Consider the following 72,089-nt stretch of genomic DNA (forward strand, 5'->3'; position numbering starts at 1 on the left):
TTACATCAGACAGCGCACACAGTCGTATAGGATACACACACTTAAACCAAGCGTACTCATATTAGTAAATATGCACACACATAGTCAGACTCAGGGAGCATCTCACCACACATTTTTTCTCTCTCCCCCTCTTTTTATTTACGAACAAGTGATGTATTCTCTCCACCTGTCTAAGCGACACACACAGCGCACACCCCTAGTTATACACAGACATCTATGGGTGCACTAAGATTCGTTACATGGAATGTAAATGGAGCTGGCTCCAGAGAAAAGAGGTTAAAAATATTTAACCAACTCAAAAAACTACAGGCAGATGTTGTCCTTTTACAAGAGACCCACAGACCTCTTAGAGGTTCGAATGAACTTAAAACACCTGAGTTTCCTAATGTGTTCTCAGCTTGTTATAATTCTAGACAAAGGGGAGTAGCAATTTTAATCCATAAAAAAATTAATTTCACAGTACTCGATACAATTATAGATCCAGAGGGCAGATTCTTAATCATTAAACTATCTATACTTGATAAAAAGCTATGTATTGTAAGTGTATATGGTCCAAATGTTGATGATCCCTCATTCTTTCACGGTTTTTTCAGTGCACTCTCTGAACACTTAGATGGCACACTTGTTCTTGGAGGCGACCTCAACCTTGGACTAAATGAAGGAATGGATAGGCTCAATACAGCAGGAACTCAGCGTAATTGGCAGTCCATAAATATAATCAAACAGTATATGAGCGACTTTGGTCTTTGCGATGCATGGCGCTCCCTTCACCCCACCAGTAAGGAATATACTTTTTTCTCACATGTTCATCACTCCTACTCTCGTCTGGATTATTTTTTGGTCAGCAGCTCACTGCTGAGGGACATTTCAGACACTGAGATTCACCCTATAGCTGTCAGCGATCATGCTCCTGTATCTTTAACACTAATGCACAAGAATAATACTACGCCTAGTAAAAACTGGAGATTTAATACATCACTGCTTAAAGATGAAGACTTTATTAAATATTTTAAAAAAGAGTGGACTTCATATTTAGACTTTAATGACACTCCCGGAACATCAGCTTCTGTTCTATGGGAAGCAGGGAAAGCTGTGATGAGAGGTAAAATAATTTCTTTCTCATCACATAAAAAGAAAAAAGAAAACAAAAATATCCAGGAATTAGAAAAAACCATCAAATCACTAGAAGAAGCCTATGCGTCCGACCAAGATCAGGAAACATTGAACAAAATACGCAAAACAAAACTAGAATTAAATGAGATAATTGATAAAAAACAAAATTCTTAGTACAAAGACTACGCTTACAAAATTATGAACATGGTAATAAATCCGGTCAATTTCTAGCAAACCAGCTAAAAATAAATAAAGAAAAAACAACTCTATGTGCTGTTCAAGACTCATCTGGGAATACAGTATATGACCCGAAACAAATAAACAACATCTTCTATAAAACGTTGTATTCACCACAAATAAACCCATCTAAAAAGGAAATTGATCAGTTTTTAGACAACATAACTCTCCCAAAATTATTAGACTCTCAAGCAATGGCATTGGATTCGCCACTGACACCAGGTGAACTCCAGGAAGCCCTGATAAGTATGCCCAATAATAAGGCTCCAGGTCCAGACGGCTTTCCTGCAGAATTCTACAAAGAATTCTGGACGATTTTAGCCCCAATTTTTTACAGAACGTTGTTGGAAATCAAAGAAAATGGCAGACTCCCATCAAATATGAATTCTGCAAACATTAATCTCCTGCTAAAACCAGGCAAAGATCCTGTATATCCCTCAAGCTATCGTCCAATATCCCTTATAAATGTAGACCTTAAAATAATCTGCAAAGCTCTCTCGAAGAGACTAGAGAAAATAACCCCCCTCTTAATTCATCCTGACCAAACTGGTTTCATAAAAGGTAGGCACTCATCAACAAATACACGTAGATTACTTAATTTGATAGACTACTCATACAGTAAAAACCTTGAAACTACAATATTTTCTTTAGATGCAGAAAAAGCGTTTGACAGAGTTAACTGGAAATTTCTATTTGCAACTTTACACAAATTTGGTTTTGGATCTTCTTTCATCAGCTGGTTAAAAATATTATATAATTCCCCAACAGCTTGTGTCAGAACAAATGACCAGACATCCTCCAGCTTCTGTCTCCTGAGGGGCACCAGGCAGGGATGCCCACTCTCCCCTTCACTGTTTGCAATTTTTATTGAACCACTAGCAGCAGCAATTAGACAGAATTCAGTAATTAAGGGCATAAAATGCAAGAACGTGGAACATAAAATCAGCCTTTATGCGGATGATGTGCTACTCTTTCTCCAAAATTCACAAACCAATATCTCTGGGGTGATTGAATTGATAAACTCTTTTGCAAGAATATCAGATTACTCAATTAACTGGTCAAAATCTAGAGTCCTTCCGATTAATTGCTCCTTCCATAATTCCTCTTCTACTCCACTGCAATCGGGAAATATAAAATATTTAGGTATTAATGTTTCTCCCAAGCTTGCAGATCTAACTAAATTAAACTATATCCCACTTTTAAAGAAAGTAGAAGGCGATCTGGCTAGGTGGAAATGTCTACCCATATCACTCATGGGAAGGGTTGCCGCTATAAAAATGATGGTCTTACCAAAAATAAATTATTTATTCTCAATGATCCCAACTAAACCGCCACAAGATTGGTTCAGATCTCTAGATTCATATATGTCCAAATTCCTTTGGAAAAATAAGCCCCCACGTATAAGCTTAAAAACACTACAAAAGACCAAGGATAACGGAGGATTAGATCTACCTAACTTTCAGCACTACTTCTTAGCCAACAGGCTCCAATTTATCTCAGGATGGCTAAAACATACCCTCTTAGATGAACCTTGGCTAGATGTAGAACAAGCACTTTGCAATAATCTAGAGATTTCAGATCTACCATTTATCAGCTCAAACATTCAACGACATGAATGCTTCAAAAGCGTCAACATTAGCTTCTCTCTGACAGCATGGTGGGAGTTTCTGAAGTTGACAGAGTCTTCATTAATCCCATGCAAACGTACACCTATCTGGAACAACCCTGACATATTACAAAACAATAATATGATAAACTTTTCAGATTGGAGTGGTAAAGGAATCAAATATTTAGAACATATACTAGAAGGAACAGAATTTATTTCATTTGACAGACTAGTTACACAATATGGGATCAACAAGAAAAGATTTTTAGAATATCAACAAATTAAATCCATAGTAAAAAAGAAATTTAAACCGGGTCAAGTTGAACTACAAACACCACCAAGTGTGGTTCAATTTCTTACTCTTAAAACCCCCAAATTACTATCCAAAATATACAGAATGCTTTCTAAAATAGATGAATCAATATCACTTCCTATTGCAAAATGGGAAGCGGATTTATCAGTTAACTTAGACCAAAACTTTTGGTCTCAGATTTGCTTAAAAACCTTTCATCTAATTAGAAATCCCAGTCTTCAATTAATTCAATACAAAATACTACATAGAGTGCACTATACAGGTCATCGGATGTTCAAGATGGGCTTTACGTCTACCAACAACTGCTCACACTGCCAAACCAATTCACCGGACAATTATATCCACGCTCTTTGGTTCTGTCCACCAGTTCAGAAGTTTTGGCGTGAGATATGTGAAGACTTATCGAAGTGTCTGAAATGTAACATTCCAACTTCCCCTTTAGTGTGTTTGTTGGGCAGCTTAGATAATGTCACTTCAGAAAAGAATATAGCCCACATGGTTTTCACTGCCCTATGCATAGCCAAGAAAACAGTCCTCATGAACTGGAAAAATAAAAATAATCTTAATTCTAACCAGTATAGAAATTATCTATTAGATTACATTAGTCTTGATACAGCCTCTGCCACCACATCAGATCAATTGCTCTGGGCTCCTTTGATCAGCTCCATCACCTAGTGGGGGTGGGGGGTCATAGTTTGGTCCCACCTTCACTGTTGTGATTGGTGTGGGGGTAGGGACAGGCTTAGGGCGTCGGGGGGTTCCCCAGGAGCATCTTCCTTGGGGGGCTCAACCCGGGGTAGCGGTCATGGCCAATTAAGGGCTCTGTTGGCTCTTAGGTGACGGTTTCCTCGTGGCTGCGTGCAGCGGGGCTAGGGGAGGGTCTGTGCTGACGGACGTGGGTTACTGACCTGGTAGCCTGGCTGCCCCAGGGTGGGTCCGGGACAGGCGTGAGGTTCTGGGGGCGCTCCGTCTCTGGGCTGGGGCCCTGGCCGGGCCTCGGGGGCTCGGGTCCTGGTTGGTGTGTTGCTGTGGTTGTGGGCGGGTGGGTATATGGGGGCCCAGTCCTGGCGCAGGGCGCCGCCGGTGCATCGAGCCACCTGGGGGACTCTTCAACTGGTGGGGGAGGTTGTCACATCTTGCAGGAGCTTTCCTCTCCTCAGGAATTCTCTCTGCAGGAGGGGGAGATATAGGAGAGGTGGAGGAAGATCTCAGCCTGTGCGTCTATTGTCTTGTGTAGTCTGGAAGATGAGTGGATGATGGGGTGGGTGCAGTTTTCTCTGTAGTGGGGTCGGGTGGGCTGTCCCGGGCTCTGTGGGGCCGGGCGGCGCTGCTGCACTGGGCCCTGGTCCGGATGGGCCTCTCAATTTTAAATACACGTAGACATTGAGGGCTATCAGGAGGGGCTATGCGCTTACCTGCTGCTCTCTGGCAGGTAGCTCCATGCCCTCCTGGGTTTTAATTGCACCTTAGAACACATATACATCAACACTACATATGAGCGGGTAGAGGGAGGTTTGGAGTCTTCTCACACCCCCGGTCTCTGCGGCCTGCTGGAGCGGGGGGGCTAGGAGGAGGAGTTGGCTGTCCGACTGGGGTCTGGTGTGTGGGGCCTCCCTGCTGCTGCGGAGTCAGGGCAGTCTGCTTCTCCCCACTGCAGGGAAAAGGGTAACACCACCTGGGTCTGGGTGCAGTTTCCCCCTCCAGGGGCAAGGGTACCTAGACCCGGTTCTTAGAGTACGCTTGGGGAGTGTGATTGTGTGTACAGCGTCTCTTTATGTCTGTCTCCACGTTGGTTGAGTGTGGAGTAATTGCCTATGAGAGCATGAGGGTGGGAATGGATGTTTGTATTTGAGTGTGCCTGTATGTCTGTGTCTATATGTCAGGTTGGGTATCAGACGCCACCTCTCTGGGGACATCTCAGGCCCTCCAAGGTTTGGAGGCCTATCTCCCCCCACCACTTCCCCTGCCGGTGGCAGACGCCCTCAGACATCGATGCGTTGGTGGTTCTTTGTGTCCAGGGGTGGGCGTCCGGGTACACACCGGCTCACTCCTTGGTGGCTGCTTATCCGGGCCTGGAACCTGGGGCTCGCTCGGGCCACTTCGGGGGTGGGGTGCCCTCGGCCTCTCGGCCTGGGGCTCGGTCACTCAGGCACAGCTGGCTGCCGGCGGAGCTCACGGGCACGTCACTGCAACCCCCCCTGGCTTCTGCTCCACGGCTGCTGAGTGATCCCTCATCTGGGACTCTCCTCAGCTCTTTCTGGGACAGTGGCGCGGCTGCCCCTCTGTTGGTCTTCCTTGGTCTCTTGTGTTCTGGGGGCCTCTGGATGTCTGGAGTTTTGATCTCCATACCTGCTTCATGCCCTGGAGGATGGGACTGTGGCCCCCCACACCCTCTAGCAGATCATTACATTAAGGAACCTTTTAAATACAAGCGCGCTCATGCTCACAGGTGTACACACAGGTGATCACACACACAAACTACACCCTTTTTGGCTCCTACCTCAAAGCACACTGTGCGCTGTCGATCTTACGTGCTGCACAATAATGTTTAATATTAAGTATTTAGTGTTATATTCCCATATATCATTGTGATGTTGTTTATTCTATTACTCTCGTTTTCTTCTGCTTGTTTTCTTTTTTCTTTCTCAACAGGTGATCCAGGTGATCGATATATGTATTTTTTGTCTGCTTATTTTGTTGGTTTTTGTTTTTTGCCCTTTATCCCCGTCCCTCTTCTCCGCTGTTTTTTTTTGTTTTGTTTTGTTTTGTTTTGTTTTTTCCCCCCTCTTTCTTTCTCCCTTTTCTTTTCCCCTGTCCCGTATCTAGCAAGTAAAAAAAATAAAATAAAATAAAATAATAAAATAAACAATAAAAGGTAAATCAAATGGACCATTACGGCAAGGCTGGGATGGTCCATTTGGTAAAGTAAATCCGTTGGGCATCTTTCTTCGCCTTTAGACAACAATTCTGATGGCAAAAGAACCAAACGGGACAGGTTTAAAAAAAAAAAAAAAAATGCCAGAAGGTGCAAACAGCAAAAACACAGTGGAAAATCTTCACTCTGTAGAATTGTTATGAAGGTAGAAATCAGCTCTACAAAACAAAACCATTTTATTTTGCAGCAGGCTATAAACATGCTACTTGCTGAATATATGGGAGTCTAAGGGAGATGTCTTACGTTTTTACTAGTCTTTAGTTGCCATTAGAGGAAGTGCAGTTTTTGGCACTTCCTTATTGGCTTCATTTCTGACTGTTGGAGGTTGCCACTTGAGACTTCTGGCCTCTTTGGTTTTTGTCTGTCTGCAGCATGCGTGCGATCCAAAGCAACACTGTTGTTCCCAGTAATTAATATTTACAGGGCACATATACAGAAGCTCACATCAAGCAATAAAACTGTGACCGTTTCTAAGAATGGCCTCATTTTGCTCCTGCTCACCAGACACACACATGCATTCGCAGGCGTTAACAGCTCCGATGTTGAGCAAACTGGAGGCCGACAGGCGTGTGAGTGATGGTCCTCAGCTGCCCTGGCAGTTCCAGGGATGGAGCCTAGCCTTCACTAAAAATATGGCCTGTAATTTAACCAAACCCTCCCAGGGAGTCCGAGCGGGCTACGCGCGCTAAATTAGGAGCTCATCTGAGCACTCTGTGATTGCACAGCACCACTCTCTCCTGTCTGCTGCCTCGCCTGCGCTTTACACGTCTCCACTGTGACTGATGTTGGTCAGTCACAGAGAGGGAGCATGTGCTCTTGTGAGTGTTTGTCTGCATGTGCACTATACCTTCTGAAAGATAGTATCAGGAAACTGGATAGGAGACGTGAGAGTGAAGAGTTCTAACATTTATTTGGCTTTATTAAAATAGAACAACAAACCACTGGCCAGCCAGTGGTTTGTTACAGACCGATGTAACACGACACAGCTGACTATGTACATTAAATGCATGTAATCATAATGTAATTTTGTCTGTTGGGAACACGGAGATTTACAGGCTTTATACTGACATGCAGAATTTAACAGTGGAGCATATTTTATTGCAGCCTGCACCTCTAAACTTGGCTCCTTACAGAAATAGAGAGTTGATATTAAATGTCATCCACACAGAAAATAAGGTCAGCAGCTCACTGATGAACTCCCCGGCAGCAAAGTCTTCAGGTACCTGCCAGCACTGACTTACTCTATGGCTACCTGATCCACTGCATTAACACAATATGTGTCCTTCATGAAACGTCCTTAAAACATAATGGAAGGTTCACATGACCCCCCCTCCCCCCGGCAGGAATATAAAAGCACAGGAGAGGAAAAACATTATAAGCTCATTACAGACCGCAGGCAAAATGAACGATAACACATGGAGCTATTTCATTATTTATCATTTAAATAACTAGTTAACACTTTTATTTGCACTTTTTTCTTTATTGGATAATCTTCATATTCACATTCAAGTCTGAAGATTATGTTCAAATCTGTCTCCCGTGTTTTTTCAAGGTAACCTGGTTCTCTTTCTGTTGTCTTGTATCGTGATTCCTGGCCTCTACAGGCCAACCTTTAAGAGATTTTTAGGGCTCCACTCACACGCCGCTCCACTTCATCCTCTTCTACGCCATCTTCACCTTACAGCAGCAGCAATGTTTGACACCACCGCTTATGGTACATTCATGCTGCAAGCAAAAGTACCCAAAATCTTATTCCTGTTTTGTTTTTTTCTAATCTAAACAGCGCAAATCCTCTCTCTGAACTTCTGATCTTCTTTGATTCTCTTTTGGCCCACATCCACATGTGTCTTAAGTCAAATACAGACCTCATTCTGAACAATCAGTTTATGCAGTTTCTACATCCTTTGCCTTGTCATGAGAAATAAAGGCAGACAAACTATGAAGGCTACAGTTTTTGAATTAGGAATGTGAAGAACAAATCTGTTTTTTTCTCCAAAGACACACAGTTAGCAGAGTTAGGTTAACTGGTGATTCTAAATTGCCCATAGGTGTGAATGAGAGTGTGAACAGTGGTCTCCCTGCGTTAGCCCTGCGACAGACTGGCAAAGTGTCCATGGTGTACCCACCTCCTCTTGCCTGGCTGGGATAGGTCAGAGTTGAAGGTCAGAGGACAGCTTTTCTGGGAATCACCTAGGATTTTTAAATTCATTCTACAGTTGCATGTTCTAGGAGGCAAACTGTAAATTCGAAATTTTCATTCAAATCTTCTCACCTGCTCAGAAGCATGATTGAAAGCGAAAGTTTGTTTTCATGGTGTCCTGTATCCCCCGTTGCAGTAACTGTTTAAACTGTTTCAGCTGCTGCCCTGACCAGTGTTGAGTAAGTTACTTTAAATTAGTAACTTAGTTACATTACTAGTTACTTCTCTAAAAAAGTAACTCAGTTACTTCAAGTTACTCGTTACTTTCAGAGTAACTAGTTACTAGGGAAAGTAACTTTGGTTTTACTCAGAATTCTCTTGTTCACTTTGTACTTCCGGCGCCCCCCGTGTGCGGCAGCCTGTTACAGCAGCTCTGCTCATTCTGAGTTTGTTTCTTTCTTATCTTTTCTCTCGTAATTTTTTATAACTAACGTATTAGTAATTAGACTCTGCAACCATGTTCTACCGTTTTGTGCTAGTTCTGGTCGTTTTTCTTAGTTTTTTTCTACTTTTTTCACCCGTGTCTGGGGACCCAGAGCAGGGATCCTTTGTTTACAGTAAGGATCAGCTGTTAGCACTGCGTCCCACAGCAGTACTGCCGGTGGACAGACCTGACATTCCCAGCGAGCTGAGGAGGAAAAGACGGGGGTGTCATGCTGGGAAGGAGCGCCGTCGCCCGAGAAGGAGACGTTATCGACCATCTCTTCCTTCTGTAATTATTGGAAATGTACGTTCTTTGCACAATAAATTGGATGAGCTCACGTCGCTAACCTGGTCACAGAGGGAGTACCGGCAATGTAGCATCATGATGCTAACGGAGTCGTGGCTAACACCGCTAACTCCGGACACGAGCGTGACACTACCGGGATTCCAGATGCTGCGAGCGGACAGGACGAGAGAGAGGGGTAAGAGGAAAGGAGGGGGACTGGCAGTGTTTGTGAATGACAGATGGTGTAACCCTGGGCACATCACTGTGAAAGAACAACTCTGCAGCAGAGACATTGAGCTGTTAGCCGTTAGCATGCGTCCGTACTACCTGCCCCGGGAATTCTCGCATGTTATCGCGATAACAGCGTATGTCCCCCCCTCGGCCAACGCGGATGCAGCCTGTGACACTCTCCACTCAGTGGTCAGCAGACTGCAAACACAATCTCCGAGAGCCCTCCTCATAATATCAGGGGACTTCAATCATGCCTCACTGGACTCCACACTGCCCACCTTCACCCAGTATGTGACCTGCCCAACCAGAGACAATAAAACACTGGACTTACTGTATGCCAATGCTGAAGAGGCATACAGTTCATCACCTCTCCCTCCCCTGGGCAGATCTGATCACAACCTGGTGCGCCTTGTCCCTGTGTATGAGCCCTTAGTGCGCAGGGAGCCACCAGCCACCCGCACAGTGCAGAGATGGTCGGAGGAGAGCGAGGAGGCTCTTAAGGACTGTTTTGAGTCGACTGTGTGGGAGGTGATCTGTGACGACCACGGAGAGGACATCGACAGCCTTACTACATGTATTACTGACTATATTAATTTCTGTGTGGATAACACCGTACCTACCAGGACTGTACGGTGTTTCTCCAACAACAAACCTTGGATTACCCCAGAAATTAAAGCCGTCCTCAAGCAGAAGAGGAGGGCCTTCAAATCCAAAGACAAAGAGGAGTTGAAAAGGGTGCAGAGAGAGCTGAGGGGACTGATAAGGAATGGGAAGGACAGCTACAGGCAGAAGATGGAGAACCAGCTTCAGCAAAATAACGTTGGTGAAGTCTGGAGAGGCCTCAGAACCATCTCGGGCCACAAACATCAGAACTCTCTGCCTGGGAGGGATGTGAGGTGGGCAAATGAACTGAATCATTTCTTCAACAGATTTGATTCAGCCATGAGGCAGTCTCCAACATCGGCTGCAGACTCACCCACCCCCACTGCTGCTGTTCCACCTCTGACACCTCAGACACTTCACACCTCCTCTATTCACCCTGCTCACTCCTCCCCACCCCCAACAACAGCATCCAATACACAATCAACACAAGGCTCCAGACTGTCTCTCTCAACCACCCAGGTTAGGAGGGAACTGAGGAGGATTAATGGCAAGAAGGCAGCGGGTCCAGATGGCATCAGCTCGAGGGTCGTCAGGTCCTGCGCGGACCAACTGTGTGGTGTGATGGAGCACCTCTTCAACCTGAGCCTGAGGCTGGGAAGAGTCCCACAGCTCTGGAAAACCTCCTGTGTTGTACCAGTGCCAAAGACTTCACGCCCCAAGGACCTCAACAGCTACAGGCCGGTGGCTCTGACATCCCACCTGATGAAGACCCTGGAGCGGCTGGTCCTGGCTCAGCTTCGGCGCCTTGTGAGCTCATCACTGGATCCACTTCAGTTTGCCTACCAGCCTGGCAAACGGAGCCAGCCTACCGGTTCTGGCTCCGTTCCTCTTCACCATCTACACTGCAGACTTCTCCCACAACTCCACCCAGTGCTTCCTGCAGAAGTTCTCTGATGACTCTGCTATAGTCGGCCTCATCACTGATGGGGACGACAAGGAGTACAGAGGACTGACTCAGGACTTTGTGGACTGGTGCCAGCTGAACTACCTCCAGATCAATGCCAGTAAAACAAAGGAGCTGGTGGTAGACTTCCGCAGGCACAAACATCCTCCACTGCAACCACTGAACATCCAAGGTATGGACATTGAGGCTGTGGACAGCTACAGGTACCTTGGTGTTCATCTGAACAGCAAACTGGACTGGACTCATAACTCAGACGCCCTCTACAGGAAAGGGCAGAGCAGGCTGTACCTGCTGCGGAGACTCAGGTCGTTTGGAGTGGAGGGCCCACTCCTGAAGACCTTCTATGACTCTGTGGTGGCCTCAGCCATCTTTATGATGTGGTCTGCTGGGGCAGCAGCATCTCTGCTGGGGACAGGAAGAGACTGAACAGGCTGATCCGCAGGGCCAGCTCTGTTCTAGGATGCCCTCTGGACCCAGTGGAGGTGGTGAGTGACAGGAGAATGGTGGCTAAGCTGTCATCCCTGTTGGACAACATCTCCCACCCCATGCATGAGACTGTGACAGCACTGAGCAGCTCCTTCAGTGGGAGACTGCGGCACCCACGGTGTGGGACGGAGAGATTTCGCAGGTCTTTCCTCCCCACTGCTGTCAGACTCCACAACAAAGACTCCAACTGATCAAACACACACATTCACACATGTGCAATAACACTAATGTGCAATAATCTTTTTTGGCATCGTTGTATTTTTACTGAGTAGTATATAGCACTTGTATTCTATTTTTATCTTATTGCATATTTTATTCTATTTTATTCTACTGTATATAGTATTTTATTTTATTCTATTCTGTACAGTTGTATACTGTATTTATTCTTATTTTATTTTATTCTAATTTTTGCTTCATAACTTTTGCACTGTCCACTTCCTGCTGTGACAAAACAAATTTCCCACGTGTGGGACTAATAAAGGTTATCTTATCTTATCTTATCTTAATGTGTTGCTTCCGTAACTGGATACCCAGCAAGATTGCCAGTCTTCTAGCTTGCTTACTTGCCACAAGTGCACTGTGCCACCTACCAATAGAAAGGAAAAGATAATGTGCACATTTCCACGAGAGAAATCCCACGCCTGGACCGTCGTTGACCGCCGCCATGATTCTAGCCTGCTTTTTTCATCCAACACAAAAACTGCAGTCGTGGTCCTTTTGATTGTACTCAGAACTTGGAAATTCTGCCTTCTGAATAGGAAGATGTAGGTAACACCAGACTGCAGATGAGCTGCATACAGAGCTGGACTGGGACAAAAAAATCGTCCCGGGCATTTTGACTAGAGACCGGCCCACCATTATAGGAAAAATCATAAAGCCAATTGTTTGTTGTAAGACTCAGATAATTATTTTTTTAAAAGCGAGACATTTTAAATGAGAATAATAAAGAAAAGTATTTCCTTGTCCCCCCCTTTCCCTGTTAATGCCCTACCTGGCCCCCTGGCAACACTTTGCTAGACCCGCCCCTGCACAGTTACCAGCTGTCAGCTACGTAGAAAAGGATCCTGGTGTTATTTGTCTCTCAGAAACAGTTCATAACTTCCCTTCAACTCATTCATGTGACCTAAAAGGTAAACCTGTTTCTACATCACCTGTTCAGCTCTGATGATTCAGTAAGGACATCTCCTGGTTTCATCTTCATGTTTCCCTCTCACCAGATAACCAAACTGACATCATGACCAGCAGCTTTTACAGCTGTGGCTCCAGCAAACATCAGCTGATACTAGAAATTAATATTAAATAAATTCTAACAACAGCTGATCAAGCTTAAACGTGCTGCTGTTGTGTAGCGCGACCTCCGCTGGTTTCCTCTTTCTGGCGCAAAGTGGGCGATAAATAAACAAGAGAGAAAAGCCGATCAGCTGATCATTGATCAGTTTCATGATTGAAGTAGAAACAGGAGAGAGAGGAGAGAGAATGAGAGAAGAAGAGGCAGCTGTGCAGCTCCAGCTTTGTGTCTTTTTCATTGTAGCTGAAGTCCGGGACAAACTGTGTTCCTTTTCAGCTCAATACGAAACGCGAAATATTTTCTTACGGGACGGTTGGCAACTCTAATAATTAACCGTATGAACAAAATAAAGTTCAACATCAGTAACATAGCACCCACCCAGCTGTATAGAAACTCCGTCATGCTAGCTAGCACGCAGTACGAAAATGTCAGCATAACGAAAATAAACTCCACCTAAACTTGGTTTATATCTGACCCAGATAGACTGCAGGTCATAACTTCTTACCTGAAGTTCAGTTCACCTGACACTCGGACCAGCGGCCGCTTAGGGTCTCTCCTCTTGCCTCCCTTTTCCTTCATCCACCTGCTGCCTTCCACCACTTGCTAATGTTATTGAATCTGTGGAAGCTCCGCGATATCCACCGCAAGAAGTAACGAATAACGAGCCTATCTAAATCCCAGTAACGAGTAACGCGTTCCTGGTTTTGGCATAATAACTAGTTACCGTGCTCGTTACCACAATAATAACGTAGTTACTGTAACGCGTTACTTAATAACGCGTTAGTCCCAACACTGGCCCTGACCGGTAGTCATCTGTGGGTTTCAGTGGTGACACATCCATAAATCAGCACCTCTTCATGAGAGACACGTGTCTCACGTCAGTAAGTGGGACATATCTCAATATGTGGAAAGTGTGCACACGTGGTCACCCAAAACTCACAAACACATTGATGAACATGCCGAACATCAGTCAGCTTCAAACTGCTAAAGATCCATGATGATAAACTACATCGAACTTCATGCACTTGTTCTAATTTTGCAGTATGAAGACACCATGTAGTAGCTACATCTGGTGGGTGCTTGGCTTGACTGGAGGCTCTAATTAATCTTGTCATTTAAAACCCACTGATATCTACAGGAAGTGAAATCATCACAGTGATTTCATGAATGCTCCCTCTCCCGCCACCATCCCAGCCCAACGCAGGGAGCGGTGCCTCCAATGTAACACCTTCAGCAGGAGTACTACATGTATGAGGTAATTGTTGTTTGGTCATGTGAGCCGCTGCAGCAGCTGTCAAATGTGATGATAGCAGGAGAATCCTCGGCACCGCCCCCTTCAGCTGATTGGACGGCTCGTAGTCGCCTAGGGACCATCAACCAAGAGATCAGCTTATAGAGGGAAGAGGTGGGTGGCTATGAAGATTAGTTTTAACAACACACGGAGATTGAAAAATAGAAACTATTGATGTTGTAAAACTTTACAGTAAAGCCTCTGACCTCTGTCTGACTTCTGACATCTCAAGTTTAGCAAACTGGTGTTGTTGTGCTACTGTGACTTGTGCTTATTTGCTGACTCTATTATTATTATTTTTTTCTTTCACACAATCAGTTTCTAGATATGAGACGTTTCCTGCCAAACTGTGACTTTGCTGATTATAAATGTAGATTGTGTTTTCACTTGACGATGGTATCTGGTTTATGTGGTTATATTTTACTGCTGTTCTGCTGCTGCACTGCCTCATTTCACATTTATAAAGTCAGAAATAAAACTAAAGATATGGTGTGAACATGGACTGCAACAGCGCTATCAAATGTGTGGTCTAAGCGAGACGAGTTCTTCAAAACAAACTTGTCTCTTGTTGCCTCTTAAACTTTTAAGATTAAGAAGTCTTTGCCTGACTCTGGGATTCCCCTTTGCTTTCTCCAGGTCCTGACTCTTTAAATGCCCACAAAGCAGAGACAAAAATATGGAGAGACAAGAAAATAGGCTGCACATGTGCCTGCTCACTCCTTTTCACTTCAAAAAGAGTCGCTCCTTATTAAGATGGCTACGGGTGCACTAATTCAAGGAGACAGCCCACACCTGGCCAACTGCATCGCAGAGGTCAAATCTGTGTGCCTCCTTCACTCCTTTCATAAACACATGCCTCCTCCTGTGGCGTCTCCATCTGCAGCTCCCCGGTCCCATCTCACATATCGCTTATTCCATCCATCCCACACACACACACACACACACACACACACAGCAGGACAGTAAGGATGGATCGTCTATTCATCCTCGCAGCCACAAAGTCATGTGAAACGCAAACAGAGAGAGAGGGAGACGCCTAAATTTAGAGGCTGAATGTTGACTTAGACTTAGGTTACACCAGTTCTAAACTGACAGGCTGGGCATATTCTTTCATTTTATTAACAAGTGTTCAGTGACACATGCATGTCTGGCCAACATATATCACTACTGTCTTTATTTAAAGATTTATTGATACTTTAAAGGAGGTTTAATGTAATTTTCTTCCGTGGACATCCTACTGTGAAGCTTATAAGCCAATAAACTTTGTACCAGCCTTGGACTGAGAAAGATTCAGATGGTGTGTGTGTGTGGAAACTAATGGTAAGTTTATCTCAAAAGCAGGATATTGTTTTATTTCCTGTAACACCCCCTAACAGAAATCTAATGTTTGCACACAGGATCCTTCTAATGAAGCGTAAATGGCTAATTACTGTGTGATCCAGGCATTCACAGCAGGCGGACTGTACTTTATCCGGAGCCCCTTGGTTTTAAACCCAAGCCCCGCCTCTTCAGTAGGCTAAGCGCACCCACCTTATCCACCAGCGGCACAGTGCGCCAGGGAGCAAGAGCGCAGGCTGCACCGGGGAGCGGGCACGGTGGACATGCAGTACCGGCAGACTGCTTCTCCCATAAAACGCTTCCGATATTGGGTTTAAGGAGACAGCTTATTTGAAAACCGGCTTGGGCCGAGGGGATCTTATTCTTTCTGACAAAAAGAATAGTACAAAAAAATAAAATTAAAAAAAAGGAACTCACTGACATTTGGAAGAACCTGATGGGTGGTGGGGAGGAGGGGAGAACGATGCAGTTCCAGCCCGACTCGGTGAGCCGCGCAGTCCGCCTCCGATGCTGGTGATGCCCGCCGTGTATGGATCACCGCCCAGCAGCAGCAGCAGCAGCAAGAGGAGGAGGAGGTCGGGATAACAAGGGCGTCAGGGGCCGATGATGTCGTTGGGAAGGTCGGGATCATGGCAAACGGAACCGGTACTATCATGTTAAAATGCATCGTGGTCGGAGACGGTGCGGTGGGTAAAACGTGTCTGCTGATGAGCTATGCCAATGACGCCTTTCCAGAGGAGTATGTACCCACGGTCTTTGATCATTATGCAGGTAGGAACACAGTTCTGCTGCTCGCCTTTCTGTCTTTATTATCTCATAATAGCGTGACATGCTGAACTGCTGCCGCTCTGTGCTCACTGATAATTGGCCACATGCGAATCTAACAGAAGAGAGATTTTAGAGACCCCCCCACCCCACCACTCTTCCTCCAACTGCATTGCATCTGTTGCTATAACCAAAACCACTTATTTGCCGTCTTCATAGCACAGAGGGGCTGGGACCCCCCCACCCACCAGCACTCCCCACCCTCACCCCTTGCTTCCTCCTCTAAACTGCTCTTTGTCATTTCCTTACAGTGAGCGTCAACGTCGGAGGAAAGCAGTACTTGTTGGGACTGTATGACACAGCTGGTCAGGTAAAGTTTATTTTTTCCTCTGGCTCTGTGCCAAGCACGTCAAGGACACGCACACACGCTCCAGCTCTATCTCGGTCTCCCCATGTGCTCCTGGGACCAATAACTATCCAACAGTGCCTTCGAAATGCCCACAGGCTTCATATTCAGGCCAGACACTAAGCTGCAACAGGTGATGGGTTTCGCACATGGCTTTAACTGCCAGAGTGTGCTGTGGCATGGACAGTGATGGTAGTGAAGGGGTTTCAATAGTTCTATTATGTGGAGAACAGGGCTCCTATGTCCAGTAGTGATGTCACAGGTTTGTTAATAGGGCTGCTTAATGCTTGGGCCTTTTCTTTACAATGTGCCATTCAGTGGGCAAGAGTTAAAACTATAATACACACACACACACACACAAAATAATGTTTCCACTCAGCAGAAGAGCCAGGGTACACACAGATGGAGGAAGCTACGTGAAACACACGGCACACAGAAGCTCACTGAGGTGTGTTTATGGGAAAGACCCTCCATTATTTGTTTTTAGTGTAAAAGTTATCATTTGGTTTTTATGACGGTTTCGGTTTGATGTGAACAGCTAAGCGACAGCAGCTAAACAGGAAGCAGTTAGCACATCAACTCTTTACATATTAGTTATGTCAAAATTTGGTGCTTCCATCTTTGGGATTTGACTGTTTGCTTGTTTTCTTAGTCGTATTTCACACTATGACTGGATACGTATGCAAAGTCTTCATCAGTGTTTTTCATTATTGATTATAATTCAATTCAATTTTCAATTCAATTTTATTTATATAGCGCCAAATCACAACAAAAGTCGCCTCAAGGCGCTTTATATTGTACAGTAGATAGCACAATAATAAATACAGAGAAAAACCCAGCAATCATATGACCCCTATGAGCAAGCACTTTGGCGACAGTGGGAAGGAAAAACTCCCTTTTAACAGGAAGAAACCTCCGGCAGAACCAGGCTCAGGGAGGGGCGGGGCCATCTGCTGTGATTGGTTGGGGTGAAAGAAGAAAAACAGGATAAAGACATGCTGTGGAAGAGAGACAGAGATTAATAACAGATATGATTCGATGCAGAGAGGTCTATTAACACATAGTGAGTGAAAAAGGTGACTGGAAGGGAAAAACTCAATGCATCATGGGAATCCCCGGCAGCCTACGTCTATTGCAGCATAACTAAGGGAGGATTCAGGGTCACCTGGTCCAGCCCTAACTATATGCTTTAGCAAAAAGGAAAGTTTTAAGCCTAATCTTGAAAGTAGAGATAGTGTCTGTCTCCTGAATCCAAACTGGAAGCTGGTTCCACAGAAGAGGGGCCTGAAAACTGTATAGGAGATAGTTATCAGCAGATCAGCTGAAAATGAAAATCAAGAACTGAAAAAGAATTATATTCAAACACAATCTGTCTACAGAAACATTTGCAGGTTGGATGACTGTCTGAAATGTACTGACAGTGTAGTTTGGAGACTACATGAACCTGTGTGCTAATGAAGCTACTCAGAGTCAGGTGTTCCAGTAAAGGTGATGGGAGGCGTTGGGTTGGAAAAAAGCTGAAAAAGGCTCCAAGAAGAATTTCTAAAGGCCACATTGGCAGGTACTACCAACCTCAAACTAAGCAAAAATTGTGCCTTTGAAACTAAAATAATATTTGTTATTCACTGGGAACTATTAGACCGTTCCCAAAAGACTAATCAACAACTAATCAACCAGTTTTAACTGCTAAACGACTTGTCATTTGCTGGCTTTACCTGGAAGTTTGCAGTGGACTTTTATTTTTTAAGTAGTTTCACAGTGAACTTTGACTGTTTGTTCTAACAGATTGCCATTTACATTTTCTGGAGAAATTATGCTTCGTCGATGGTAACTTGCAGACTCTACCTTACAGATTTAGGCGGCCCATCTACCTGCAGAGAGCATCTCTTGTCAAACGGGGGCAGTCAAAAATATGTCGTACAGCCGCTCTGTGGGCTGCTCTTGTGCTTTTGTCGGTCCATCAGTCAGCCACGGAAAAGAGCAAAGTTATAAACAGACAAAGAGGTGACGTCAACCTGAGTGTTTAAAAACAACACTGTCGCTGTCTGCACTTTTCCTGCTGCTTCTCTTGTTCCCGACGAACTCCGCCGCTCCGTCTCTTTTCCGGCCCGCCTGTCGGCCGGTCAAGTCAAGTCAAGTCAAGTTTATTTATAAAGCACATTTAAAAACATCCAAGGCTGACCAAAGTGCTGTACAATAAAATACAAATATAAAATACTATAAAAACACAGGTACATAAGTACCTCACTGATAAAACAATAAATTAAAAACAATAGGTTAAACCTTGCTAAAAGCCAATGAAAATAGGTGAGTTTTAAGAGCAGTTTTAAAAGTTCCTAGGCTTGTGGAGAATCTGATGTGAGGGGGTAGACTGTTCCACAGTCTGGGTGCAGCCACAGCAAAAGCCCTCTCTCCCCTAGTCTTTAATCTGTACCTGGGAACATCTAAAAGCATCAAGTCTGCTGACCTCAAAGATCTCCTGGGGCAGTAAATGCTAAGAAGCTCTGCCAGGTAAGGAGGTGCAGTGCCGTTAAGAACCTTAAAAACCAGCAGTAAAATTTTAAAATCAATCCTAAAAGCAACTGGGAGCCAGTGGAGAGAGCAGAGGACCGGAGTGATGTGGTCTCTCTTTTTGGAACCGGTCAGCATGCGAGCAGCAGCGTTCTGCACCAGTTGGAGGCGATGCAAACAGGAACGATCTAAACCAGCATAAAGGGAGTTACAGTAGTCCAGCCGTGAAGTAATAAAAGCATGGACCACCCTTTCTAGATCGTTCCTGCACAGGTAGGACTTGACTTTAGCTAAAATCCGTAGGTGATAAAAAGATCCCTTGACTACGGAGCTGATTTGTTTATCAAATTTAAAAGCACTGTCAAAAGTAACACCGAGGCTCTTAACACTAGGTTTACTATCCTGCGCAAATTTGCGTAACTTCCCTAAACCCAAAACCCCCTAGAATTACTGGCTTTTTTATTTTCTGGTGCAAGTCCCGAGGTGTGAATCACCCCTGCTGAGATTTTCACAGGTCGTCAGCTTGTTTCTCCTCCAGCTTTTGTTGTGCAAACCACCCATTATCCTTGAGGCCTGACACATTTGCATTTGCTCACTCAGAGTTGCTCAGATTCTAGGCAGGCCAAACCTCTGTGTTACAACTTTCAGAAATGCCTGGTAGAAATGCTTCAACTTACTCATGAGATTTTGACCACATTTCTTGCAGAAGTCACAGCTATACTGAATGCACGACCATTGTTGCCAGCTGCAAAAAAATGCTTGGTAGGGAACTACCAAGGTTCGTTGTCCATTCACACAGTATATTGCAAACAAGCCAGACAAATTGGGATCAAGTTCTGGTTGGCCACAGATTTGGACACCAAATATGTCTGCAGTGCATCTCCTTACTTGGGAAAAGACCCCAGTCGTCAGAAGAGGCTGGCAGAGAACGTGGTCATGAAACTGATGGAGCCGTTTTTGGATGATGGGAGAAATGTCACAACGGACAATTTCTTTACTTCACTGTCACACAGACTGCTGCAGCGCAAAACAACGTTACTGGGCATGGTGAATAAAGTCTGCCGTGAACTTCCTCAACTTGCAAAAGATACTGCAAAGCGAGAGGTATTCTCCACTTCAGTGCTTAGAAGTGGCAGTGTCTCCTTGACAATTTATGCACCTAAAAAAAACAAGACTGGTATAGAAAGTGCACTATACAAACAATCTGGAAACATAAATATGGACACGTGTATTCAAAAATATTGGTGTATGTATACACACACATATCTATCTATCTATCTATCTATCTATCTATCTATCTATCTATCTATCTTCTCCATAATTATTCATACCCCTGACAAATTTCGACTTAAAGTTACTTTTGTTCAACCAGCAAGTTCTTTTTTGACCAGAAATGACACAGGTGTCTCCCAAAAGATAAGACGATGTACAAGAGGCATCATTGTGGAAAAAAATATTTCTCAGGTTTTATTTATATTTTAGCAAAAAGTATCATGTCCAGAATTATTCATACCCTTCTCAATAATCAATAGAAAAGCCTTTATTGGCTATTACAGCAATCAAACGCTTCCTATAATTGCAGACCAGCTTTTTGCATGTCTCCACAGGCATTTTTGCCCATTCATCTTTAGCAATGAGCTCCAAATCTTTCAGGTTGGAGGGTCTTCTTGCCATCACCCTGATCTTTAGCTCCCTCCACAGATTCTCAATTGGATTCAAGTCAGGACTCTGGCTAGGCCACTGCAAAACGTTAATGTTGTTGTCTGCTAACCATTTCTTCACCACTTTTGCTGTATGTTTTGGGTCATTGTCATGCTGAAATGTCCACTGGTTCCCAAGGCCAAGTTTTTCTGCAGACTGCCTGATGTTGTTGTTGAGAGTCTTCATGTATTGCTCTTTTTTCATGGTGCTGTTTACTGTGATTAGGTTCCCTAGTCCATTGGCTGAAAAACACCCCCAAAGCATTAGGTTCCCACCACCATGTTTGACAGTGGGGATGGTGTTCTGTGGGTTGAAGGCTTCTCCTTTTTTATGCCAAATGAAGGCAACATCATTGTGATCAAATAATTCAATTTTTGTTACATCTGACCAAAACACTGAAGACCAGAAATCTTCTTCTTTGTCCAGATGAGCATTTGCAAAGGGCAAACGAGCTTTTGCATGCCTTATCTGGAGAAGTGGCGTTTTCCTTGGTCTGCATCCGTGGAACCCAGCAGTGTGCAGTGTCCGTTGGACTGTCTGCCTTGAGACATTGCCACCAGCAGAGCCCAGATTCACCAGAATGGCCTTGGTGGTGATCCTTGGATTCTTTTTCACCTCTCTCACTATCCTCCTGGCCAGCACAAGTGTCACTTTTGGCTTCCGACAACGTCCTCTGAGATTTTCCACAGTGCGGAACATCTTGTATTTTTTAATAATACTTTGCACTGTAGCCACTGGAACTTGAAAACATTTGGATATGGCCTTGTAGCCCTTTCCTCACTTGTGAGCAGCCACAATGCGCAGCCGCAGGTCCTCACTGAGTTCCTTTGTCTTAGCCATGACTGTCCACAAACCACCTGCAGAGAGCTGCTGTTTTCCACCTGTTGAGTTGATTAAAACAGCTATTCCCAATTAATCAGGGTAATTAAGATGCTTTAGAACAGCTTTGACTATTTGGAATGGATGGAACTTTGGATTTTCCCAGAGACTGTGACAGTTTGTGAAGGGTATGAATAATTCTGGACATGATACTTTTTGCTCAAATGTAAATAAAAGCTGAGAAATATTTTTTTTCCACAATGATGCGTCTTGTACATCATCTTATTATCTTTTGGGAGACGCCTGTGTCATTTCCAGTCAAAAAATAACTTGCTAGTTGAATAAAAGTAACTTTAAGTCAAAATTTGGCAGGGGTATGAATAATTATGGGCTTAACTGTGTATATATATATATATATATATATACATATATATGTCTGTGTGTATAAGTAGACTTTATGCACAAGGATTGACAAGAAGTAATATTGCATATGAGAAATATTGCACATAGAAACTACCATGTTGTATTGTATGCTGTAGGTAAGGAAGGAAAGTAGCCTTGGAGGGAAGGAAAGACTTGAATCTCTCATGGTTAGGGGTTGGGGGAGGGTGTGTTTGCACAACAAAAGCTGGAGAACAATAGAGCTGAAGACCTGTGAAAATCTCAGTGGGGTGCCAAAAGGTGTTAAGGTTGGGGGGGGGAATTTACGCAAATTTGCGCAGGCCAGTAAATCTAGTAGTAGGGACTTGCACCAGGGAAAAAAGGCTCAGTAATTCTAGTGTTAATGGAGGAAGTACATTCAGAAGTTAGGGGTCCCATAAAATCAAAAGAAGGGTTAGGGTCTTTAGGAAGCCCAAACACAATGACTTCAGTTTTACTTTCATTTAGATGTAGAAAGTTAAGAGCCATCCAAGACTTAACGTCAGACAGACAGGAGAATAACGGCTGCAAAGAGTCCTTACAGTCTAACCTCAGAGGGAGGTAGATCTGAATGTCATCAGCAAAAAAGTGGAAGGACACATTATGTTTGCGCAGCACATCGCCCAGAGGGAGCAAATACAAAATAAACAGCAGGGGGCCTAAAATGGACCCCTGAGGTACACCACAAGTTAAAGGAGCTCTGGGAGATGACAGTTCACCAAGGTGAACAGAAAAACTCCTGTTATCCAGGTAGGACTGGAAAAACTTTAAAACAGTACCTTTCAGACCGACACAGTGTTCTAGGCGGGATAACAGTATGTTATGATCGACAGTGTCGAAGGCTGCTGTCAGGTCTAAGGTTACTAGGACAGCAGCACGACCAGAGTCTACAGTTAAAAGCAAATCATTAAAAACTCTCAGTAAGGCGGTTTCAGTGCTATGACGAGCTCTAAAACCAGACTGAAACTTCTCATAGAGACTGTTGTTGTCTAAAAATGACTGGAGCTGCCTGAAGACAGCTCGTTCCAATACTTTGGACAGAAAGGGCAGATTGGAGATGGGCCTATAATTAGAGAGTATAGATGGATCCAGATTAGGCGTTTTGAGGAGAGGTTGAACAACAGCATGCTTAAAGAGTGTTGGGAAACAACCAGAGCTGAGACAGGCATTGATCAGGACCAGAAGGAAAGGTCCAACTGAGTCCAGGACCTGCTTCAGAAGACGTCAAGCAAATGCCGGTCAGCATTTGCTTGACACGCAGCATTATCCACATCGCGTACTGTGCAGTTGGGTTTTTGGAAGAACTCACAGGAGCACATTTGTGGTGGTTGAAATTCCCCCAAATATCTCCTCAGGTGGGCACAGCCACAGTAGCTTAACTTAAGCCTAGTTTAGTTACCCAGTGGCTCATCTTTGGTAACATGTTCTTTTATTTTTGTTGTTCAGTGACGTTAGTGTTTGTTAGTGGTCCACTGATCTAACTTTTTCCTCCTCCGATTCAGTACAGATACCTTGGTTTAGAGTATCTGCTGATACACTGTTACATTAATAAGCATTTGATGATCTCTGCACCCTTAATAATGAGATTTGACACTTAAGTATATATGGTTCAGTATGGTGTGATGACAATTAGTGTGGGTTCTGGAATATTCCAAGAGTAGCCCTCGTAAATAATAACGTAGGCATTTATTGAATTGGTAAGAAAATAAAGCACAATAGGCTCAAAATACAACAAAGAAAAAATATATATCAACGTTATTCATCTTTATTGAATTGGACAAGGATTAGGCTTTCAGTGTGAGTCCACCTCCTCTCTACATGCACTCATTTCACGTTTGGAGCTGACAAACAGGTTAAGAGAATATTAATGAAGTTGGTGACTAAGTGTTGTTTTATCCCAAGTGCAGTAAAACCTTCCAAATAAGTGTTTTACAAACTGTGACAACAGTGAGAGTGAGCAAGTGATGTCATCATCATCTCTGGTTTTTTTAGTTGTGCCAACTAACATGACTGCAGTTTCTCTTTAAACTAAAAACTTTTCCAAAAATATAAATGAAATCTTTTGATGTAACTACAGTGAAATACCTCGAAATACCTCCACACTGCTGAAAATGTGAAAGTCTACACCATGACTACTATAAATTCTGTTACTTCCTGAAAGCAGGATGTAACTGAAATTACCAGGTCTTGCTTTAATCATTGTTCATGAATCCGGTTTATGAAAAACCCTGAATAACAAAAACAGTGACTCAACCAACCAGGAGCCAAAATAGCAGATTGCCTAACATTTGAAATAGGCTACTTTGGATGTGCAGTAACATGAGCATGGTGGAGGGAGCATCGTGAGTTAGGCTTTCTTTGCTACCTCAGAGTCTGGATGCCTCACAGTCATTTGGAGAATAAGGATTTAATAATTGTGCCATAAAATTTTAAAGAACAGTGTCAGGGTAGCAGTTAATGTCCCGAATCTTTGGAAAGGTTTGGTGAAAATACAAGATGACAACTGCACAAGTAAATCATCAAGCACAAAAAAATAAGGAAAGTAATGTTTTTAGGATTTACAGAGTCAGTTTTATGACATTACCTAATTAGGATGCCCTGGCATGACCTAGGGAGAGCTGTCCAGTCAAGACATCTAAGCAGTACTGATGAACTCGAAACAGTTTGTTAGCTCTAAAATTCCCCCATCATTGTGAAAGTCTTATTAGCAGCAACAGGAAATGTCTGATCGAGGTTCTCCAAATCGCTAAATTCATGAGATCACTTTCTTTTTCTATAGTCTGCACTTTGGACAGTGTTATTAGCTTAGTCAGATCATGTTTGTGAGTCAGATGACAATCATTGTGTGTAATGCACTCAGAAATCCCAATAATTTCAAATGGCAAAAGCTCTGAATGGGCCTCTCTCGTATCATTTCAGGCATTTCTATGGCTAAAGCAAAGGACTAAAGGCACCCTGTAGATTTTAAACCTCCAGTAGTGCTTTAAAGCAAGAGTTTAATCAGTGTGTAACAGATTGGTTTATTTTGTGCATGTGCAAGAACCAGAAGCATGTGGACAACTGCATAGACCTTCCTGTGTAGGGTATGTCTCGTTCATGCTCCTTAACAGTTGGCAGCTCAGAATAACCTAGCAATAGTTCAACAGCTGAGCAGTAGAAGAAGCAGCCATGCTTACTGTATATTGCACAACTCATAATACTCAAACACTGGCTGTGCAAATGAGGAGGAAGGAAATGGATTCAGCACTTTTGTAGACACAAGACTAACACACAGTGTGTTTTGGTGAGAAAAACTGAATCCACTCAACTATGATTTTCTTGCAATAAGGCCTTCTGGTCTAACTTCAGCTGCACTGCAGGACAGCGAACAGTCAGTCACCCAAGGTTAACCTCCCCCTACTTACAGCAACCTAAAACTACACTCTTGTCAGAAGCTGAATAGTTATTAACACTTTCGTCGTGACCTGTTCCGACGTGATCCATGCAGCAGAGAGACAAATGCAAAGCTCAGAAAGGTCAGCTTTGGCATATTTAGCTGGTTTCCTTCACAAACCCTGATTTACACACAAATCTGTGAGTGGGAAAAGATCGCAGACAGCCTCCATTTTTTTTCCCTGTCTTAAACAGCTACCTGTGGCTGCGCTATAATTTTCCCGTAAGAAAACAGATGGTAGAAGTGTTACTACTCACTTGTGAAAAGAGGAACACAACCTTTTGTCTATTCTGGCGTGTTTGATAGGGTGTGTGTGTGTGTGTGTGTCAGAGGAGGGTTTGTTTTCAGCTGATTCAGAGTGTCTCTGAAATGGAGAAGTTCTCCCAGATGTCTGCTGTGGGCGCCGCCGGCCTCCCAGAGTAGAGTTACTGCTCTTGAAAATGTGCCCCCGCCACCCCCTCACGTTTCTCCCGTGCCTCCGCCCCCGACTCGGCTGACCTCTTTATGTGGAGCACAAGGCCAGCTGGTAATGTTTATAGCTTCAGCGTCTGATCAAAGATTCAATGCCCCCAAGGAGAGGAAAGGGGGAGGAAAATAGTGTGTGTGAGACAGAAAGCAGAAGAGAGAGAGACAGATGCGGGAGGCTAATCAAATGTGTGGGGGTGAAATAGCTTTGGTTAAATTCAGACGCCTCGGTTTCGTTTTCCTTTCCATTTCTCTCTTGTCGATGTAAAACTCGCCCTTCATTACGTCCACCTCTGTCCTGCGCTACACGTGTTCAGTTGGCTTCGATCTCTCTGCAATATTTATATTCCTGGCATTGGCTGAAGCTCCCATAATGCTTCGCTAATTCCCAACGCCTATCAGAGACCTTACGTACGCATTGGGTGACAGCGACTCTGTGCTGTCACGTCGGTGTCACATGTCACTCAGTGCCACATAATCACAGCTCGGCTCTGAGCCCAGTGCCGCTGCGCCGCATCTGTTGTTGATATTGCTTCCCTGCCAGCTATTGTCTGCGTCTCTACTCCAAGCTCTGCCTATTGAATTATTCCATATGGAAGGTCTGTGAAGTCTGTTTCGCTGCAATGTGGCGAGGGAGCAGGGGGGAAAGTCTTTACTTATTCATTCATTCATTCATTCTCCTGCTGCTGCTGCACTCAAGAAAATCTAGCACCACTGGCGAGGAGGAGCAGGAGGAAACAGGAAGTGGATGCTAAGTGCACTAGAGCCAATGGAAACGACTTTTAAGGACAGGAGCTCAGGAGCTGCGACCCCGAGAGATCCGAGTCTTACTACGCTATTGACTTCTGCTTTGTTGTTGGATTGTTGCTGATTTGCTCAGCATGTCAGATGCACTCTTTACTCAGCTGCACTTCCTGTAAACACTTTTAAACTTCCTGTCCAGGCTTTGGGTACAGTCTGATGAGTCTTTTTTGACTCAGCAACCCAAGGTGACCTAGTGACCCAATAGGGGTGAAAGGATGACAGGTGGGGACGTGGGTGGGGTTTGGAAGAGGGGAAACTGGTTTTACTCAGCCGTGAGCCGGTCACCAGTCAGCTGCTCCAACATAGAGAAACAGGAGTACTGTAGGCACGCCTCAGAAAGAGATTTTACACTTCAGAACAACTCTAGTGCTATTCTCTTGAATGGAGTCAACTAATTTACACACTGACTGACGATTGTGAGTGATTAATCAGTCAGTTTGCAACTAATGGATTCTCTTTTTAATAAAATATCAGAATAGTGAAAAAAATTAATAATAATTTGAGTAAATAAACCTTTGATTTTATATATTTCAGGTGAATTATGCTCATAATTGTTGCTTCACATCTATGAGGGCAAACGATGTGCGATTATTAATAAAACTTGGAGCTGTAGTGATGATGTATACTTTTAAAATGTAGAAAATATCAGCTGATACTGTCTGCCAAAGGCCTCGCAACTCCGCCCTAGATTCTGGCTGACATCCAGAGGATAGAAATTAGAATTTGTGCCAATAAACTTTTGTTAAATTGTTTTCTCAAGCTGTTGGTCCGGTTTTAGTTTTTCTTTATATCTTAAAATTGTGTTAATTTGTCATGAGTAGGAAGTAATAAATCAGATCTGATGCTTGACAGATGTTCTATTGTACTATATATAGTACTATGTTACTATTTCCAAAGCATACCCTGCTGTTAAAAAATGTTTTAAAAAAATTCCCTATCTTTCCGAAACGACTGGTTTAATACTGGAAACCAGATACAAGCTGATTGCAAAGCTACTCACTGTGGAAAAACATGCAGCTGAAAACAGTAATCGGTTTTAAAAGTTCCCTCTGGTGGTGCATTTACGTACTTGGGAGAAATAACCTTCATGATTTGAGAGCTAGTGGACGCCAACAACCTGCTTAATTGGAAAAGCTATTATATTCACATCAGCGTTCTCACATTTGCTCACTTTTTATCTTCGGGGTTTGGAAGATGCAAATCAAATCTCGCTGCACTCCAGCTCATGACTGTGTGGTACTTTGCTAAAGCCTCCGTGTGTTATTTTGCTGTGTTAGCTTGCAGTAGTATGTGTGCAGAAAATTACAAATTTACACTGTGAAAAAGACCAAGGTAGGATCAGGAGCTGTAATCTTATGGTTTTAAATGAGAAGGACTCAGCAGCTGTGCAGAAGCACACTTTAGTTTTCTGAATATGATTTGATATGATTTTTAAGTGACACCCCTAATGCCTGCTTGTGGTTTTCAGAGAGGAGTTGTATCTGGGCCCCAGTCAGCCTGGTAGCTCTTACAAATATGGTCCCGTCAGTAACGGCACCGTGGGCCGCAGACCCACCCTTATTGAACCGGAGCGTCTGAAGGACTTTGGTGTGGAAGAACTTCTCAACGGTGATGTGAAAGTCCACGAAACCAAAGTAGTGATGGCTCCTGAGGTTGTCCTCATGGACCCCCCCAAAACCAGGCGAGTCAGCGAGTTCAGGATGATCCCGAGACCTCCTGCCCAGTACCTCCGCTTCGAGGACATCAGCGCGGCAGCCTTCAGGATCCAGTCAGGGATGCAGAAGACGCCTTGCACGGTACACTAACACAGAATAAGTGCAGGAGAACGTGCAATAAAGGTGACCTTTGACCTTTGTTTGGGAGCTGACATCACTTCCTTCAGTTTAGACAGAAGTTTAATTTGACAGGACAGCAGCCAGGCATCACATATCTAAGGAAGATTGCTGTAAAAGGACCACAAGAGGGTGAACTAATATCAGAACTAGTCTGAATGGGATGCAGATTTTTGCTCATGGAAAAACTGAACAAAGCATTCATGGTCTGTGTTACTTTGATACATTTTAAATAGATGATTTTATGTTAGAATTAAGTTGTGCAGAGCTTTTTTGTACCAGGTTCTAAACATGTTTGTTTTTGCTTAAAAATGGGAAAGTTAGGGATTCATTTTAGAGTATGCCTTAAGTTAAATGTGATCTGACAACAGTGTAATGCTATCTGAGTGCAAACTGGATACACAGAAGTGTCAGAATTGATGTAAATTGATGGAGTGATGAAGGCAGAGTTGCTCTAGAAGAAGGCCTTGTCACTTGTCACCCACCTTGAACCACCTCTCTCCGTCTCAGTAGTCACCAGGAAAAAACAAACAAACAAAAAACTCAGATATGTGCTTTTGCTTTCCCCAAATAATCCCCCCCAGAAGTAGAGTTACACTTTTAGGTTAGGTGGGTTTAGTTTCAGTTAGTCTCTAGAGTGGGTTTGGGTCCTTGGACGTTATACTTTTGCTGATTCAAGACCCTCCCATTAGTTTCAAATCAGGAGTGCCATGTCCCTCTTTTATAATGTCTCTGCACATCTCTGCATTTTCACTGTGCGTGGTTGTGTGTCGCTGCTAATAACCACAAAACGCACAAAGAAAAACTCTTTTAATTGAGGCTTGCTTTGACATAACTACTGGTGATGAAACTGTTAGCGGAACAGGTGATAATAACTAAAGATCACCCAAAGGTGAAGCCCTCATGGGGACATCATCGCTAATAATGCACTGCAGCTTTTAGCCAAATTAGGAGGAGCCCTCATATCTGCTTCATACTTTATATTGCATTATGCCCACCAAGTGCGAAGCAGATTGGATTAACGGCTGTTGGCAAAAAGCAAAGAGCAGGCAGAGACTCCTGGAGCTGGATGAGCACCAGCGTTAAGGTGAATTCATGCAAAAATAACATAAAAATTGAACATGACTCGGGGCAAAGACCATGGATTTCATACGTCAGGAGTAATTATATGAAGTGAAAACTATTTCAGCATGCATGTGAGCACCTGAGTGGTTTTTTGCTGCTGGAGCTCTTGAAATATGCTGCTTCTTTTGTGTGCTCAGTACTCCAGATTGTCCAAACAGTACGGGATGGAGATCTACCTGAAGAAGGAGCACCTGCACTACACTGGCTCTGTGAAGGAGAGAGGAGTGCTGTACCTGCTCACCTCCCTCACGCAGGTACATTGGGGCGGGGGAGCTGAAAAAGACGCTGAAAGGATCCACTGAAGTGTGCTGTGCGTGCATATTTGTTGCATGTGATTATATGTCAGGCGTGTGTTTCTGTGCTTGCAGGAGCAGCAGAGGATGGGTGTGATCGTGGCCACTGACTGTAACTTCTACATGGCCGTGGCGCACCACGCGGTGGAACTGAAGATCCCGATGTTTGTCATCATGCCGTCAAGTTGCTCCTCGCCCCGCCTCAGGATCTACAGAGACTACGGCGCCATGGTTATCTCCTACGGCCGCACCGGCCGCGATTCCCAGAACCACGCCTGCCATCTGGCCAAAGAGAATGGATACCTCTACCTGGAAGAGTCAGTCTAACATTCATATTACGACTTGGAATGAGAGTTTCTGTGTCTGTGCAGTACTAACTGATGTTTTAGTATCTTAGTAACATAACACATTTAGTAACATGGGTCAAGTGTATTAATTTCACGGTTTCCTACCTGAACCATGTAATTTCTCTTCACTCATTGACCTTCTAGTTTTCAAACAGTGCAAATTCCCACTAAAAAAGAAACATATATATATATATATATATATATATATAGATATGTTTCTTTCTCAAAGATATATATATATATCTATATATATATATAGATATATATATATATATATATATATATATATATATATATACATACCTACATGTATTTTAAATATAGCCTAACTCTGTTTTCCTTAACGCCTGAAAAGCTCACATTCTGGCAACATAACAATGTCAGCAGTGCTAATCCTTTTGGCTGCAGATAAACTAAGCCTTCCTCTGTGTCTTCTGCAGGGTGGCTGTGGTGGTGAGCAGTGCTAACATGGAGCTGGAAGTGGTGAGGCAGTGCATGGACCGAGCTTTGGTGTTGGACAACCGGATCAGTAAGTTCTCAGTGCAGCTGGGAGAGTGGCCAGGAGACATGGCTAAGCTGCTGGATGTTCTGACCAGAGAGGACGTCAGGTAGAGTAGGAACCTATTCGGACTTAATCGGTTTTGTTTTTAACGTTGCCCTGTGCCACCTTTAGTTTATTCATTCCTTCGCCTCTTTTGTCTTTTTCCTCCCAGGTTGTTGGACGTCTGCCATCGTAGACACAGCGATAAGTCAGAGCTCTTCAAGGCAAAGGTAGGCGACTAATCTGTCCTCTTCACTTCATTCTGTTTCCTTCTCCTCTCCAATCCGCTCATCCACTTTTCCTTTATTGCCGTGGAACTCTTGGCTTGGAGTTGTCAGGGAGTTGGCGGGAATTAAAAGACCAAAAATACAAATACATATTTAAAAGATATAAAAAAGTAGCATTGCTCAGTTCACTACCCACCTACAGCTTTACTTGGTCTGGTACAACCATTAGCCAATTTTGGCTGTTGTTTTAGCAAGTTACAAACACAGTGTTGCTATGCAACAGTCAAGTTATGACGTAACTTGACTGTAAAATGACTATAAATCTTGGGCCATCTTAGCTTTTTTAAATAATGGATTTGTTTTATTCTCCTTCATTTCTAAAGCTCAGGGATGGAGCAGACTTATCATGTGATCTCCTGGCTCTGCATTCTTACCCCCACAGTCTCCACTGACAATTTGTACTGCTTATTCAGAACTAGTGTCAGGAGGTGAAAGGTGTTGCATAATGCAACAAGCAAACCTCTCACTGCCCTAATTCTAGAGTGTGTGTGTGAGACGGAGAGTGACGTAAGAAGACTAACTGTATGTGTGTGTGTTGACAGGTGGAGTGTGTGGTGGAAACCAGGGATAAGATGCAGAGCGCTCATCTGCGCAAGACGCTGAGCGAGCGCTACCCCTCTATATGCTGGCTGGACCGGTGATCACAGCGAAATCCTGAACACAAAACTAGACTGACTGAAAACAGATTCCTGCCATCGGGATAACACATGCAAACCATTCCTGCAACACACACACACTCTTATGATATGCAAGCTCTGTTATATGAGACTCATTAAGAGAATGCTTGGTCAGCAAAACTAAGTGTAAACAGAAAAGCCTTGAGATTATAGTGCAAATCTACATGTTCCTTCTATCACTAATGCTGCTTTTGTTCTTCTTCATCATGGCACCTTAAATATACTGTGAAGCGGTTAAACTGCATCCCAGTTGATGATGCTAATTCTAACTGAATGCTATGGCGGATTCACACTATTTTTATAGTGGTTCCCAACTTGGGCCATTTAATGGGTTAACATTGGGCTGGCACAGAATAAAGTATTTTTCTGTGTTTTCAATTACTGTAGGGCCAAGATTTTTCTTCATTTACTCTTATTATATAAGCTTTTTATGTACGGTAACCCTCAAGTGATTAAATAAATCTGTAACAGTGGATAAAGCTTTTTTCCCCCAGTTGTTGGTAAAGCATACAAGCTAATTACAATTAAAATGTGTCCCTATAGAGAAACAGTTCTGCAAAAAAACTATTTGAGCTCTGTGAGTGTGTGTCGAGCCCTCTGGGTCTTCATTAACAGCTGTCATGGGTGGCCAACTTGTGGCTCCACCCCCTGGCAGAACGTGGATCAGTCTGCATTAGCTAAAGGATGGAGTGTGACCTCTGTAGCACACATACAGCTTCCTAGAGTGTCACTATATAAGGTCTATTTTTCATTGAATGTTCTTTTTAAAATGCTGTAAATATTTCTGTATTTGTTCTGTCCACAGTGGCAGTTTCAACCCTCCTAAAACCGTTCTCCAAATAAAACTCCGGACAAATGAACCGTAACCGTGTTTTCACATTTGTGAAGTTTATATGCAAAGTAGGGGACTAGCTAGACTAGACAACTAGCTTGAGTTTTTCTTCATTGCTGGTCTACTTTCACCAAAAGTATAAGTAACACAGGATTTAAAAATAAGTAGTGTCTGGGTCAGGTTTTGCTGGGAACCAGTGTTTTTGTCTTATGTTCAATTATATGGGTTAATAGGTTCAGACTGGTCAAATGTAGATTTAATTAAATATGTAAACAGCACAAAATATATATTGCTTTTCCTTTATGTCAGTTAAGATAAGTACCCGGAATGTTAAAGGGTCCAACAATGTGGTGAAAAAAAAATCGATTTTAAATTCTCTGAAGAAAGATTTGATTCACATTGCTTTTTTGCAAGAAACCCATCTGACAGATGATGAACACAGAAAATATTGTAGAGAATGGGTTGGTCAAATTTTTTTCTCATCCTACTCCACAAATAAAAGGGGCGTTATCACTCTTATACACAAAAATCTTCCCTTCAATGTTACAGCCACTCACAAGGACAATGAAGGAAGATATATATTGGTAAAAGGGATGTTACATGGGGAAACTGTTCTCCTAGGTAATATATATGCGCCAAATGCACAGGATGAAGAGTTTTACACAGTATTATTTAGTCAATTAGTGGCCATGGACTGTGCTAATATAATATTAGCGGGTGACTTTAACTGTGTTCTATGTCCCAAAATGGATAAATCTCCCCCACAATCTATTCTGACAAAAAATTCCAAAGCCCTCTGGCAAATTATAAATGAGCTGGATCTTATAGATGTCTGGCGACACTATAATCCAGTATCTAAAGAATACACCTTCTACTCTAACCCTCACTTGTCAGCATCTCGTATAGATTATATTTTTATGTCCAAGTGCATCAGTCAGTTAGTTCAGCAGGTAAATATTGGTCATATAGGTCTCTCTGACCACGCTCCTGTGGTCCTAACTATTCAACCCATGAGACATATTGAGCGCTCCATGTTTTGGAAGATGAGTACACTGTCTCTTTTGGATGAGAAATTTATACATTTCATAACAGAGCAAACAACATTATTTTTAGAAATAAATGATAAAGGGGAGATAGACATGAGAACTTTATGGGATAGCTATAAGGCTTACATGAGAGGGATGATTATTTCATATACAAGTCATAAAAGAAAACAACGATTAACAAGGCAGTTAGAGATCGAGAATAATATAAAAAAGCTGGAGAAACAATATTATGTAACAAAATCAGCTGAAACATTAAGTGAGCTTAATATAGCCAGGACATCTTTGCATAACTTGATAATGCGAAAGGCTGAAAAAGACGTCCTTCCTTCCAGACGACGGCTCTTTGAATCAGCTAATAAGCCTAATCGCTTTTTGGCTCGTCTTGCAAGGAATACTCCATCAAGTTCTTTTATTACAGCTATTGTGGATGTGAATGGTGAAAGGCAAGTAGGAAACAGTCAGATTAATGAGTGTTTTAGAGAATTCTATACAAACTTATATCAGTCTGAGATGGACATAACAAGGCTTAACTCAGGCTTTTTTTCTTAAACGACTTAGCATACCCTCAGCTCTCTGAAGATCAGGTTAGCCTGCTGGAGTCACCCATAACATTGATAGAGGTGGATAAAGCTATCTCTGCACTCCAGTCAGGGAAATGTCCCGGGGCAGATGGCTTTCCAGTAGAATTTTTTAAGGTAATGAAAGTGAAGTTAAATAGTTTATTATTAAGGGTTTTTAATAAAGCATTTGAAGAATCGAAACTCCCAGAATCTATGTACCGGGCTAATATAACATTGATAGCTAAAAAAGATAAAAATCCGGAGTCATGCTCATCTTACAGGCCTATTAGCCTTCTTGGGGTTGATAATAAGATACTTTCAAAGATACTGGCTCTTAGGCTAGAAAAAGTAATGTGCTCTATTGTGCATGCTGACCAGACAGGCTTTATTAAGGGGAGGAATTCTTACAATAATACCCGACGTCTATTTAATATTATTCACTTTTTAAATTTTCATCAGATCTCTGGGGTTGTTCTTTCTGTGGATGCCGAAAAGGCATTTGATAGAATTGAATGGGAATATATGTTTGAAATATTGAGAAGATTTGGGTTTGGAAAAAACTTTCTGGGGTGGATCAAAATTATATACAAATCACCAATAGCATCTGGAGACATGTACGAACTCCAAAACACGCATAAACTCAGAAGTGCGGAAAAACTCCAAAACACATAAAAACTCCAAAACACATAAAAACTCCAAAACACGTAAAAAATCCAAATTAGTAAAAACTCCAAAACACGTAAAAACTCCATAGCACGTACAAACTCCGAAGCACGTACAAACTCTAAAACACGTAAAAACTCAGAAGCATGTAAAAACTCCAAAACACGTACAAAAGACAACAGAAGTGCTCCAGGATGCTAGGCCCAGTGTTGAGCTTTTGTTACCTAGTGGTTACACAAGCCAGCAAGTACCAATAACCGGATTTGCTGTGTGGTAGTAGCAGGTAAATGAACATTTTTATTCATTTACCTGCAATTATCTTCATTACCTTCAATTATTTGAATATATATGAGTGCTTGTGTATAAATACACAAACAATACACATATGCTTTCAATTGTGGAATTTAAGTGATCTAGGTAGTTTGTTTTGGAAGTTCAGTTCATGCTAGAAATGTGCCTCGGAGTTTGTACGTGTTTTGTCTCTAGGGGCCACCGCATATATTTATATATAAATAAAGCCACTTTTTTTTTACATTAGTAATTCCTTTTGTGTATAATTTTATATTATTGTTAATAATAAATTAATTAAAGCAACAAAACAACCTGAAGAGCCGGTTCGGAGCCGAAAGAGCCGGCTCTTTTTAGTGAGTCGAACCGAAAGAGCCGGTTCTCTAAAAAGAGCCGGAAATCCCATCACTAATTGTGACCCCGTGCTACTGCTTTAGCCTGATTTGGCCCACGTCGCACGCTGCTTTAGCCCACGTCATACACAAACAGCTTCTTGTCAGAAGAGATACATTCAGAGCTGTGATTGATGAGTCCAAGGTTTCCCGAAACGGCTAAAGCTCCTAGCCAGGAAACGATAACTTCTTACATTAACAATTATTATTACTTTGCTAATTGGGCTACATAATTAACATAAGTAGATAAGCTACATAATCTACATACAATCATTTAAGTAAGTGTTTAATTAAACATTTGACCCAGACATAGGGGGGTTACAAGCCAGTGTACTCCTAGTGCTAGTACCAGACTTGGCTAAATGGAGAGGGGCTCCACCAGGAAGGGCATGTGGTATAAAATGTTGGCCAAATCAAACACATGGATGATAAAGAATGAGATTTCCATAGCAGTTTGGTCAAAGCTCAGGTTAACAATGACCGCCTCTGTTGGTCAGAAGGATTCTGGTGGAAATTGTACTACTGTTGGCCAAAGACAAATAAATAGCATCTTAAGGGGTAGCAAGAGAGGAGGAAAGGCAAGAGTGTGGTGGTTTAAATATATGACTGGTAAAGAGGGCGATGATATGATGGAGAGAAGAAAGGCAGATATATTGGATGGAAGAGAAGCAAAACTAGGAGCAGTGGAGGTTGACTGAAGCCGTTCTAACATGGTGTAGGTAGGAAGAGAAATGGAGTTGGGGTAATTTTGAAGGGAGAGTGTGTGACTAGTGATTGTGAGATCAAAGCTGGAAATCAAAGGGGTGATGTTGAATGTTGTCAGTGTGTATGCACAAGTTGGCTGTCACAAGATAAAAGAGAATTTTTGAGATGAATGAAGGGGTAGAGAGTGTCCCCAGGGGGAGATGAGTGATTAGAGCAGATTACAGGGGACATGGAGGTGAAGGGAGCAGAGGTGATGAAGAAGTGTTGCGTAGATATGGTGTTAAGGAGAGAAATGCAGAAGGACATGACAGTGGATTTTACAAAAAGGACGGGAAGAGCTGTGGTGAATACTTCAAGAAGACGAAGGAACAAACACACAGGTACACACAGTTATATCTTCCTGCACTCTTTCAGACTGCAAGAGCTGCAATCTGGAACAGATAGGCAACTGGAAGGTGGTGACAAGGGAGAACATAGCAGCATCAGATGGCAGTCTATAGGAAACCTTTGGAACTTGGTAAATCAAGTAGATTAGAGCATGTCTGCACTTGAAAATATGGCTGACCTGGTAATCTTAGTACAGATTTTACAGGAAGATTTCTGGGACCCCAGTGGATGGGGTCTTGTACTTTGCGTCTGTCATTACATTCCCAGTGTTTGTTTGTTTTTTTAATTAATCAGCAAATTGAAATCTTGTATAAGAAGACACCAGCGCATCAGTCTCTGGTTTGAGTTTTTCATCTGAAATGGATTATGTTCAGTGAACACTTGAATTGATTGTGACCTAGACTTAATGTAGATTTCACAGTTCTGCAAGGCAAGGACTTCCTTTTCAATAGTGCTACAGTTTAGCTGTTTGTGAACTTCTTGGAAAAGTAGCAAATGGGATGATCTATACCCTGTGAAAGGACAGTTGAAAGGAAGTGTAAAATTGGGTGTTACACAATAATGCTCTAGCAGATTCAAAGCATTCAAAGTTCTTCAGTGAGCTAAATACTCCCATGGGAGGGTTAGTTAGCTCATAGAGAATCCTGGATCAGGCAGACTATATCATCCCAAGCAGATTCAGACAGATGGGACAGGATGAACTCTAAATGATCTAATACCTAACAATGAGAATTTTTTAACTGAGCACCAAACACAAACACCTTTTTAAATCAGCCCATCATCAGAGGGTTTATATTAAGCAATCGCACACAGTGATAGTGGAGCAGCCGGGCTGCTTCTTGGAAAGTAACATTTCAACATGTTCATATGGCAGATCCTAGTTATTTGGATTACATAACTTACTAGGCAGGATCCAGCAAACTGTGCTTGCAAGCTGGACCAAAAAATGTTCTCACCTGTTTAAAGAGTCCTGAAAACAGTCTTTTTGTCATAATGGGCCTTCATCTTAGACTGAGCATGGTTTTCCTTTGGCTAACTGATGGGCGTAATGGAGTTTCTTTCAGAAACTGCTGACTTGGGGGGGGCACCAACAACCTTTCTTAGGCAGGTTCTCTCACAGAAGACAACAGCAGACGGCACACTCTCTACCAAACCGAAGGCAAAACTTGCACCACATGGTTTGAAGTGTCTGATTGAGTCTTTCTATAGATAATTGAGACTCTAAATGGTAACAGTTGGATTCATCTCGAACCCTTTTACATGAAATATGAGCCTTGGTCAGTTTAAGGAACTTTTGGTAAAGGTGGGGAAAAAAAAAAATGTTATAGCCTCTGGGAATCTTGTCACGATGTGTGTTTACATGTGGATTTAGTTTTGGGTAAAGGATCCACAAAATCCAGTCTTACTCTGTAGCAAAGTTTTGAGACTAAAGTATATAGTTAGGGCTGATCAGGTGACCCTGAACCCTGTCATGTTGCCATAGTTTCAGACTGCTGCAGAACATCATGTGGGTCATTGAGAATACCCTATGTTTAGACACCACAACAGGAGGTCATTAAATTTTTGTCTTGAGACTTCTGTTAAAAGGAAGTTCTTCCTTCCCATTGTTACCCAATACCTGCCCATTTAATTGCAGTTTTCTCTGGACTACTGAAAGGCACGTACCTCACAGTATAAAGCACCTTGAGGGCTGTTTTGATTTGCCACTACATAAATAAATCTGAATTGAAGAAAGCGGTGAGACTGCTTCATTCATCTCAAATCACACAAATGCTATTAAAAAAAAATGAATAATAAAGAAAACACCCCACAGTGGATTCAGTTCAGTCATCCTTTATTTTGTAGTGTCAATATTAAGACTGAATCACAGCACTTTAATCTGAGAAAGGCAAATTTGACAGCAGCTCCCCTCTTTATTTAATCCAAGAGCACTTTTGAGGGTGACGGCAAAAATACCATCTGTAGCAAACGTGTCAGGCATCCTGTTCATCCGAGCAGCTGAGAAAAAAGGGAAAACCCTCAAAAACCAACCCACCTGTACTGCACCACGTAGGCTGAATGTAAACACCTTTAGGTAATCTGTTCTAAAATTTGTTCCATGTACTGCACTCAAATTCATCAAGAGAACACTCATATTTAAATAACCCTTGTCCCTAGTTATCACCATCAAGACAAACTTTAAAATATATTATTTCTGAAAAGGTAGCACCGTTCTCCCTCAGCTCTAGAAAATATGGAATGAAACATTGAGCTCTATTACAGGAATTAAAGATATTTTGTAAACTATGTAAGAAAATTTCTAGCGTTTCTATCAAAGATATGTCTTTGGAATTCTATTAAAAGAAACACTATTAAAGAAAAGGCTCAAGAGTATTGCTCCATTTCATGCTCTCCAGCAGGATCTTATAATCAAAGTGAACAGTGGAAGAAGTTGAGGCCCCAAGAAGGGGTCTCTAGACTCAGATGTGTTGTTCTGTAGGCTTCTCCTGGTAAGGTCAGTCCTGCTTGGAACGCTCTGGGTCGTACTTAATTAGCAGGTGGAGGGAGGCGAAGCCAAACAGAAAGGTCTGGATAAACCACAGGCACCGAGTGGACATGTCCTTGATGCCTTTGTTACTGCAGGAAAAAGTTAAGTGTATTTGTAGGAAGTAGATTCATCATGTGCGCAATGGTTGTTAAACCCTTAAACAGAAAATTATGCACAATTTGAATCCAGATGGCCATTTTTTTTTTTAAATTCAGAAATGTACATGTTGACATGAAATTCTGCTAAAAAATAGATTGCAGCACCACCTAGTGGATGTTAAGGTTCCTGTATTCTTACCTGCACAACTTCAGTGCAACCAGGGCCTCAGAAAGATGAATAGCACAGGCCAACCACCATCTGAAATGGGGGGAAGAAAAAAAAAAAAAGAAGTTCAACTCTCCAGTGATAACATTTCAAACTAGGATAATGCACATGCTTCCAAAAAGGGGGGAAAACCTACAAGTTAACAGTGAGGACTTTTCTGGTCTGAAAACAAGTTTTCCCCTTGTGCTGTTCTAATCACCGAGTGCTGATAAGCTTAAATTGATCAGTCGTTTCAGATTTCAAACCACCAGTGACTCGACAATGGCTTCCAGCTGCCTTGCCTTTGAACAGACTGACTTAGCAGCTGAGTCACGTGACCGAAACCACAACAATACATTAAGCTCTGATTGCCGTCCTATTACTCCACAGCATGAGCGTCAATTTGCAACCTATGAATGTTGTGTCAACGATCCACATGTGCAGGGCGTGTGTGTGCGTGCGTGTGCGGGGCTGGGCGTGGTGATTTGCACATCATTAGAAAAATGTCTATTTAGATCTCCTAAAGTGATTGGCTTGCATTACAAAAGCTATAATGAGCAAACCTCATTACCAGAATTCTTTGTTTGCAGGCTTCACAGTGCTGCATTACTTACCCTTTGTACAGTAGATCAGGATGGTTATACGCAAGGTTTTTGGAGAAGGTGCCAAATGGAGCAAGGAGCTCAAATGGGACTACATCTGGTGCAAACACTGTGCACTGGAACCAGAAAGAAGGAGTTTAAAAACACCATATACAAAAAACAAAACTCCCTTCTAAGTTTTTGAAGGGCAATATCTTTAAATAAGCAATTATTCTGAAAGTCTTTTGAAGTTTTTTTCCCTGCTCAAAAAAGACCTTTGGAATGTCCTTCAAGTCCAGAGAACTATTCCCAAAGACTACTTAAAGAAATCACATGAAAGCTTGCCCGAGAGAGTTAGTGGTGTTTCCAAGCGGTCTGTTACCGTTGTTTTGCTGGTAGCACATGGAGTGGTTCTTCCCTGGGGTTTGGTCCAAGAACACTGGGAAGTGAATGGATGTGTTCCGGTTTGTCACGTTGAAGTTGATCCAGAAAAGTTGGTCACACGTTCCATTGTCAAGTCCAGCGTCTTCAATGGTGATTATCTCGTATTGGGGTGGTCCCTGAAAGATACTAAGGAAGTTAAGCGAGTAGATGGTAGATGAGCTTGTCTCGTTGATGGTGATTTTATTATGCTGATAGCCAATGCCCAAAAAGCTGGCGGCACATTTGGCTTGTGTTTTGTTCATGTAGTCTCCATAAAAGGTGGGATGCGTTGAGGTGCTTGGCATGTGGGAGCAGACGTAACACGCAGTGTTGTTAGGCTCTCCCTTGGTTCTGTCATGCACGTAGCGATACTATGCGTTATTCATCCATGGGTGAATGTGGTCTTGTGCCATGTCACGAAGATGTGAGTTGTCATGTGTCCATCTTGTCTGCAGGTGGTGTTGTCTTCTTTATTGTCCTCGAAAAACGCGAGGAGTCCTGCTAGGAGCAGGAGGACAGCTGCTAGGACGGCGAGTGTCTTCATGACAGCCAAACACACCTAGATCCTCGGGTGAGTAGACTACTGGCGAGAAGTAGAGGGCGGGATATACCCAATCAGCCCTCTCTTCACCAGGTAGATCACCAGAAGGTAGGGGTGCTGGAGTCTATGAGTCTAGGCTGTCACTCACTTTCTTGCAGTGGCTTTGGTGAATCCAAGATGGTCTTTCTGCCATCTTACAGGCGGTTGGTGTGGTGATGAGCACTTGGTAGGGACCTTCCCAGCGGGGCGAGCTCCAATTCTTTCTATGGAGAACTCGAATCAGGACCCAATCACCTGGCTTCAACCTGCAAGATACTGGAGAAGATTCAGAAGGCAGTTTATTGTTCAAAACAATATCTTTGTTTTCTAGTAGCTTCGACATCCATTCTGCTAGTGTGGTCTCTCTGATTGATTTATCTAAAGGTTCACTTGTGATTGGCAGTGAAAATGGTCTGCCATGAATGATTTCAAAAGGTGTGAGTTTCTGAGAACCCTGTGTTAGTCTCATCCACATTTTTACTAGGCCTATACACTCAGGCCATGGTCTCCCTGTTTCTTCCATACATTTTCTAAGTCTCTGTTTTATTGTGCCGTTAGTTCTTTCCACTAATCCTGCACTTTGCGGGTGATAAGCACAGTGATTTTTGATGCTGAATCCTAGTGCTTCAGAGACTTTGCTGATTACCTCATTGACAAAGTGTGTCCCATTATCTGATCTTATCAGAGTGGGGATGCCATATGTTGGAATAAAATGGTTACATAAGCATTTTGCTACTGAAATGGCATCTGCTTTCTTTACTGGGTAGATTTCTGGCCATTTTGAGAATACGTCTATGATCACTAGAGCGTATTTTGAGCCTTGGCATTCATTTAGTTCAATAAAATCCATGTGGATTGTGTGGAAAGGATGAGGTGGTGTGGGAAAATGACCTCTTTTTGGTCTGAGATTCCCTTGTGCATTGTGTTTTTGGCAAATCATGCATGTTCTGACAAATTCTTTTGCTGAAGTTTCGAAATTTAGAGTATAGAAGTGTTTGGAAATTATATCTACTATCCCTCCTGTTGTCACATGAGTAACTCCATGTGTCACTAAGGCTGCTGTTTTGTGTAGAGATTTTGGAAGTATTGGTTTTCCTTCACAAATCATCAAGTCATCTTTTAGTTGCGCTCCGCATTTCAGCCATTTCATTTGCTCAGCTGTGGGAGCTGCTTTTTGTTCATCCTTTAAAACATCAAGTGATATTTGTGAGGGTGATGTTGACATTAGTGTGTCTACAGTTTGTTGTGCTGCTGATTTTGCAGCTTGATCTGCGAAGTTATTGCCTTTTGTTATGCTTGAGTTGTCTCTTTGGTGTGCTGCACATTTACATATTGCTAGCTGTCTTGGCAGAGTTATTACTTCTAAAAGTGTTTTTAGAAGATTTCCGTGTTGTACTGGATGTCCTGTGGAGGTAACCATGCCTCTATTTTGCCAGATTTTTGCAAAGTGGTGTACTGTAAACGTCAACTCGTGGTTTGGTTTCTTCATCTAGCTTTCTTATGCAGCAATGTGCGTCGCCATCTTCCAGAGTGGGAAGAAGTGTGCTAGGGTTTAGCTGTCCACACTTCTCAATTCTGATGTGTGACTGTGAGAGTAAAATGCCTACATAGGAAAGTTGTTGTGCATGTGTGAGGTATGATAGATTTGCTTGCAGTAAGATGGAGGTCACAGCATGTGGGACTTTAATGATCAATGTGTGTCCTAAAACAATATCAGTGGACTTTTTAACTTTTAATTTAAAAGCAGTACAGCTAAAGCACTCTATTATGCTAAGCTCACGTATTTTTCCTTCATTTCCCGTCCAGGTGTGGTTTCAGAACCGAAGAGCTTGCACCCTAAAATCAAAAGGATCCAGCAAAGCCCAGTGGCAGTCTCAGAGCCCAGCGCACAGTCTACAGGCTCGCCGCCACACACAGGCCTTTGCACCTCAAATGCAGCAGGTGTTAAACAATGGACAGTTTCCTCCTGCCTTCAATGCCACCGGACAGTGTGGAGTCTCGTATGGGATTCAACCAGGAGGCTCAATGGGCAGTAACCCCAGCTCAAACCTGTGGGAGTACATGCCTCAGCCAGGCTGCCAAAAACTCCACTGGGGTGCCTGCGTGGCGTCAGCCTTCCGTGGAGATGGTAAGCTACAACTCAAGCTCCAGCCAGGCAGCCTCCATGCACCCTAGTTCAGACATAGGGTGGCTGTGGCTCAGGTGGTAGAGCAGATCAGCTACTGATCGGAAGGTTGGTGGTTCGATCCTAGGCTTCCCCAGTCTGCATGTCAAGTGTCCTTGGGCAAGATACTAACCCCAAATTGCCCTCCGATGCATTCATCGGAGTATGAATGTGTGTGAATGTAGTTATAGTTTGCACTTGCGTTTAGAAGTGCTTGCATGAGTGGGTGTGAATGGGTGAATGAGGCATGTTGTATGCAGCGCTTTGAGTACTCCGGGAGAGTAGAAAAGCGCTATATAAGAATCAGTCCATTTACATACACGGCCTCCTTCAAATATTCAAAGCAGACACTCCTGATTCTGGATTCTTCAACAGCAGCCGAGAGAGCAGCCCAACGGGTTGTCTGGAACTCCCCAATGAGGAGTATTGGGGAGACTGTAGCAGCTCTTGAGGACGGCAGGGATGCAGGATATCCGCCAGTGGTCCAGGATAGTTCACTGCCAGTGCTGTCATTGCAAGATATTATGTGGGAGGAAATGGACTGGACAACGGAGTCACTGGAGAGGAGCCCCCTTACTTCTGATGGCTATGATGAGTATTTTTAATGGCTCAAGTGTTTGACGTATTTTCAAAATATTTTTTTTTAAAAAGCCATGTTTTTGCAGTAATTACTGCACATTTTTAGGATTTTTTTTTTCTTCAAGTTTACTTAAAAAAGAAAAAAAAAAAGAAACAAAAATCAGTCGTTATATTGCATAATACTGTTTTCTTGGCTTCCCCTTTCCAAGAATGTACTCTCAGCTAATTCATGACCAGAGATTTGGCTCTGCTCATAGATGGTGCCTGTGAGTTGTAAATATGAGAAAAAGGGGATTTTCTTTCTGTGCAGAGACATTATGGAGAGTAATATAAAAACATGTTAAATCCTAATGAATGCTGAAATTAAATTTAATCTGTAATAAGACTTTATGTAAAAAATAATTTTAACAAAAATAATTTATAGATATAGAGATGTTATTGTATAATGTTTCCATTTTGATTGGTTAATTTTAAGGATCTGATAACAGAGGATGTTGTTTGCTGTAAAGATTATGAAGCCCTGTGAGGTTAATTATTGGTCTGGGAAACGAAGATGTTGATATAATATATTTGATTCTGTTAAGCTTTGTTCTTATGTTGTATGACTGACATATAGTGTATGATAATATAGAGAATATACAGTTATAAATATGATTCTGTTATTATGTTCGCATGTTTTGCCAATAAAGTTTATTCTAAATGAACGTTCACATTGCGTCCATGACTTATAACTTACAACATAGTACTGCAACATCATGGTGTCGTGTACAGTGATTCTTATTCTGTAATTTCTACTTTGTTTGTTTTTTTTGCCTTAAATTCAATTTAGTTTATTTTCTACATAATTATTTTTATTTTATATTAGTTTAGTTTTTCAAGTTAAAGTTAAACAAAGATTTATTTTTTTTTCACAGCTAGTTTTAGTTTTTAGTTTAGTTCCAGTTAACTATAGTGAGTGGATAAAAATATCCACCCAGTTATTTGGGTTTAATTAGAGGCTTTTATATTTATCAGCTCTTTGGCTGTGCTGCCTTTCATTTCTCTTTTTTTCACCTGAGAGTGTCTTCTTGTTCATGGCAAGGAGGTTAACTTCTTTTCTACAGGGTGGGCCATTTATATGGATACACCGTAATAAAATGGGAATGGTTGGTGATATTAAAGTCCTGTTTGTGGCACATTAGTATATGTGAGGGGGCAAACTCCTCAAGCTGGGTGGTGACCAGGGGCGATTACTGGATCAGAAGTTTGGGGGTGCTGAGCACCCAGAGAGCTGCCCATCCAGGCAAGGTAAACTTTACTCATCACAATGAGGAAGGAAGGACAGAATAAAGACATGCTGTGGAAGAGAGACAGACGTTAATAACAGATATGATTCAATGCAGAGAGGTCTATTAACACATAGTGAGTGAGAAAGGTGACTGGAAAGGAAAAACTTCATGCATCATGGGATGCATCAGCCTACGTCTATTGCAGCATAACTAAGGGAGGATTCAGGGTCACCTGGTCCAGCTCTAACTATATGCTTTAGCAAAAAGGAAGGTTTTAAGCCTAATCTTGAAAGTAGAGATAGTGTCTGTCTTCTGAATCCAAACTGGAAGCTGGTTCCACAGAAGAGGGGCCTGAAAACTGAAGGCTCTGCCTCCCATTCTACTTTTAAATACTCAACAAGTAAGCCTGCAGTGTGAGAGCGAAGTGCTCTAATAGGGTGATATGGTACTACAAGGTCATTAAGATAAGATGGGGCCTGATTATTTAAGACCTTCTATGTGAGGAGCAGGATTTTGAATTCTGGATTTAACAGGAAGCCAATGATGGGAAGCCAAAACAGGAGAAATATGCTCTCTCTTTCTAGTCCATGTCAGGACTCTTGCTGCAGCATTTTGGATTAGCTGAAGGCCTTTCAGCAAGTTTTTAGGACATCCTCATAATAATGAATTGCAGTAGTCCAGCCTGGAAGTAATAAATGCATGAACTAGTTTTTCAGCGTCACTCTGAGACAGGATATTTCTAACTTTAGAGATGTTGCGCAAATGGAAGAAAGCAGTCTTCCATATTTGTTTAATATGTGCATTGAAGGACATCTCCTGGTCAAAACTGACTCCAAGTTCCTCACAGCGTTACTGGAGGCCAAGGTAATGCCATCCAGAGTAAGAATCTGGTTAGATACCATATTTCTAAGATTTTCAGGGCTGAGTACAATAACCTCAGTTTTATCTGAATTAAGAAGCAGAAAGTTAGCGGCCATCCAGGTCTTTATGTCCTTAAGACATTCCTGCAGTTTAACTAATTGGTGTGTGTTATCTGGCTTCATAGATGGATAGAGCTGCGTGTCATCTGCATAGCAGTGAAAATTTATGCTATGTCTTCAAATGATGTTGCCTTGGGGGAAGCATGTATAATGTAAACAGAATTGGTCCTAGCACTGAACCCTGTGGAACACCATAACTGACCTTAGTGGGTGAAGAGGACTCTCCATTTACATGTACAAATTGGAGTCTATTAGATAGATATGATACAAACCAGTGCAGCATAGTACCTGTAATACCTACAGCATTTTCTAATCGCTCTAATAGGATATTATGGTCGACAGTATCGAACGCTGCACTGAGGTCTAGCAGGACAAGCACAGAGATGAGTCCACTGTCAGAGGCCATAAGAAGATCATTTGTAACCTTCACTAAAGCCGTTTCTGTTTCTGTACAATGTATGAAAAGATCTTTACTGCAGATACTACTATGGCTCTGCAGATTTTTTCTTTTCTTTTAACCTATGTCGCCTCACCTTGAGGTTGGCAAATCTGTCTATCACATTTTGGTGGTCAAGTCTCTCAAGCATCTCTTTCTCAACTGACATCACAGCCAGGTGCTGGAGTCTGCTTTGACCCATGGTCCTTCTCAGCCAGGTATGGAGCTGACTCCAGACTCTAAAAGACCTTTGACAGATACAGCTCTAACTGGGTTTGTTAGGGCAACCTGAATAACAGTTTTCAGTGTGGGGAAAATCTGATTATCCAGAAGATTGTACAATGTTAACATATCTGGAATGGCACCAGCCTCACTCTTGAGCTTCAAAAAGTTTTTGGCAACTGTGACTTCCTCTGACTGAAGTTCAATATGGTAATGCAGTGCCAGGGCTGACCACCCAGTTTGTTTTGCAGATTCTGTATAGCAGCTTTAATATAGGGAGAACACAACTTCCAGACTGTATGAGTAAAATTAGTTGTTGTTTTTTGTCTTTGCCAGTTTAACTTTTTTTGTTTTGCCTGTTAGTACTCCCTGTCTGTTTTCTTACCTGGTTCTTCCTGATCTTGTACTCCTCATGTTCCCCTCTTTCCTCTCTCCCTCTTTGGACTGACAATCATACACAAATAGATTGTATTCAATTAGATTACAAAAATACTATTAAGATCACTAACAAAAAAAGTCCTCTCTCAGTGTACTTTCAACCAAAAGGCAAATAACCAAACCACATGTACACCTAATAAAGGATATAAATATTGAAACACTGATCCAACATTATCCTTTATTGATGGATCATTTGAGTTTACACTTTTACCTGAATGTGGCTCCTGTTTTTGAAAAAACTTCCTCATATCCATTATGAACCTGGCTGTGTCTCTGTACCAGTGGCGGTCCTAGCCTGTTTGGTGCCCCGGGCGAACACGCCCTCTGGCGCCCCCCCCCCCCCCCCCCCACACACACACACACGCACACACACACACATATATGACCCTATATATGAAGAGAGAGAGAGTATGCATAGTATGCAAACGGCTACCAAACAGACATCATAATTCGTCATACAATGGGAACAGGACAAATCAACAATTGACACTGACTAATTAATATTATATTAATATATCTTGCTTCCGGCGCCGCTCCGAGCTGGCAGCCAGTATCAGCAGCTCCGACCTGACCGAGTCCCTTTTTCTCTTTAATATATGTTCCTCTGTTGTTTTTGTGTTTTTTGTTTTTGTTTTTCTATTGTGGAGTGCTGTCCCCCACAATGGAGCTCAGAATTCTATGGACAATGGTATTCTTTATCACATTTTTTACGGCGTCTTTGTCCGGAGAGCGCGTGGAGGTCCGACCTCCCATTGTTTACAGCAGGGATCAGCTGTTAGCCCTCGGAGCCTCCGCTGCCATGCCTACCGCCGAGCAAGCTAACATCCCCCGCGAAGTGAGGAGGAAGAGACGCGGTACTCGGGCCGGGATCGGGCGTCGCAGTAAAGTTAGGAGGTACCGGCCAGCGATTCCATCTATTATTATGGGGAATGTGAGATCTCTCCCCAATAAAGTAGACGAACTGGCAGCCCTTACCCGACATCAGAGGAGCTACAGGGAGTGCAGCCTGATGTGCTTCACAGAGTCGTGGCTAACTGCGCTAACTCCGGACTCACATGTAAACATGGATGGTTTTCATCTGATCCGGGCCGACAGAACAACGGAGAGTGGTAAGAAGAGAGGAGGGGGTCTGGCTGTGTTTGTGAACGATAGATGGTGTAACTCTGGGCATTTATCTATCAAAGAGACGCTATGCTGTAAGGACATTGAGCTGCTAGCGGTTAGCATGAGACCGTACTATCTACCGCGAGAGTTTACACACGTGATTATGATAGCTGTGTATGTCCCGCCCTCTGCTAGCGCTGCAGCAGCCTGTGAGGTCCTGCACACTGTAACCAGCAGACTCCAAACACAGCACCCTCAGGCCCTTTTCCTGATCTCTGGGGACTTTAATCACATCTCCCTGTCCTCCACTCTCCCCACCTTCACCCAGTATGTTACCTGCCACACCAGAGACAATAAAACATTGGACTTATTGTATGCCAACACCAAGGAGGCATACAGCTCATCACCTCTCCCTCCCCTTGGGGGCTCAGATCACAATCTGGTTCATCTCCAGCCTGTGTATAAACCTCTAGTACACAGAGAACCAGTAGTGAAACGCACAGTAAGGAAATGGTCGACAGAGACTGAAGAGGCCCTGAGGGACTGTTTCCGTTCTACTGTGTGGGACAACCTCTGCAGTCCCCTGGAGGATGACCTCAACAGCATCACAGACTGCATTACGGATTACATGAACTTCTGTGTGGACAACACCGTACCCATCAAAAAGGTACGGTGTTTTTCTAACAACAAGCCATGGATAAATCCTGAAATTAAGGCTCTCCTCAAGGAGAAGAAGAGAGTCTTTAGAGCTGGAGACAAACAGGAGCTGAGAGTTGTTCAGAAGAAGCTGAAATGGAAGATAAGGCAGGGGAAGGAAAACTACAGGAGGAAGATGGAAGAGCAGCTGCAACAGGACAACATCAGAGGGGTTTGGAACAGCCTGAAGACAATCTCAGGACAAAAACCAACCCCTCAGGCTGCAGGAGACTTGGGGTGGGTGAATGACCTACTGCAATCTCCTTCATCTTCAGGGACTGCCTGTCCTTCATCTCAGGACTTCACACCTCTCAGCTTCACACCTCCCAGCTCCCAGTCATTACACCCACCCCCGGCTTCTGTGGACTCCAACATACACACCCCTCCCCCAAAACCCCCTCTCTCCATCTCAGCACTTCAAGTGAGGAACAAGCTTCGCAAGATCAAGTTGCGTAAGGCTGCAGTCCAGATGGCGTCAGCTCCAGGCTCCTGAGGTGCTGCGCAGATGAACTGTGTGGCATCCTAGGTTATCTGTTCAACCTGAGCCTGTCACTGGGGAAAGTACCACAGCTGTGGAAGACCTCCTGTGTGGTACCGGTACCAAAGACCTCCCATCCCAAGGACATCAGCAGCTACAGGCCGGTAGCCCTGACATCGCATCTGATGAAGACCCTCGAGAGGTTGGTTCTAAACCATCTGCGCCCCCTGGTGAGGTCTTCATTGGATCCGCTGCAGTTTGCTTACCAGCCTGGCATCGGGGTGGAGGACGCCATCATCTACCTCCTGCACCGAGCTCTGACTCACCTGGAGAAGCCTGGAAGCACTGTGAGGATCATGTTCTTTGATTTCTCCAGTGCTTTCAACACCATCCAGCCACGACTTCTGAGGGACAAGCTGGAGCTATCGGGAGTGGACCACCACATGTCCCAGTGGATACTGGACTACCTCACAGAACGTCCACAGTATGTGAGGTCACAGGGCTGTGTCTCTGACACGCTGGTCTGCAGTACGGGGGCCCCACAGGGAACTGTGCTGGCACCGTTCCTCTTCACCCTCTACACTGCAGACTTCTCCATCAACTCCCCACGCTGCCACCTACAGAAGTTCTCTGACGACTCTGCCATAGTCGGCCTCATCACAGGTGAGGACGACTCGGAGTACAGACAGTGGACTCTGGACTTTGTGGACTGGTGTCAGCAGAACCACCTGCTGATCAACGCCGGAAAAACCAAGGAGTTGGTGGTGGACTTCCGGAGACGCAGACCCACCACACTGACACCGGTGAACATCCAGGGAGTGGACATTGAGATAGTGGACTCTTATAGGTACCTGGGTGTTCACCTGAATAATAAACTGGACTGGAGCCACAACACTGATGCTCTTTACAGGAAGGGTCAGAGCAGACTCTACCTGCTGAGGCGGCTGAGGTCATTTGGAGTACAGGGAGCGCTTTTAAAGACCTTCTATGACTCTGTGGTGGCATCTGTCATTTTTTACAGTGTGGTATGTTGGAGCAGCGGTTTATCGGCAGCTGAGAGGAAGAGGTTGGATAAACTCATCAGGAAGGCCAGCTCTGTTCTGGGATGCACCCTGGACCCAGTGCAGGTGGTAGGAGACAGAAGGACTCTGGCCAAAATAACATCTCTGATGGACAGAGTCTCCCACCCCATGCATGTAAATGTTGCTGAACTGCAGAGCTGCTTCAGTGACAGACTGCTGCATCCTAGATGCATGAAGGAGCGTTTCCGCCGGTCCTTCCTCCCTGCAGCTGTCAGACTGTACAATCAGAACTGCTCCCAACAAACACAGATGTCAACATTAGCGCTGTAACAACTTCTACTGTTATAACTTGCACATTACTTTTCTCAGCTTATATATACACAACTTATTGGAAGTTACATGTCTACTTTTTAATGCACAGGTACAATAAACAATCTGCACTTTTCTAATTATTCTAAATATTCTTAACTATTTAAACATCTTTCAGTATCCTGCTCCGTTTGCACACTATGTGTACGCTAATTTAAACAACTGTACAGTACTCTGCTCTGGTAGCTATTGTCCATGATGTAAATATGTAAAAATTGTGCTTCTGTTCTGTGTCCTGCTCTGTTTGTATATGTGTGTTTTTGCTGCTGATACAACCAAATTTCCCCTTGTGGGACAATTAAAGGATTATTCTATTCTATTCTATTCTATTATTGTATATATTGTTTGGAGTTTAGTCTGTTACTGTTACTATTTTTACCATTTCTTCTTGGAGGAACTGTAACCCACATAATTTCCTTAGGGATTAAGAAAGTATTCTGATTCTTAATGTTTTAGGATACATGACCTGCCATTATCCAATGACACATCTGCTTACCTGTATCTTTTGCTCGTTTCTCCTTGTAGGAGCCATAATTAAATGTATTGAATTTTAATGATCACTGGGTTTTCATTTGTTTGGTTGCTATGGTGATGTGTAACGGGAATCACGTGGGTGCTAGCGGTGACATTAAGAGGGCGTTGTCAGTCTGTCTTTCACTGGTTTGATTTTGACAGAGAGGAGGGCTGGGTAGCCGTAGTTTTTGTTGATCGCAGCACAACGAGTTTCCCCTTGTTGCATTAGAGCTGTGATGTTTTAAGAGTTTGAATCGCGAGCCGATCACATTGCTCTGTAAACTTTTCAAGCACTTTAATAAACGAGCAAGCAATTCCACCTCTGGCATTATTGCGTAAAGTTGACAGCATGTCAGGCAAATAGGCAGGCTCCATCCCCGGCCTCTAGCGACTGTGGAAGTCGCGACACTCCTCTTCTTTTCTCTTTTTTTTAAACTTTAAAAACGGGTTGTGTGTGAGACTTTAAATCAACAAAATATAAAATATACATTTTAAATTGTTATTGATCCCTTTACCCCTGGTCCTAAAGTGTATATTTATTTTCTTACTCTTCTTATATTTATTGTTTGTTTACTTGCACTGCTGTAACTGGAGCCTCGTCGTCTCGTCTCTCTATATACTGGACTGTATGTAGCGGAGATGACAATAAAGTTTACTTTACTTCAGCAGCGAGCAGGCGCACCGAGGGCTCTCGCGCTCACTTTTCGCGTATAGAATTTCGAAAAAACATCGGTGCAAATTATAAGTCTGTATCATAATGTCTGCTGTTTTCGTGTTGTTGGTTTGTTTTTATTTTGTTTTATTTTGCGAGTTGGTTATTAGATGCTGCTCCAGCCACCCAGAGACTCCCCCGCCGCCCCGCCCTCTCCTCCCTGTGACGCAAGCAGCAGGCGCACCTCGCAAGGGCGCTCCCAGCAAATGGGCGACAGAAAACCGATCGGTGCCTATGCCATTCCCAATATGCGCTGGCATGATGTCGGGGCAGCATGAGTACGAGCATTTTTTTTTTTTTGCCGATGCCCGTGATGCCGCCCCCCACCACGATGCCGCCCCGGGCAACCGCCCGTGTCGCCCGTATCTAAAACCGCTACTGCTCTGTACACAAACACACACACACACACACACACACACAACGGGAGTTATAAGGTTAATGGGCATCCAGTCAGTTAGCTAGTTAGTACCTTGGGTTCGATATGAGCACATGCATATATGACAAAATAACCAGTTTCTCTCATTACATTTTAAACAGGACAGTTGTAACAGCAGTAGCTGCGGACAATGTTAAGTTTTTTTTATTTATTTATTTATTTAGGACAGTGCATGCTAATGACCATAAATGTAAAAACAAATTACATGAATGTAAACATGCCAGATTATAGCCAAAGGCTAATTTCCATCTGTTGTCCTTAAACATAAAAAAAATAGACATAATAATTCATAAAAATTCATCATTCATTCATAATAAAAACTCCATCACCAAACTTACACATACACATCATTCTGTTCCCAAATAAAACATTAAAACTATACAACTCATACATGATCACACACTTGATTTGTCCATAACCAGTTTTTAAGCTTTGCCTTAAACAAATTGAAAGTCGAGCATTCTCTAATGGGTTGAGGAAGACTGTTCCACAGATGGCCACCCTTGACAGAGAGGACGTTCTGCCCAAATGCTGTCCGTCTGTGAGGTATAAACAAGTCTCCTCGTGTTGTAGCTCGAGTGGTCCTGTCTGAGCTTTCTTTATGCCTAATGAACTGCTTTAGTGGTGGTGGAGCAAGGGAGTGTAAGACTTTATATATTAAACAGACTCTTTTTAAGTTTCATTAAGTTATTGAAGTTCAGTAATTTATGTTTTTTTAACACATGACAGTGGTGGTGGGAAGTCGGTTTTTTGTCAAGTAGTTTTAAACTTCTTTTATAAATATTTTCAATAGTTTTAAGTGTTGTTGGACAAGCAAGTGACCAGGACGTCAAACAATAGTCCATATGAGAGATGATCATTGAGTAAAAATAAGTTTTTGCAACATTCATATTTAAATTATTACGTATATGATTAAAATTTCGATTATTAAATTTAAGTACCTGGGACACTTTATTTATGTGACTCTTGAAGGATAATGTTGGGTCTAGAATGACCCCAAGATATTTAAATTCTGGTGCTAGATCAAGCTCTACTCCATCCAGGAATATGTTTGACTGCTTCAAGTTTAAGGGGCGTTTTGAAAAATACATGCAGACAGTTTTTGAGGTGTTCAACATTAGGCATGAGTCCTCCAGCCAGCTATACATTAATGCTAAAGCAGCTGTAAGATCTTTTGCCACCTGCTGGACACTATTTGCTTGCGTATATATAACTGCATCATCCGCATACATCTGAGCAAATATATTTGGACAGACTTCAGGTAAGTTATTGATAAAAAGAGAAAACAATAAGGGCCCAAGAACAGATCCTTGAGGAACCCCTGTATCACAGTCTAAATATGGAGATTTAACCCCATCCAACACCACACACTGTTTCCTGTGTGAGAGATATGAGGCAAACCACTGAAGAGCCTGACTGGAGATATTAAACTGAGTCAATCTGGACAACAATATCTGATGGTTTACAGAGTCGAAAGCCTTCTTCAGATCTAAAAATACAGCTCCAACACAGGGACTCTTGTCCAGCAAGCTCTTCAAGTTCTCCACTAACATACACAGGGCAGTACCTGTGGAGTGATGTGCCCGAAACCCAAACTAGGTGAGCAGTGAGGAGTTTAACCACCCACTTCTCAGCTATTTTAGATATGACCGGGAGTATGCTTATGGGGCGATAATTAGATATGTCAGTCTTCACACCTGCTTTGAAAATTGGTGTAACTGCAGCAATTTTCCAATCTGTTGGAACAATGGAGTGTTCGAAAGACATATTCAAAACATGAGTGGTTGGATGTACAAGCAAATCCATATGTTCCTTTAGGAAATTTGTGTTAATACCATATACATCAAGTGCTTTTGATTGTTTTAAACCTGTAATTAGTTTAGCAACTTCAGTGTCTGAAATATGAGTGATGGTGAACAAATTTTGACCAACATCATTCACATTATCAGAGCATACGACTGAGTCAAAGCGCTGACTGATCTCCTTAACAGATGAAATAAAGAAAGTGTTTAAGTTACTGGCAATAGATAGAGGCTCTCTAACAATAGAGTTATTTACATAAAGTTCAATTGTATTTTTACTTTTGTTTGAATGACGGCCAAGTAATTTATTTAAGTGTTGCCAGATAATTTTACCATTACCTTTGGCTCTTTCAATTATATTTATAAAAAAATTTGCTTTGGCCTGTCTCAAACTTCTTGTTACTTTGTTCCGCATTGAAGTAAATCTCTGTCTATCCAGAGTTAGACCTGTTTTCAGGAACTGTTTTAGTAATTGATCTCTTGTTTTCATTAAATTCTTGCACTCTTTGTTTAACCAGGGCAAATTAGATGTTGTCTTTATTTTTTGTCGACCTCTAATGGAGTATGTTGATATAACATCCTTGACAATGTCAGTGAAATGACTGCTGCAGAATTGTGGATCATCACTACACAATAAAGGCTCCCAGTTAACTGATGCTAATGCTTCTGCTACATTTTGTCGCTGACTTCTTGGTATAAATTCATAAAAGGATCTCCTATTAGATGAACTTTGAAAGTGATTCTTAACCCGTGATTTTATAAGTTTTCTAGAAAATAAAATAAAATTGTGGTCTGAAATACCAGTGATAAAATTATAAGATTTAATAATTCGCTCGGGCTTATTACTGAAGACCAGATCTATTTTAGTTTTAGAGTGTCTCGTTATTCTTGTGGGTTGTTCAATGTGTTGAGTAAAGTTCAAAGTCTCCATTATGTCCTTAAGTGTTTTTCTGTCCTTTTCACAGTCCCAGTTGACATTAAAATCTCCCATTACAATTATTTCATTAGACTTATTATTTATAGTATGATATTTAAGTAATATCTGTAGTTGTTCATAAAAAATATTCTCTGTAACTTTTAATAGCAGGATTTCTTGTCCTTTTGTTGACAATGCTATGAGCATTTAATGATGAAAAACCCTTTACCGGAGACTGTAGTTTGGGTACAGCAGGTGGGGGCCCAGGCAGCCGAGATGGGGGCCCAGGCAGCCGCGTTGGGGGCCAAGGCAGCCGAGGTGGAAGCCCAGGCAGCCGAGGTGGAAGCCCAGGCAGCCGAGGTGGAAGCCCAGGCAGCCGAGGTGGAAGCCCAGCTAGCTGAGATGTAGGCCCAGGCAGCTGAGGTGGAGGCCCAGGCAGCTGAGGTGGAGGCCCAGGCAGCTGAGGTGGAGGCCCAGGCAGCTGAGGTGAAGGCCCAGGCAGCTGAGATGGAGGCCCAGGCAGCTGAAATGGAGGCCCAGGCAGCTGAGGCAGAAGCTCAGGCAATTGAGGCGGAGGCCCGAGCAGCTGAGGTGGTAACCCAAACAGCAGAAGTGGAGGCCCGGACAACAGGGGGGTAAACACTATTAGCTGCAGGTGTAGCCTTACTAACTGGGACGGTGGTTGGAGCACAGTTAGTTGAGATGGAAAGCAAGGCAGAGATAGCTGTGCCCATAGGCTAACTAGGCTAATTAGTTGTAGCCAGTCCAAATCACTGATGTTTGAATTAGGTCCAGGATTTAGTTCTATATCACCAGCCAAAAGTAGCATCAGAACAAGTTTCAGAATCTCCAGTGACAGTTGTGGTATATTTGATTGTTCGTGTTTACCTGGGGGTGGTCTAGCATGACCAAAATCCAAGAATCTTGTGAACAAAAGATGTTGACTCCATTTGGCTGGGAAAGTGGTATAATTATCCAGCTTTCTTGGACATGTCGAACTCCACAGAAGATAAAAATGTATAAAAACAAAAAGACAAGCTGATGTCAAGATCCAGGGGTTTTTAGATGGTTTTTTAGGTGGGTTTTTTGGCAAAAGCACAGGACCTGCCAAGCTGTGTGTCTGCACCCTAGCAGCCATCTTGAGCTTTGTGTCAAGATGGCTGCCAAGATGTCAAGATGTGTCAAGATGTGTCAAGTTTGTGTCAAGATGGCCAGCACCCCCCAAAATGGGCTAAAATCGCCCCTGGCTTAAATTGATCAGTCGTTACAGATTTCAAACCACCAGTGACTCGACAATGGCTTCCAGCTGCCTTGCCTTTGAACAGACTGACTTAGCAGCTGAGTCACGTGACCGAAACCACAACAATACATTAAGCTCTGATTGCCGTCCTATTACTCCACAGCATGAGCGTCAATTTGCAACCTATGAATGTTGTGTCAACGATCCACATGTGCAGGGCGTGTGTGTGCGTGTGCGGGGCTGGGCGTGGTGATTTGCACATCATTAGAAAAATGTCTATTTAGATCTCCTAAAGTGATTGGCTTGCATTACAAAAGCTATAATGAGCAAACCTCATTACCAGAATTCTTTGTTTGCAGGCTTCACAGTGCTGCATTACTTACCCTTTGTACAGTAGATCAGGATGGTTATACGCAAGGTTTTTGGAGAAGGTGCCAAATGGACCAAGGAGCTCAAATGGGACTACATCTGGTGCAAACACCGTGCACTGGAACCAGAAAGAAGTAGTTTAAAAACACCATATACAAAAAACAAAACTCCCTTCTAAGTTTTTGAAGGGCAATATCTTTAAATAAGCAATTATTCTGAAAGTCTTTTGAAGTTTTTTTCCCTGCTCAAAAAAGACCTTTGGAATGTCCTTCAAGTCCAGAGAACTATTCCCAAAGACTACTTAAAGAAATCACATGAAAGCTTGCCCGAGAGAGTTTAAAATGTGAAGACGACAGTTAAGCTTTGTTTTTGCCCTATAAACTGCATTTCCATGTATGTCTGCACGTTTTAGTAAACTGCCGTACTTCGGCCCAGTGTTATAAAAAATTAAAGAAATAAGTTTAAAGGATGGGTGGCTCAAGACTTCTGCTCAGTACTGTGTGAGAACTTTAGTTTAGTCAAAGACTGTCTGTGTTTCTAATGACTGTATGATATATACTCATTTCATGGCATGCATATGACCACAGCAAGTCGTATTTTTTCCCGCTGAAAGTCCCCTCCATGGTCCCCATATTAACAAGAGTTGCCAACATCAGACACTCCCAGTGCTCACAGGCAATGACTTGCTGTTTTAATGAGAAGACCCCACAGTGGCAATAATGAAGTGTATCATTTTATTTTCCTGCTGTGGAAGGGTGCTATGAATGACTCTTTCCAGCAGTTTAGACCATGACTGTAGCCGATTTATGCACTACAAAGTGCAGCCTTGTTGTGCAAAATGCCATAAAATATGTCACAGTTTTAGATGAAAATCAGTTCTGTTCACTGTGTTTGGCTGTTTGAGTTATACCAAAGAAAGCCAAGTGTAGGCATAATTGTGGTCTGATCCAATTACTGATCTTCTACACAATATAATCTTCAGCTTCCAACTAACTGTTAATTCATTTAATGATAAATATTCATGAAAAACATTTCTTTTAAAGACATGAGCTGACAAATAGAACACACTGCTGCCATTGTCCATTTCTTCCCACCTCTGACCTGTCAGGCTGACTGTGGCTCTGGCCACAAAAACAACACAGATATTGCTGGAACCCACTTTGGATGTCCACAAAATACCCTCAACAGCAAGCCTTGTTTCTTGAACTAGAATTGGTTATAGATAAATCAACCCTGGGATATTTTGATTTGGTGGCCCCAAGGTGCAAAATACACCATTTCAGAAAACATGGATATGAGAACAGTGACACTGTCAAAGGCACAAAAAAAGCACTTCACAGAGTAGGTAGGGACAACATTCCTGTCGTTTACCTAAATAAACAAACCTGGCACTGGCAACAGGTTGATAACATTTCGTCTGTTTAGCAGTGATACTCTCCAAATTTTAAACCAATTTTAGAAGCTTGGCATTAAAAAGTAATTTCAGCACAGTGGAACTTATTTAAAATTCGCGTGTTTTTAGTTCTGAAACGTTGGCATCTTCGGGCCACCGTACTGTTTGTACATTTAAACGGTTATGCTCCCATCTACCCCAGTTTGAGTCATTTCTCCTTAATGGCAATACTTTGGAAAGCAGGCGTGAATGCTTTGGGGTCACTTTACCATATTTTCTTGACCAAACAAAAGGTTAATTAGCTACAAGCTAAGCCCAACATGTACAAACCAGCCCACCTGTTAGCTTAAGCGCCCCTTACGTTACAGCTCAGTGTTCACCGAGCACTACCGCGGGCAGCCTTGATGAAAGAAAGCTAACGTAGCTAATTTGAACTGAGTTCTGTATCAGCTGCTAATGTTAACCCGTACAGTGGACTTTGAGCTGTTTGTTTGACCTGTGTCACACCGAGAACTGAATGAACCTCGATAACATTAGCTTTTACATAGACACCCTTGGCAATGGCTCCATACACTAACCTGCCGATATTTATACATTTTCCTCATTTAAAAATTAAGTAGCAATCGACAACAGGGAGGACTAAACTCTCCCCGAGCCCCGAGTAATTTTCAGAAAAATACAATTACCCGGAGGACATATTGTGCAACACAACTCCACGGGCTCCGCGAGCAGTTACAAATGAGAGAAAAAAGGCTGACGGTAATAATATCTCAGTTGTACCACAGTACAGCTGATTTAACGAACTTACAGCGAAATATATCAGCGCCACTGACAGGGTGACCATCCAGAAGAGACGTGTTCTCTGAAAATAATCGCGTCCATCACTTGTAGCTAGTGATGGGTCCTGCAACACTGACGCACCGACGCATGTATCAAGCTCACCTAGCGATGCCTGTATCTTCTTCTTCTTCTTCTTCTCCTACATTTTAATGGCGGTTGGCAAACAACTTTTAGGTGCATTTACCGCCACCTTCTGGAAAGGAGTGTGGGACAGAACGGTTTCGTAACCTACAGTCTCGGATACACACCCGTCAATCTTAAAAAAACAAACACTGCCCTATAAACAACATCCCCTGCATCCCTTTGAAATATGTCTCTTACCCTTAGGTGAACACTATTTTCTTGCAATTCAAACTGCAATCTTTCCCTTTCTCGCTTATACTTATCGCACTCCAACACTACATGCTCAAACGTCTCCTCCTGTCCACAGAAGTCACAAGTCCCCGTGTCATGTTTGCCCATCTTTTTAAGTGTGCTATTCAAGCCTGTGTGACCAAATCTTACCCTGGAGATTATATCCTCGTCTCTTCTACTTCTAAAGCTCCTTCTACATTGCCCGACTGTTTTCTGCATGCCATAATAATACCTGCCTTTCCCATCTCCATCCCATTGTGCCTGCCACTTCTCCTTCAACTTTACCTTGATTAAACTTTTCACCTCACTTTTACTGTATTTGATAGTCAAACCCACACAACTTCTTCTTGCTGCACTCTTTGCAAACTTATCGGCCTGTTCATTACCATCAACACCGATATGCGCAGGAACCCATAAGAAAGCCACTTCTATCCCTCTATGTTTAATTCTATACAATAAATGAAATATCTCAAAAACAATATCTTGTCTAGAGTCCGAAGACATATTACCTATACTCACCAGTGCGCTGCTAGAGTCTGAGCAAACCAAATACCTCCCCAGTGGTGCGTCCTCCACCCAGGTCAAAGCCATTAAAATTGCTACAAGCTCCCCAGTATAAACTGCCAATCCATCTGTAATTCGTGCACTCGCCATATAACTTATGTCTGGGAGAACAAATGCAACACCCACTCTGTTATCCAACAGTTTTGACGCATCAGTAAAAATCTTCACATAACCTGAGTACCTTCCCACTATATGATCTTGCACCTGGTTTTTAGTCACCCCCCCCCCTCCCTTACGTAACAAATAGAAGTCAGGACTTATTTGGTCATATAACCAAGGTGGCAAAACTGACAAGGCTACTGCTGGGCTAAGGTCTGTGCAACTAAATCCCAACTCATTGACTTCTTTTCCTATGGTCCACCCGAAACTTCTCCATCGACCAGTCCCTTTTTCTTGTTCTTGGCAAGGCTTAAGTACACTCTGCGCTATATGACTGTCACTATGTCCCTTCAAATTTGCCCAGTAAGTCAAAGCAATTTGACGCCTCCTGAGTTCTAATGGTTGCTCCCCCATTTCCACCTGCAAAGCAGCCACTGGAGTAGTCTTAACAGCCCCACAACACAACCTCAGAGCTTGATATTGAACTCTGTCCAGGTCATTCAGCAAAGTTTTAGCTGCTGAACCATAAACCAGACACCCATAATCCAGCACTGACCGAATAAGACCTACATATAGAGCTCTCAATGCTGTCCTGTCTGCCCCCCAGTCATTACCTTTTAAACACCGTAAAATATTCAGAACCTTTTTACATTTCTCAGTCATTTTCCCAATGTGTGTTTTCCATGTAAGCCGTTCGTCAAACCAAATACCTAAATATTTAAAGCAATCAACCTTATCTATGTCACTCCCATATAACTTGAGACTCAACTGGCAATGTATTCTCTTACGCGTAAAAATAATCCACTTTGTTTTCGAAACAGAAAACCTAAACCCCCATGCCAGAGCCCAACTCTCCACCTTTTGTAATTCTCGCTGCATTTTAGCCATGGTGAAGTGCAAGTTTCGTCCTCTCTTCCAAATAACTCCATCATCAGCAAACAATGAAACCCCCATTGAGTGATCTACAGCACCAAACACCTCATTAATCATTATAGAAAACAATACCGGACTAACTATACTGCCTTGCGGAGTGCCATTCTGGACATCATATCCTGCACTGAACTCCTTTCCTATTCGCACAAAAATCTTCCGTCCAGTTAAAAAACTTTCAATCCAGCTATACATCCTCCCTGTAATACCAATCTGCCGCAACCTGATCAGGAGTCCTTCTTTCCACATCATATCGTACGCCTTCTCGACATCTAAGAATACGGCTACGACACTCTCCCTATTCACTTGGGCACGCCTTATTTCATGCTCTAGACGCACAGCCGGATCCATCGTGCTTCTCCCTTTTCTAAACCCACTCTGGTACCACTTGATCTTATCATTAGTTTCCAAAAAGTAAAGTAATCTTTCATTCACCATCTTTTCCATTATTTTCCCCAAATGTGACGTCAAAGCTGGATCCTTTCCTGGCTTACATATGGGAACAATAATAGCCTCTTTCCACTGGTCAGGTAGCCTACCCTCTTCCCATACTTTGTTAAACAATTTAACCAGTATACTCTTACTAGTGTCACTCAAGTTTCTAATCATACAATAACTAATCTGATCTCTACCTGGAGTGGCATTGCTTACTTTCAGTAATGCAGTCTTCAACTCTGCTACTGAAAACACGATATTTATCAGACCTTCATGTTCCTCCGCATCTCGTAAGTCCTCCAGATGTTTCCTTCGTGTTTCCTCCCTTCCCCTGATTTCTGCCGTATTTAGAGTTTCTGTGCTGTGAACCTTTGAAAACATTCTAGCCAATAACTCAGCTTTACTCCCATTATCTACTAATATTCTGTCACCATCTTTCATCATTGGATAACCATACTCCTTCCTCTTCCCAGACATTTTCCTAATAGTTGTCCACACTCTCTCCAACGGTGTCGATCTCCCCAAAGTATCACAATACTTCCTCCAATAGTCCCTCTTTGCTGACTTAACTACCCTTCGTACTTCCGCCTGTTTCCTTTTGTAGCATATCAGATTCTGAACACACAGTGCTCCTTTCAGCGTTTTAAACGCTTTGTTCCTGGCTTTAATCACGGTTGTACACTCTCGGGTCCACCACGGCACTACCTTTGTCCTTCTACTGCCACCTTTCTTTGGGATGGATGCCGTTGCCACCTCAATCACACTCTGACTAATAGTAGAAGTTAACTGATCAATAGGCTGTCCAAAATCAACACCTGTCAATCTCCTTTCACTTAATGTTTTAAACAAACACCAGTTTGCTTCCTCAAACCTCCATGTCCTCTGTCTTTCTTCTCGTGACGCATCAGCATCTGCACAAAGATCAAAAAGTATTGGATAATGATCACTACCAATTGTACTCTCTTTAACCACTTTCCATGTGCTCCTACCTGCCAAACATTGCGAAACCATTGTAATGTCAGGACACGACTCAGTACCTCGTACCAAATCCACCCTTGTGCCAGAGCCATCATTTAAAACCACCAAATCCTTCTCCACAACCACATCCTCAACCACTTTCCCATTAGGGTCACTACGGCGCCCCCACAAAGTGCTATGTGCATTAAAATCCCCACACCAAACTATTTTCCCTCTCCAATCCCTTAAAAGTAGTTCCAGATCTCTCCTCTCCAACTTTTGGCATGGATTATAAAAATTAATTACTTTGATACTTCCTGCCCTAGACCAGACTTCTACAACTATCACCTCTAAATCTACTGCAATGTCTAGCTGACTATACGAAATCCCACTCCTAACAAACACCGCACACCCTCCTCCATTTTTACCCACCCTGTCCTTGCGAATGCTTGTATATCCTTGAATAACAAAATCCAACTGTGGTTTAAGCCATGTTTCTTGAACACAGATAATATCTGGCTTTGAATTTAATGCACAAATAAAGCCCTTCAGTTCCTGCCCATTCGCAATGAGGCTCCTAGCATTCCACTGAAGAATAAGCATTAAGTTACAACTTGTGGGTCTGATGCACCTTCGCCATGACTAAGGTCTGAGTGTATTTTTTCCCCAAGACAAATCCCGCATATCGAAAAACTTCGCTGCTGCTTTTACTATTATCTTGATCTTTTCTGTCTTTGTTTTGGCTTGTTCTGAACAATTAATGACATACACCAAGAACAAGACAAGTTTATCCATTTGGATGTCAGGGAGATTCCTGCCTGTCTCCCCCATCCCTCTCCCATCACCCATTCCTTGCCCCTCAGCAGGTCTTCTGCCCTTGTCTGCAACTCTCTTCAAAGCTTCTGCATAAGATATCCTCTCCTCTGTACGAATTTGTTGAACCTCTGCTGCCTGCTTCCTTACTGTGCACCCACCATACGCTGCTGCATGTGGTCCCCCACAGTTACAGCACTTCACCTGACTACTGGCACATTCGCCATACACACGTTCTCCTCCGCATCGTCCACACCGCAGTCGTCCTTTACACACACTAGCTATGTGACCAAACCTCTGACATTTGTAGCACCTGAGTGGAGGAGGCACATAGACACGGACACTAAAACTCATGTACCCCAACATAACTCTCTCAGGCAAGTGATTTCCGTTGAACTCAAGCAGTACTGATGGACTATCCACTTTTTCCCCATTTCTAACAGCTTGCAATCTTTTTATTCCAGTGACTTCCCCTCCTTTGATCAACTTCCTCAACTCCTCCAGATTTTCCCCAGCGGGAATACCTGAAATCACTCCTCTACATCCTCTCCTCTCACCAACCACCTTCCTGTCCACAACCTCCTTTTTACAAAGCGTTTGCAACTTAAGCGCTTTATTCCGTTGCTCTGCATTTTTACGTTTAACAAACAAACACCCGTCTCTGAGCACCTTAGCTAGCTCAACATCACCGATCGCTTTCTTCAAGCCATTCGTCAGAGTAATTGGACTCACTCCCGCTATTTCATTACCAGGTTTGAATTTCAATAACACTTTAAATTCTTCCATCAACACTTTCTTTCTTTGAGCAAGCCTAGCATCTTCCTCTTCAAGTGCCCGCTTACCAGTTGGCGTGGATTTCAACTTGTCCTTACCAACCCCTACCTTTCTACCATGTCCAACTTTACGCCAATCAACATCCATGTCCTCATCATCAGAAAACCCTCCACTACTACTTGCCATTCTGACCCAGTCACAATCCAGATTATGCCAATCCACCGCCTCCAGAGATCAAGCACGCGATCCCAGCTACAGATCTCCTTAGCCCTCTGAAGTCTCCTCTACCCAGCCGATGCCTGTATCAGTGCGTGCGTCGCTTTAAGAAAAAGTCACGTGATCGATACAGCTGCTGTATCGCTCATTGCCAACGCACCAAACTGTGTTTAAAAGGTACCGCATCCGCATCTGCCAACGGAATGAGTCGCCACCAAAAAACCCCACAAAATTACTCTCGCAAAGATAAAAAAAAATAAAAAAATACACATCTCTCTATAATAAAATGGAGCCTGAAAGAAAAAGAAATGTTTCTGCTGTGTGGGATCATTTTGATCTTTTAACTGCAAATAAGGTAATAGTTTGTCTGTCTTTGTTTCAGTGTAATCTATCAGAATAGGAAAAACAGCAATGTGACTTGAAGTGTAAATTTTTATTTCATTTTATGCAGGTCAAATGTCGCATCTGTTCTGCTTTCTTACACAAACAAAAGCACCTCCTCCGTGTTTAGGCATTACAGAGCCAAACATGAAAATGAGGAGACAAACTCACCGAGAATGAACACTGGTAGGCCTATATAGACACTGAACAGCTTTATCATCATTTTTTTTATTAATATGTGTTTTATTATTTTCAAATCAAGCATCTAGGAAGACTGCTCTGGACCAGGCAGTCCTGAATTTTATTATAAAGGACTGCCAACCCCTTAGTATTGTGGAGAGTGTCGGAGAGGAACATTCCAAGATCAGAGGATCCTTTAACGTACTGGGGGAATAGGAAGACATCTTATCAGAACCTTTTCCACCTGGCTTTACAGCTTTTGTGTACCCCAGCTTCATCTGTCCCTGTGAGTTTTCCAAAGCTGGGGAAATGGTGTAAAAAAAAAAAAAAAACGCAATAGACTGAATGCAAAAACATTGGATAAACCTATTTTTCTGAATAGAAATTTATAATAAACTGAGTCAAATGGGTAATATTACATTCACAATACTTTCATTTTAATTTTCACTTAATGTCATTCACAATATATTTTAAAGATGTCTACAATATTTGCAATATAAAAGATATAAAATGATTCCATGGAAAGTACAATACCTTACAGTGTACAAGTATGACTAGGTCATTGAATCAGTGTCTGTTGTGAGTCTCAAGTAAGTTGCCTGCAATGATATTTAAGGTCCAGCAGGTGTCAGTATGGAGCAAAACAGCAAAACTGTGTCGACACAGTGTCGATACAGTTTGGGGAATGTGCTGAAACGCTTCACGAGGCCCCATCTACCCATCACTACTTGTAGCCATCGCTGCTGCTGCTGCCGCTGCTGCTGCCGCTGCTGTCCGTTGCCCCGTACAAATATGACCGTGCAATTAAACCCGGATATTTAAACTGTCCGGGCAGGGTTTGTTTTTCTTCTTTTTTTTTTTCCTCCCCCCCCCCCCTCGTTTTTTGATTATTACACAAATGGGAAAATTTTACCGAAATAATGACAATTATCGCTTTAATTTTAAATTTTTTTTTTTTTTAATTAATTTAAGTCGACAGAATAGTTTCATTAATCAGCGGACTGTCCACCCGGTAGCCCAGGTCATTTCCTTTGGTTTGAGGTTTTAGCAGCCACTTTGAGCTGTGATGTTACGTTAAAGTAGGAATAGGTTGAGGAGGAGCTCTCACAATCAGACACCAGGCGGCACTCGGTATCCAGCTGTAACTGTGGGGTCCAGGCAGGGCCGTGCAGAGACGTTTACAGGGGCGGGTGCTCAAAGCTAAAAAGGGGCACATTGAACCAGGCTGAATAACAACAACACACATTCATCAAGAATCTAATATGGGATCGCATCATACTATATCACTGTTGTGAGGCAAAGTAAACGTAGCCTATGTTTTACCTGATGGGTACAATGTTGGTGTTGAGGGGTTGCTGCTGCTCCTGCAGCTGATAGTGCTGGAGGGCAGGGCTGTGTTGATCTGAGACTGTAGACATTAAAAAGTCCATAGGAGAGATGGTAGCTGACTAAACAAGTGTCATGAGATAATAACAAAATGCAAAGATTGGTGTCAGTGCTTGGAACCATAAGGCAACAAAAAACAGAAATAAACAAGGCTCTGCCTGTGATTCACTCTTTGCCTCTCTTCCTCCTTCTATTTCCTCATCTCATCTATCACTCTCCACTTGCTGTCCATCTGAGAACAAGGCACAACTTGCTATTGCAATAAACTATTATTTAATTATCCACACTTAACAACTCTTACACTTAATCTATAATAAAATGATGACAGAAAAATGTTATAGAAGCAAAACATTTCAGTTGTGCTTATTATTATTTTTATACTGGAATACCTCTCCAACAACTGGTACATGTGTTAATGTTACCTGTGCTCTTTGTAATCCAGCTGCTGAGAGATTCACTGCCTTTAGTAGCCTCACAAAGCTCCTACTGTTTCCTCCTCATTCCTTACCAGCCATGTCTGGACAATATTATATCATGAGTAATAATTTAAAAAATCCATATACATAAAACACACACATGCATGCACACGCAGTGACATTTTAGACCTTCTTCAGAATACTGTATATACTGTGGGCACAAGTTTCCATCATGGTGCTGATCTAGAATCCTTCCCTTATTATTTATTACTAGAGCTACAATAATAAAGCGATGAGGGGAAAAAAGTAATAAATATGAAATAATTTATCTATGATGATTCCATTTGTTACACTATCCACTCTGTGCAGGCAGAAAGCTTATTACATTTTTAAACTGTAGAGATACAATAATTTTGCTGCTGTAAAATCAGCATTTTGTCTTATTTAAAATATAAATCGAATATAATCTGTTTCTTAATGTATGTTCTTTGAAATACAGCATGTTTTTTAAATATTATATTTATAATAATCCATTATTATGTGGACATGCATATTAGATCGTTTTAAGTGAAATATAATCCCTCCAGAAAGGCAGGAAAAGCCCTGTAACTTACTTTAAAACTAAATATGTTCCCTAAAACGGTGGACAGAGCTACAGACCCACGACAGCCCTACCCAGTCAGCCAGCAGCTATGACCAGCAGCTATGACCAGCACTACTTGTGCAGTTAATAAAAGGACAGGTAATGTTTGTCGCGCTGTTACACACACAGCACGCTCGTTTGTTTCAGTTCGTCAGTTGTCACAAGACAGCTTACCAACGTGTACATAATAAGCTAATACTCCTGTGTGCTACATACTACAGTGTACGCTCTACACCTACTTACTGGTTTTGTCGCATCAGTCTGTGTGTCTGAGGTAATTTGTGTTTCTCCTACAGCTCCGTCCGGACCCCAAAAAATGCGCGTGCTCTTTGTGAGCTCGTTCCCGGCTCGTAACCAGCGCGTTCTGCCGTCAAGGGCGATCATTGGTTAATGGTGATCATGTTACTGATGCAAGCCAGATCCTTTTATTTAGCAAAACTGTAATAAATAGTTAAATATTATTGTTGAGGGGCACAGACAGGACTCCGCACTCACACACACATTTGAAAAAAATAATTAAAAATTAAAAAAATATTTGCCTCAACAAAAGGGCACTTTGGGCACCCATCGGGAAAGGGGCGGGTGCTCAAGCCCCTTCCGCCCCCCCGGAATATCTATACGTAACGTTAAACGATCCATTTCTGGGGAAGAGGAAGACAGTTTTGGGGTTGCTTTGCATTACTTTGAATGAAAGAATTAAATTCATCATTCAGACTGAATGATGAATTTAAAAAATTGCATTTCAATCTATAAATTTCAGTCCTATAAGTGTCACTATATACCAAGTAGTACTGAAGAAATTTAAAATGAAATATTATGTGAAAAAAGGACTCTCCGCAGTCCTGTGAAAACTACAGTAGATTACCCCCATGATTTATGCAGAACCACAATGATTAACAAAAATTCACAGTAATCATTTTCTTTATGACCCACTATTCTTTACAACATTACTTCAGTTCACTGAGGTTTGTTGCAGCTTTCGTAAAGTCCCGCCACAGCATTTCATACAGGTTGAGGTCTGGACTTTGACCGGAGCATTACAACACCTCAAGCTATTATTGACTTTACAATAGAATAGAGTAGCCACTTTATTATCATTCAGAACCTCCACCAGTTAGTGCACATCAGAACACAATTTTGGTGCATTTCTAATTCTAAAGGTATAATATATATATATATATATATATATATATATATATATATATATATATATATATATATATATATACACATATATATATATATATATAAATAAAGAATCTAGGATATATGCATGTAAGAATATGATGAAAAATGTGTGTATATACATATTATTAGTTAAGAAAACCCAATATTTTCTAATAATTCCAGTTATTCTGCTGTTGATTTGCTGTTTGGGATTGTTGTCCTTTTGCCTGGTTCAGTCTGGCCCAAGCTTTAGCTGTCACACAGAGGGCATCACATTTGACTCTAGAATACTTTGATATACAGAGTGCAGTGATTGCATGGTTCCTATACTATAGTTTAGTTTAATTTAGTGTCGCTTCATTAAAGACACACACGGGTCCATAACCAAACATCTCCACTTAATATCATTAAAGTGAGTTATTTTGATGTTTTGGTCCCTCCTAAAAATTAATTACATATGCTGAATAAAGTAAAAGTTTCCATGGAAACATAAATTATATTATCAGAACAGCCAAACTGCAATATAAAACTAACAAAAACAATAATGAATTGTGGTCATTAATATGTTGAAAAAATAATTCTTTTGAGTTAGCATTTGAAACTACAAGAATCTATTGTTTATTTTGTTATGTTACATATATCTTGTAAGTTTGTGGCATTGCTCATCTACAAAGCTACAGAGTTTAGCCTGAATATACAAACTGTTAATAATTACATCAATTTAAAAACTTCTCCCTAGTTGTTTTTATTTACTTGTTTTTTTTAATTCAGAGGAGAAGTACTTTGCAAGTTGTCTGAAGGCATTTTGAAGACATTTTGAGGTAAGTTTGGCACATCTTCTTGGTCAAACAAAGGTACATTAGCTACATGCTAACCCTCAGCATTCACAGACTAGCTGGCATGTTAGCTTCAAGTGCCTGAAGCTAGGCGAGGTAAGCTAACATAATTGTAACGATGTTTTCGTATCAGCTGCTAAGTTCTGCTGCTACGTGGACTTCAGACTGTTTGCTTAATCTGTGCAGCACTGAGGCCTGAATGGATCTTGATAAGATTAGCTGACTTGGCAAGGATTCAGAAAACTGATGTGCTGACATAAAACCTGTTAATTACAAATCTGGTGATAACAGCGATTTTTAGTGAATTTCAGAAAAAAAAACACTTAAGGAAATTTAATGCAAAAACAACTTTAAAGTTTAAAGTAAAGTAAACTTCAAAGCTGCAGAGCAGAAAACAAGGCTGATTTCAATTTTACCTTAATACAGCTGATTTAATGAGTTAAATTACCTTATTTCAGTGTTCTTCTCAAATAATCACACCAACCACTTTTATCCATGGCTGCAGTCTGCTGCTGTTCTAGTTCCCATAAGCGTAGGGATAAACCTACTGATGGGCTGGGAGGGGGTTCATGGAACAGTGCTGGTAGCCTCTTTTATTTATTCATTTATTTTTAAATTAGCTATTTATTTATTCTATGTAGAAAAATTACACAAAAGGAGACAATGCACTGCAGTAAAACACAAACATCAGTTGGTTATAAACCTGTTTGGTATTCTTTAACAACCCTGGAGATACACTTACACTCCAAACAGGGGACTATCCGGAGCATTACCCGGTGCTCTGAGGTTGTTTTGGCCTCCTGTGAGCATCTACCCCCGGGCAGTGATTTAAAGCAGGAGTGGGGAAAGTCTCAGAGCCACACGCCAGGCGCACTGCTTCACCTGCGACACCGTGAGCTTTGGTCACAGCGGCAGTCACCTGTGCGTACCCCAAAGACGAGCACAGCTGAGGCGGGCAGCCTGCCTCTCTGTCTCTGGCTGCCTGATTCGTTACTCTTGGTGCTTGACGATGAGATCGGAGTGAAGGTAGAGAACAAACAGAGATAATTTAATAATAACAAAAGAAAAACGCTGAAAAATTTGTGTGTGTAACGCATGAAGAAAACACTTGGTCTGCGTGTATATAGCTTTTTATTTTTTTAGTTGAAGTTTTTCTGTTTTAACTTCTGTTTAAAAGGTGTGCTCTAATCATCCTGCATGTGTATGCGCTATCATTTCTGCATCTCTGCTGAGTTTTTGCATTACCCCGAACACATGAATAAATGAATTAACTTGAAAACTAAATTCCAGTTTATGGGTTGTCTCTATAGCTGCACATTGGTGCTGAAAATAACATTTAAAATGAAATATGTTAATAATAAATATAAATTCACAAATGATTATATAGATCTTTGGCGCATTTAAGGATGGAGACTGTCCCCTTGTGCGTCATCTCTCTCTCTTTTAATTTTTTTTTAACTGCTAGACATCCAATAATCTCAGTAAAGCGATTTTTCTTTCCTGCCTCAATAATTACGGCAGCCCGGGTATTGTGAAGGCTAAATAACGCGCAGGGTAAAAGCAGCAAATGACCGGCCTGAATTACTGTTTCAGTCTTGTCCTGCTTATGTTAATTATACAGGTTATATAGAAAAATGACTGAGTCACGTTTACACCCAAAGGAGCTGCTCAGTCACAGAAATCCATGCCATGAAGCTTCCAGAGCAGTTTTTTTCCTTCTTTTTTGTTCTTGTTTTAAAATTAAAAAAATAATGTTACTTATTTCGTTTCTATTTTATTTTATTCATTTATTTTCGTTCTTAATGCCAGAGAAGACGTGGGACTCAACATGAAGTCATCAGCGCGACTTTTACGCACTGTGCGCGCTCGGCTCTCGGTGGCCCCGCTGTGTAACTTACAGGGTCTGCCACTTCACGGCTGAGTCCCGTGGCTCCTAAACGCTTCCACTTAGCAGTAACACCGCTTACAGCTGATCGCGGAATAACTAGGAGCGAACACATTTCATGAACTGACTCGTTGCAAAGGTGGGATCCTGCTACACAACCACGCTCAAGCTCAGCGAGCCCTTCAGAAAGACGCATTCTTCCACAAATGCTTGTCTTGAAAAGTCCAATGATAATAGAATATTACCCAAAACAAAACATAAAAATAATGCTAATCATAAATCAATACCAGTAATTAATGTCAGTTATAATAAACTAAACTCTTATAAAAATAAGAGTTTAGACTGAACATACAAATTGATCACCCTGAGGTAAGGTTAAAGGATTTTTGAATGTCTTTAGACATATGGTCTGATTCTCTAGTTGTTTTCAGTACTTGTTTATAGCTGCCATAATATTTCATTGCAAAGAATTTAACATATAATATCTTTGAGACAAACAGTGAGTGTCAAGAAATGACAACACTCATGTTTTAAAACTAGAAACCATCACATACAACAACAGTTATCAGCATAAACAGACACACTACATACATTAACTGGATTTGTATGGTGCATTGTGCTAAACTGGCTCTCCATTAACAAACCTTTGTGAATTTATCAGTCATATTCAAACCAAATTAAAATCAGTGCAGAGATGCACATAGAAGTGTTGAAGTTTTTTCTTATGTAAATTGTTCTTTTGTTCTTGCACATTTTACAGCTTTTACAGCAGAACGCATGCTGTTGTATCCAGAATGATATTTGCCTTTTTTTGAAATAAACAACGCTTTCACCGAAAACTACTGGTTACCACTGTTGCCTCACAGCAGGGAGGTCCTGGGTTTGAACCCTGGCACCCTTTCTGTGTGGACCTTACACTGACAAAAAAAAATGCTAAGTTAATGTTGACTGTCTGGGCCGAAGAGATTGTTGATGCCAAGAGTTCCACTTTCTGATTAAATAAAGGTCGATGCCTAAAAAATGTGCACGTTAGCCATGCTCTGTGCTTT

The 72,089-nt window shown here is 42.3% G+C and overlaps 2 protein-coding genes across 2 annotated transcripts; one reads left to right on the forward strand and one right to left on the reverse strand.

Moving 5' to 3' along the window:
• Positions 1 to 15,530: 15,530 nt before the first annotated feature.
• LOC134639890 (uncharacterized) lies at positions 15,531 to 32,600 on the forward strand. Its single transcript, XM_063491403.1, has 8 exons — positions 15,531 to 16,085; positions 16,391 to 16,449; positions 28,107 to 28,434; positions 29,733 to 29,849; positions 29,964 to 30,205; positions 30,676 to 30,843; positions 30,949 to 31,006; positions 31,606 to 32,600. Exons 2-8 carry the CDS (start codon positions 16,433 to 16,435, stop codon positions 31,702 to 31,704), a joined length of 1,029 nt encoding a protein of 342 aa, XP_063347473.1. The 5' UTR covers positions 15,531 to 16,085; positions 16,391 to 16,432; the 3' UTR covers positions 31,705 to 32,600.
• Positions 32,601 to 37,108: 4,508 nt separating this feature from the next.
• On the reverse strand, positions 37,109 to 59,466 carry LOC135933743 (transmembrane protein 254-like). Its single transcript, XM_065471892.1, has 5 exons — positions 59,326 to 59,466; positions 58,973 to 59,143; positions 56,786 to 56,889; positions 39,438 to 39,497; positions 37,109 to 39,229 (listed from the first exon to the last, which is right to left on the reverse strand). The coding sequence occupies exons 1-5, from the start codon at positions 59,464 to 59,466 to the stop codon at positions 39,109 to 39,111; spliced, it is 597 nt and encodes a 198-aa protein (XP_065327964.1). The 3' UTR covers positions 37,109 to 39,108.
• Positions 59,467 to 72,089: the final 12,623 nt, after the last annotated feature.

The sequence above is a fragment of the Pelmatolapia mariae genome, linkage group LG13, assembly GCF_036321145.2.
Source record: "Pelmatolapia mariae isolate MD_Pm_ZW linkage group LG13, Pm_UMD_F_2, whole genome shotgun sequence".
In the NCBI taxonomy this organism is placed as follows: Eukaryota; Metazoa; Chordata; class Actinopteri; order Cichliformes; family Cichlidae; genus Pelmatolapia; species Pelmatolapia mariae.

Coding starts and splice junctions, on each gene's coding strand:
- LOC134639890 (XM_063491403.1), top strand. Junction 28,435..29,732: donor TGCAGAAGACGCCTTGCACG/GTACACTAACAC, acceptor TTGTGTGCTCAG/TACTCCAGATTGTCCAAACA. Junction 30,844..30,948: donor CTGACCAGAGAGGACGTCAG/GTAGAGTAGGAA, acceptor TTTTCCTCCCAG/GTTGTTGGACGTCTGCCATC.
- LOC135933743 (XM_065471892.1), bottom strand. CDS start 59,466: ATGGGCAAACATGACACGGGGACTTGTGACTTCTGTGGACAGGAGGAG. Junction 56,890..58,972: donor TGGCGCTGATATATTTCGCT/GTAAGTTCGTTA, acceptor TTCTGGTTCCAG/TGCACGGTGTTTGCACCAGA. Junction 39,498..56,785: donor CCTGATCTACTGTACAAAGG/GTAAGTAATGCA, acceptor CCCCCATTTCAG/ATGGTGGTTGGCCTGTGCTA.